A 70,381-nucleotide genomic window follows, 5' to 3' on the forward strand; every position below is an offset into this window, starting at 1 on the left:
TCTGAATTACCTCCTTTATAAAGAATTAAATCTTTCAGACTGACCTTTCTTTAGACTAAACTGCAGCTTTGAGAAAGGTATCTAACTAGCTCAAGGAACCCTTCTGACAGCTCCTCTTCCCTCAAATTTGGCATTGACCAAGCCAACAGCAGTTGCAGTGGGAGGCATGCTGGCACAACCTCGGGTGCTACAGCCCTAAGAAGAGCATCTCACAGTTCAAATCAGCTAATTCAGTTTGCTTTTACTGTGTGCCAGAGGATCTGTCACACAGTAAATACTCAAAATTTTAATCACCAGTGAGAATATCACATATAATATTAATACAGAACGACATTGCAGACCAGTGCAGAATTGCCATCATTCGCTACGTGCGCCAAATCAAAACATTCAGTCCTCAAAGCGTCCGTGAAATCACACACTTAAAGGTATGTTTTCTATACGTAATTATTTGTGGAAAAGAGCAGTTTTTCCTTGGAAAGACAGTTTAAGCCCCAACAGAAGTAATTCCCAAACTTTCCAACTCTAAAGTCATGCTGTACAGTTTTTTACCCAGTTCTTCAACTTTTAATAGTTAAAAACTATTAAACTGGGAAAACTCCCAGTTTAAGGACTAATATTGCCAAACCAAAGCAGATGCTGCTTCATGTTCTCACGAGGGATTAGAGCCTGACACTTCATGTCATACCAAACAGGATACTGTTATCAAAAGGAAACCAAAGAACTCAGATCTTTGCAATTGAAATTTATATGGAAATACATCTGAAGGAACAACTGGAATTTAAAAGCTCTACAGTCAGCTTCTCCTAACCCTTTCATTTAAAAGACTAGACAGCACTTAAGATCTCTATATTATTTTAACCAGTACAGAGCAATCAATTTTTACATTTCCAAAGAAGTTACTACAAAGTGATCAAGAAACTATTCTTTTAAAGTCATGAGACAAGCTTTTACAAGTAAGAAGCTCTAGTAGTTGTATCAATTTTCTGTCAACAATTTTTGTTCTATACTGACACCTGCTGACCATTTCTTCTGACTAGTCAGTTTTATTGTATCACAACTTTATGCATGTATCAGTTGGCCAAATAAACCTAGTATTTTAGTCAGATCTCTTCTCCTTCAAGAATTTACAGAGTAGGTGTATGTATTTTATCTATCCATATGTTATATATATGTGTGTGTACTTATGTGCCTGTACTTGTATACATACACACGCATTTACAAAACCCCTGTTAAGTACTGGACTGCTCATGTCTGCTGAAAGAAGTTTTCCAAACTTCTCTGGAGCAAAAAAGGTTTCTGCCTTTTCTGCCATTTTAGACACATGCAAGGGAATCAAGTCTCTAGAGAGTTGTAAACAGCATGAAAAAAGCCTCGTGTACTAGGATGATGTTCTCTGTGACTACTGCCCAAGAAAAGAGGCCATGGGGTCATCAGGTCTCTGCCGTTTCATTCTGTAGGCCTCCATTTCCTCTTCTGTTGGCTCCCTTGGTTCATACTGGCTGTTGTACGGTCTTTTCCTCTCATCTAGCTGCATGATTTCTTTGACATGGAGAAGTCGAGCCTCTTCTGCATTTAGTGCCTGAAATGAGAGCAAAGGGAATCAAAAATTCTACAATGAAAGTTAAACAAAAAAACCCCTACAATGAAGGTTTGTCTTAGACTCTTGTATGATGAACAAGGAGCAAGCACAAGGGTGGGATAAGTAATGCACATCTGTCTGCCCCCCCCCAGCACATTTCACTTAATGCTCATTTTTTAGTATTTAACATAAAATGCTATTTAGTAAACAAGACACTTTAATCTCCTTCCAAATGTCAAAATCAAGTAAGAAACTCGTAGGATTTACCTGAAATATAGATCTAGCAAGTACGAATGAGTTGTTTTTGTTATATATTTGGGGTTTTAATTTTTAAATGCTTTGTGTTATCTCATTCCTCAAACTACTATTGTTGCTACTGGAAAAGAATTTGCATTTGTACCCTGCTTTAATTAACCATGGTTTCAACAGGTTTCTTCTCTGAGCAGCCCAAGGCAGGCTGCTGTGCCCAGGGGAGCATGCTGCTGCTGAACAGTGGATGGCTTGGGGCATGGATTTACTACATCAACCATCAGACTGGGCCAAGCCTGGGATACCAAGTGATAAGTTAAGATTTAACAGTGCCTTTGATCTCTCCATCTTTCTTCAATACACAAATCATTGTGTTTTGCAATGTCTTTTATAGACCTACAGGTGTAATAGATGCCTAGACAGGAAATGTTCTAAGTCATCTAAATTAAGTCTTCCAAAACTAAATATTTATTGAATTTTTGCCTGAGGAGTAGGGGATGTACTTTAGAACATCTAACAGCATTTAAAATTTGATTTAGCTTAAATTTAGCATCAAAGTGTCCCATGGTATATCACCAAGATAAAGAATTGATACTGTAAAATATGTCATGTTCCTTTTGCCACAAAGCCACTGAAGATTTTAGTACACCTTTTTTAGTTTTTCTTGCTTCTTTTTCTCTTCACCCTCACTGTCAGAATTTGAGCTCTTCTTGTGCTTCTTCTTTTTCTTCTCCTTCTGTTTCTCTTGGTGGATCTGTAAGGTCGGAAACAAGTTACTGTTAAGATTCAACATGCCAACATTAATAATGCCCAAACCACTAAATCCAAACTTCTATTAATGCTACTTGAGAGCTTAGTTTTCAATGGAGATGTTAATGCTTTAAGAATGCAGTCTAATAATTTTCAGGCTTATTCTGACTCTACACAATTTTGTAGTTAGACAGATCTTTTAATCTCTTAAAACGCTGAGGAGAAATATCTGTCTTCCCGAGAAAGGGAAACAGCCTACCTCCATCAGTGTTTTGGGTTTTGTCATGTGTTCTTCCTCCCCAGGCTGCTCTTCCATTAAACTTGCTCCTGTATTCTATACAACAGACAAGAACAAGGATATACTGTTACTGAGCACATTTGAAAGCAGGACGACCAAAAAAAAAAATCCCAAAAATCCCTGAAAAACCAACCCCCCACAAAAAGCAAAAGTCTAAACCTTAAGTAAGGAATAAGAATGACTTTTAGCTCTTTCTACATGAATAAACAAGAGAATACTTACAGCAATTTCTTTCCCAGCTTCTCCTGTACAGTAGGAGTATTTGACAAAGGAGTGGCAGCACTTGTAACCCCACTTGCCTTCTTTCCAGTACGAACCCCAAATGCACTGCAAGAGAACACACCACACAGTCACTCCTGTAAGAGGCAGGCTGAAATTTACACCTGAGCTGATATCCTGGTAAGTAAATTACTCAAAAAGTCCAAAAGGAAGCTAAGAGAAATACTTTTGCTATTTTACATGAGCCTTACAGGTACCCTGTCAAAAAAGAGAACCACAACAGGATGTGGTCAACTCATATTCAAAGTGGAAGGCAAATACAGTAACTTCCCCTTTAGTTTAAGATTGCCATGGCAACTCTTCAAATTCACATCACAACTATGACAACTTGAAGTCTCTCCTTAGCAGAAAAGGGAGAGCGTCACATTGAGACAGAAGAAATATATTTTCTGTTTTAATTATATTGTACTGCATCTTAATATACCTCCAGTTGGATGGTATTTCATTTTTTAAAAATTTTAACATAACCTTGGACTTACTGTATGGTTGTTGATCTTCACATCCTCTTCATACTTAGAACAAGCAATAGCTTTCTCCTGTCCTTTGATGACTGTTCCATGCCTAGAATACTCCACATAATCTTCTGTTTGAGCTAACAGCAGTTCAGCTGGGGGGGCATCTAAATGTTCTTGTCCTCCATACTGAAATGCAAATAGAAATTATGTAATAGTTTTGAAAAAAAACTACCTTTTATGTAGTTAAGCAAATATTTCAAAAACAGCACCTTTGGTACCTTATGAAGAAGGCACAAAAGTGGATAGAGAGAGTTTAATCTTTAGTGATGAGTTAAGACAGAAATACATCATCTCCTATGGCCACTGTGGTGTCTTTCGGTGCTTAGTTTTTTGGGGTTTTTTGTGATTTTTTGGTGTGTTTTTTGTTTGTTTGTTTTTGTTTTGTTTTATGCCTGGAAAATGAAAACAATGATACTTCTCACTTAAAGCAGGAAAACTTTTCAGACCAAACCAAAGAGCTCTGGTACAACCAGAGCAGTATTTCCTGTCCCCCTCCAAACCTGAATGTTGACATGGTTAGAATCTAAATGGATTACTTCGTTCTTTTTCAGTTGTCCAAGAAACAAGTTGCAAAATATAAAATAAATATTTATCTAGAAGACTGCACCCAAAACTTGAGCCAGAAGGAAATTCAGATTTCTTCAGTGGAGAAATTCTGACAATTAAGGGAAGAGTTCCCAATAATATAAAGAAATACCAGCAGACCTTTGAAGGTCCCTATACTAAATAATAAAATTCAACAGTTAATGAGATAGTGTGTATAAATATAAAAATATTTTTAAGTCTAAGCTGCTGAGAACAGCTGATGCCCTCTCACATAGGATTAGTAATCTTATCTGTTACCCAAGACCCAGACTTCAAACTCAACAGAATTCCTATTAAATAAACCCAAATGCCTATTACCTTCTCTAGGATGCTTTCTTTCTGCTGCGCCTTGAAATCTTCTTTTTTCACTTTGAAGGATTTATAAAGGAGCTCTAATTTTGTAGGGTCTGCTTGAAGATGAACTTCAGAGCCTTTGTCATAAGCCTCCCAGGCAAACACTGTGTACACAAGAGGTTTCACTCAATACTTATTCTAAAACTGACGTACACATTCAAATTACATCCTTTAATTCTGAAGCAATTTGAAAGAAGTCCTCAATCTATAAAGGTTTATTTCTCTTTTGCAAGAAAGCAGCATTGTTAAATATTTTAATATGCCAATTTCCTTCAAAAAACCCCAAAATCAAACCCCACTTACACTGAGTCTGTGCCATTGAGATGGTATCGCCTGTGTAGCGAACAAAGTTGTCACCTGCATAACCAACTCTGCAGAGAAGAACACAATTCTTAGCATTTGTAATGTGATTTCCTCTTAAATACAAACATAGAATTGCAACAGGTAAGTAAAAATTCTCTTGTGTACTAAGAGTTAAGAACAGAAAGAGAAGAAAGTGCATTCAACTCAATACATGAAATGAAAACCTACACTCACTGCAAAGCCATGAAAGCATTAGGCAGCCACTCAAAAACCATGATTTCTGTGTTTACAGGGACACATGACACAGACCTGGAGTTCTGTCTGAGATGCCAAGCACTGTAACTTGGATCTAGTTACACAATAAATATGCATAAACAGTCTGTGATATTCCAGCACAGCGATTCTCACTTCTGGATTTGTGACTCTTCAATCCAGACCCACCATATTTGGCCAAGTTAAATAAAGCCTGGGACAGCTTTATTGCGCTCAGTAAAGCTGAGATACTTGTGCATGGCCCTTGAAGAGATGAACAGTCGGTACATGAAACACACGCTGAAGATCAAATAATGCTAGCAATCCAATTACCCACTCTTTCATCTTCCCAAAGCCACTCTGAAAAATTTACAGCCTGTAAAGCTGTGGCAGAAACTTAAGAGTCAACATAGGTCAAATTATGACTTGAGAGAGAAGCAAAAGCATCTGCATCTAAAAAAAGAACTGACTGGCATTACTCTAGCTGGGGGCAAGGAGAGGTGGAAAGAGCATTATTTGCAATCATTTAGGCACTGCCATTCTATTTTAGGCAGTAAGCTAATCCAATTACTGTTGTCTGAATACATGTTTTACTCACAGCCTGTCTGCTCTGTATGTTCCCAGCACAACACAGGTCGAGTGTCTGACTCGGGGTTTAAGGGAGACAGCTGAGTGTGCAGCCAAAAGCCAGCCTATGGCACCTTTGATTAAGCTATCTAGACAATGCCAAAGCTTTCACACTTTTTCTATGCAGAATCCACTAATATAGAAGGAGATCTTACTCCTAATTCAAATATTTTATTAGGTCACACCACAAACACACCATGCCAGTCTCCAGAACCAAGAAACACGGGAAAAAGTTTAAGATTTGGTTACGGAAATACGTTACATAAATATACTTATTATTTATAGGCATCACCTCCAGATGCAGCAGTGTCCTAGCCCTTGTACAGATAATTACACAAAACCATGGTCCACACATCCCTGAAGATTAAGGGTCAGTCCGTATCACAAAAATACCACTTTTATATACTAAACTAAAAGGTGCTGCTAAATAAAACAGTTTTCTTCCACGTTTACTACTATGTGTATACACTAGAGATTAATTAGCTAAAGGACATACAGGTAAAAGAAAACTATTAATCTCATTTTTAAGAGTTTTGTTGGATATACAAGCATGACCTCATTTTAACTTACTCATCTGGATTCTTGCCTGTGTTGGCATAAGGGTTCTCCCTCATTGCTCTTGTTTTGGGATCATAATAAGCAGAGTTTGGATCTAGATTTCTCAAGTACTAGGGAAAAAAAACCCAACATAAAAGATACTTAATATTTATGATTTTAAAAGAACTGAGGTTACCCCTGCATCCCCCAGTTTAAATGTTTTAAAAAGTTCTATTTGTGCAAAAGGATGACCTTGATGAAGTCATAACAAGGGTGGGAACAGAACTGAGAACAGACCTTAACCTCCAAACCCCTAGACCAATAAAACAAAGTCATTAATAACTGAATGTATAATTTGTTGAAATTAACTCTCAAGAATACAGAAGAACAGAATCTGTACAGAATTCCTTACTCACTTTTGCAATATCTTCCCGAATACGTAAATTTCGGACTGTAATGCGTCTTTTAGAGTCAAAGTTCTGCCCAGGCATATCAATGTCATCTGCGTATTTGTCTTCATCTTCATCTTCACTGTTATGATCTCTTTCCTGAGGAGAAATGGAAAATTTATAACTAAAAGAGTTCCTTCATTCCGAGACATGTACAAGAATCTGATTTTAGTGGTTTCATTAAAATTCTGCAATCCCTGTAGTTATAAGGTGGCATAGTTTACCTCAGCTTAAGTGTGCTCTCAGGCTAATCTAACATTCAACACTTCAGAAATAGTCTTGTTAAAGAATTTTCACTTCCTTCTATGGAAATAGTTATCAAAACATAACTGTGATGATACTAAGAAAACAGTTATTTTGGTCAAAATATACCACATGTTAAAATCTAGTTATGTGCTTGCATCTCTAAGGTTTGACAACACATAGGAATTAAAACAAAAAGCCTCTTTATGAAATCCAGCAACCCCTGCCCAAAAGAAGAGGCAGACACTGGCATGGACACAACATTCAAACCCCTGTGCCACCTCTGTTTTGCTGTTCCACTAACTACAGGTTCCTTCTTTGCCCATGGTGTGATGCAGTGGGTAATCATCTTACTGTCTGTGAATTTGATTCCTCTTCTCCCCACTGGTGTCTTGGGGAGTTCTGCAGCAAACAAAGAGCACATCAGCAGAGAAGACAAGACAGTGGAAAAAGGCAAGATGGCAGGGATACAAAGGGCAATCAAAGCAGAGCTTCATGCTGGGTACAAAATACAATTTACCAATGGCTCCAAAGGCAGAAACACTGCTACATAACATTATAGGAAAAAGCTCTTAGCTCTCTCTGTGACAGACACATGTTGGAGAACTTTTCACTGTATTCCTAACTAAATTTCCAATTCTTTGCAAGAACAGCAAATTCTAAAACTGTTGGTGTTATTTAGAGCTTGTTAAGCCTTTGAACACTGAGGATTTAGACTATAACATTTCATATCATGTAAATAGAACCAAGTTTCAACTCTGAAAGCTTAAAAAAGAATTAAGGAGATATATATTCAAGAATTTAGTCAGGATTTACAGGAATACTAAGCATGAATCAGAAGGCAGAATTGAAGTTCGACAAACACAGCCAGATTTCATGTTTTTAACCTGCTTAGTCTTTAACTGAAAAACACTTGCAGCAGTAAAGATGGGAACAACTGTGAGCCCTGGAACATGGACCAGCAACTGGCCAGCACTGACTATGCAAATCAGTCTAAGTCCTCTCCCTCAGAGACATTTCTTAAGTTTCAAACACACTTTTCTTCTTACAGTTCCATTCTACAGTAAGTATAGAGAAGCCAACAGTGTTTGCTTCACAAAACAGACATGAAAAGAGGAGGAATCTCTTCTATTGGGAAGGTTAAAGCACTGTAGTTCGGGCTGGGTGGCAGATCGAGCTCACTGTGCCATCTAGTGACAACCTGCGAGGGGACAGCACAGCCTCTGGAAAACAGCCTCTGCAAGGAGGCTTTAAAAACACCCTCCTTCTGATCAGTAGCAGTCTCTATTTTTTCTCCATTTTGTAAACTTAGAATATAATCAGAAATGCCTTTTAAAACTAGAATTTCATATCAAAGATTATCAATATAATCTATAATCTAAGAGGAGCTTGCAGAACTTAGTGGAAGATGCAAACTCTACAGATATACACCAAAGGGAAATTCGTATCTCAGCCTTCAAATATCCAGAGATACTGCAAACAGTCAGAGCAGTGACTTAAGAACAAATTGGTTTATGATAAAGAAAACACCTCCCTATTCTAATTTATATTAATTAAGCATTACTAAATCAATGCACAGCCATGACCTCAGTGCTAGTCAGACCGTAACAATCTTTAAATACAAGAAACGCATTTCAGTATATGAAAAAAAATTACTACACGGAAAACAAGCTCTTCTGACCCAAAATTCCATGTCACTAATTTTAGCAATAATAATAACCACACAGAATTTCTGCTCATAAGTGGAACACAAAGCAATTCACATTTGACAGTAGATGCTTCAAGTGTGACACAGAACATGCTAGTGCTAGGAAAACCTTTAAATTACTGAAGGGCATAAAACCCAATAGCAGACCCTGTATAGAGAGTAAAAGAGTCAGAAAGCAGAAATTATGTTTTATATTTATTCAGCCTAAGCAAAAACAGAATAAGTAACTTTACATACCACTTGCTCCAGCTTCCCTGATGCCAACTCCTCCTGAAGCTTCTGGGCTTTCAGTGTACGTTTGGCCTGTGCAGCATGAAAATGCATTCGTTTAAATATTTCTTTTTAGCACCAGGTCTAATATCAACAGAGTACATTACAAGTGTCCCTCCTCCCAGCCCAGCCACACCAAACACTAACCCTCTCCCCAGTAAATCACAGCACCTACGTACCAAATCAACCTTGGAATATTCCTCAACAATTTTCATGTGCTCCTCTGGGTTATAACCATTCCACCGGTCTCGCTTCCCATCATAATCAAACATCAGCTGAGGCTGCACATGTTCATCTGGGGCAATATTCATGCCTGTGTATTTTGCTCCAACTTTCCTGGGTCTCTGAAAGAAAAAAAAAAAGACGGTTAGATCAGACCATTAGATTCCTCACTCACATATCCCTTTAAAAACACTATCAATCAAGCTCCTCTAAAGCAAATTAAATTCAGCACTGTAAGCCTGTGGATTGTAAATAAAGGCAAGTAGCTCTGCACTTTTACGTGCAGCACAACAGACCCCAAACTCCATACATTCTTATTCATATTTTCTACAATTAAGAAAGAAATTAAAACAGCTTCTGGTGGTGGCTTCTAGCTGAGATGAAGCAGAAACTTGAGCACAGCAGCACTTGAGATAATGCAATTAACAAGAAAATAACATTTTCACCTATTATTTCAGATCTTATTACAAACATAATTTATGTATGACACACTGAATTGTATCACTTTTCCCCTTAATTTTTCCTACATAACAATTTCTTTAGAAATTTCTGGGCCATCTCTCACTGCTTGAAACATTTTTCGAAACAGCTTTTCCAAACCCAGTATTTCATCTATAGCCAGCTATTTTTCAGTAAGATTAAAATTCCTATGCCTTTCAAAGCCATTAAGACACAGACAAAAGTGAAGTTTACCTCCATGCAGTCTTTCTTCTTGTGTGTCAGTGCCCCGCAGTTCTCACAGGCTCCTTTGCGGTACCTCGTGGCCACAGCATGCTGAGAGGAAACACAATGGGCAGCACTGGGGACACTTTGGCAGATTTACAGAAGTGTTCCAAATAACAAGTTCATATTTTCAACACCACTCAAGTGTGTGTGCCCTCCCCAAAGCCCAAACACGTGTTTTGATTATAACCAGATACCGTGATTTGCCTGCTGAATAAAAATTCCTGCCCTCCTCAAAACCATATAACCATAAATCTCCTCACGTAATCAACCCAAATCTTTATTTCATGAGAAAAACATTTTGCATACCTCCTGAACTCCTCTTTTGTACCAATCTCCAGAGGAGTTATACTGTTTCTGCTTCTCTGGCTGAGGTCTCTGATGCTTTAGTGTGGGTCTTTTAGAAGGATCTATGTACCATGGTACTGAGGAAATGTACTGAGGAATATGAGGGTTGATATCTCTGTAAAAGATGTTGTGCAATGAATACATGGCATGGGGAAAAACACACAACAACCTAGTCTAACAAACAACCTTCACATTAAAGTTCAAGTGCTTTATGAGTGATAATAAATAAGGAAGTTGGTACAATGCACTGCAAAATAAATTCTCAATTTGATAAACACAGACTTTGAGATTTTGTTGCCATCTAATTCACCTAAACTCCTGACTCCAAATCAAATGGCTTATTCTGTGTAATGTTACTGAGCAAAAAACATAGCAACATTTCTCAGAAGCAACAAGCCCTGTAAAAGCAAGAGAGAGAGGCAACAGATGAGGTACAGAGTAAAAGACCCCCGTACTATGTTTTGCTCAGTTTTAAAATACCACTTGTAATTAGCTTAACAGATTGGACTTTTTAGCAGATCTCTCAATAGTTGACAGAAGGTAAACATTGAACCTACATTTTTCTAGAAAATATCTGATGACTGGAACGTTAAAAGACAAAGTTCAACTACTTACTTCTACAGCAATTCACACTGAAATCGTGCATTACCCTGACAGTTTTTCTGTAACCACAACAAGAAAAGACATTTTTACTCAGCAGCTTTAGAATAACCACAGATTTAGTAAAACTTACTTTCCTTCTTCATCCACTTCAGCAGGTGCATTTCCAAGTTTTCTCTGTTCTTCTAACTCTTTCTTTTTCCTCCAGTCTTCCCTCGTCATCTTCTTTGGTTCCTCCAGGCTCACATCATTTGCCCCTCCTGCAGGAGGGGTGTTCGCTACCGCACCTGAGGCCATTTTGGCTTTTTCCCTTAGCAGAAAAAAATTAGAACACAAAAAAAAAGAAGCTTTACAGATCAATACCCTCTAACATCACAGCTCTTCAACGTGATTTTGTGTCACTCAGTGAAATGAGTTAACTCCGTATTATGCATTCCTGACATACCTCTGTCCTGAAAAATAAGGCCCACTACCGAAAAAAACAAAATTACCTTATTGTTAACGTAGGACCTGGGCCTGCGCGTACCCCGGAAGAGACGAGAGAAAGACCGCAGGGAAGCAGCGCCAGGCTCGGGCCCAAGCCCAGACCCGAGCGGGGGACGCCAGCACTTGCTTGAAGCCTGCAGTAGCCACCCTCTCGGATCCTGAGTCGCGGTCCCGATCCCGTTCCCGAATCCTGCCCCGTTCCCTCACCCCTGTTTACCTGCCGGCCCGCAGCACCGCTCCACAATGCCCCGCGGCTCCGCTCACTTCCGGGGCGGAGCCGCTTCCCCCTGCCCGCCCCGCCCCGCCCCGCCCCGCCCCGCCCCGCCCCGCCCCGCCCCGCCCCGCCCCGGAGCTCGCGTGCCGAGGTGCGCGAGCGGCGCGGTCAGCTAATCGGCTGCCGCGCGTGAGTCGAAGCGGCCAATGGGCGGCTCGAGGGCCGTTTAAAAGCGGGAGCCGTTGGTATTTGGTGTGTTCCGAGGTGTTTGAGAGTGGTTTGGATTCAGTGGGTCTTGCTCTTTCCTTTCCTGTCGCTTTCTGAGGTGAGCTGAGGGTTCGGGGAGAGGGCTGGTCTGGGACTGTAAATCTTGCTTTGGCTTTGTGTTTCAGGTTGTACAAAGAAAGGGATTTTCGCCTAGAGGAGGGTAACAAACCTGGGGAAGGGTTTGGAGCACAAGTCTGGTGAGGAGTGGCTAGGGTGAGGGGGCTTAGCCTGAAGAAGAGGAGGCTCAGGAGAGGCCTTATAGCTCTCTATAGCCACCTGAAAGAAGGTTGCAGCCAGGTGGAGATTGCTAGTTGCCTGGGAGAAAACACCAACAGGACAAGAAAAAATGGCTTCAAGCTGTGCCGGGGAAAACTTAGGTTTGGCATTAGGAAGAATTCCTGATAGAAGGGTTGATTAGACACTAAAATGGGCTGCCCAGGGAGGTGGTGGAGTCACTGTCCCTGGAGGTGTTTAAGGGAAGACTGGGTATGGTACTCAGTGCCATGGTGTGGTTGGCATGGTGGTGTTTAGGTTGGACTCAGTTACTTAGAGATCTTTTCCAGCCTCACTGACTGTGATTCTGAGTTTTCCTGTAGACCTCTTTAATGAGGAATTGCTTGCCCACCTGTGTAATGGCAGCAATGAGTATAAGGCAGGAGCACTAGTAGTGCCTTCAAACCTGAGGGTCTTTAGCTGAACTACCGTGTAATGGTGGGAAGTAGGGGTTTGTTCCCCTTGTGTAGAGACCAATATGTGATAGCTGTTTTTAATGGGGCTTGCTTAAAAAGTGTGTTGTGGTGAGACAAGTGACAGAAATTGTTTTTCCTTTTTTCTGTATGGACTCTACAGGGTAGTCTCATCAACCTGAAGATGGCAACTCTGATCTTCGTTGATCAGGAGAATGGTGAACTTGGTGCTCCCAAAAGTCAGCTGAAGCTTCCTTCAGGATCTTGTGTGTATTTGCTGCCCTAAGCCAGTAAGGGATCAAGTGAAGGGCATAAATCACATTTTGTTATTCACTGCTTTTAATGATAATGAATTTCTGTTCATAAAACCACTTACCCAACCAATTCTTCCAAGCTCACCAATTAGTATAAAATTGAAGATAACTCTGTGCTTTTGTCATAAGTGGGGCTTATGGGTTATAAAGAAGTGATTTTATTTAGGCAAGCTTTAGGGTTGCTGAGGTTTGCTTTTTTTTCCTTCCCCCCCGCCCTATTCTAGCAAAAGCCTTAATTGAAAGAACACAAGTTAATACTCCACTTCCTAAAAAAGCGATCAGTACTTCTCCAGTCGCATCTCGCTCTGTCAGAAAGGCTCTTGGAAATGTGAATAAAACTGAAGGAGTCACAAGCAAGATGGACAAGATAAAACAGAAAAATCAGCCTTGCACTGTGAACAAAGTGAGTACAGCACACTTATGCTGGGGAGGAGGGGAAATCCATAATTTACATGCTGTTGTGGCTTAACTCTCACATAATTAAGCACCACACAACTGCTCCCTCTCTCCCTCCTTGATGGGATTGGGGGAGAAAATTGGAAGGGTGAATGTGAGAAAAATCGTAGGCTGAGAGTAAGGCAATTTAATTATTAAAAATCTCAAAGAAAAACAAAACCAATTCCTTGCAACCAGTTGATTAATGCCTTGCCAGTCCCAGAGCAGTGTTAGCCCTGCTTTCCCACCAGTTTTCCTTGCTGAGCATGTCATGCAGTCTGGGATATCCCTCTGGGTAGCCAGGGTCAGCTGTGCTAGCTGTGCATCCCCAGCCTCCTCACTGGTGGGGTTGAGAGGCAGAGAAGGCCTGGACTGTATAAACACTGCTTGGCAGTAGCTGAAAGAGCTGCGTGTATCAATGCTGTTTTCATCACGAATCTGAAGAATTGCTAGGAGGAAAAATAAATTCTCCCATAGCTAAAAGCAGGGCACCTACATAGATGGTTCTAGAGAAAATAGTCTGGGTTAATGTCTTATTAACATGTTAAGAGTCATCTGTTCTAGTGCAGCCATCTCTTGCTGCCATATATAATACTGCACTACATAAACTCAGCTGAAACATTTTCCAATCTCCATCTTATTTGTGTTGAAGGTATTAGAATTTAGGCCTGACTGAGAAGTATGACAGGTATGCTTGTCTGTAGACCTGAATAGCACAGGAAAGCCACTACAAACATTCTACAGTAGCTCAAATAATGTGACTTCTTCTTTTTATGACTAAGAGTGAATTAGAAAGCTGCCATGCAGTGGCTGAAGAAGATTGGCCAGAAATAGAAAATATGTTTCCTTTGGATCCTCAAGGTAAGTGCTATTGATGTAATTATTAAAATTAACAATAAGTCTTTTGTGAGTGTTGGCATTGTTGTAAGAATTTGTTTGAGCTACTGTAGCACACAAGCCAGCATTGCATTTCTCCTGAGTCCTTCCTGAAACATAAGGGTGCTTGCTGCTTCTGGAATACTTAAACAAGAATGAGATGGTATTTCTAACAGTAATGGCTGTGCCTTAGATGTGTTATTCTGAGTCTCTTATTGTGGTGACGGGAAACAAGTTCCAAATAACTGTGTATTAGCTTCTTAGTTCATTAAAGTGACTAGTAGACAAGTATTCAAAGGAATATAGAAGAGTGTGTGCCAAGATAATTTGTACCTGAAGAGACTCCTACTGCTGTAGGATATCATAGTTGAAGGTTAAACTTCCAAAGCTGTTTTTAGGCCAGCCCATTGTAGATATTCTCTCAGTCCTTCAAAGTGTGTCCTTAAAGCTTTCTTCTTCTGTGTGAAAACTACTGTGCCAAACACTTCAGTGTTGATGAAAGACATGCTTTGCTTGCTGAAGTTACTAACTGCTTTACATTATCAGTTCTATTAGGCAGTCTAGTGTTTTCATCAGGGTTCGTGTATGGGATTTCATGGGCAACTAAAAGGTGTAACTGCAAATAAATACCCCATGAGAGGAGACTGTTCTGTTGTTTTAGATTGGTTCCCATTTCATTTAGTCTAGAAGAGTTTGCAGCTTCCCAGGCTACTGCACACTTACAGTCTTTCTCAAACAGACTTTGAGAGTTTTGATCTTCCTGAAGAACACAAACTAAGCAATATCAACCTGTGTGGTGTTCCCCTCATGGTATTTGAAAGGACATATGGCAGATGTGTGAACGTGGTTCCTTCACCTGTGAAGATTGAAAAGATTTCATGGGAATCCAGTAAGTGGAAACTTTGCATGATTTTCAGTACATACAGTGCTCATCATTGGTTTGGGCAAAAAGCCACTTGGCTATAGCAGTGAATTGCTGTTGCTGTCTAAACTACCAGAGCAGTGCACCAGTATCAAAGAGCTTCTGCTGTGTAATCAAGCTCAGTGTACCTGGCCAACCCTGCTAGTTCAGGCAGTGGTCTCAGAGTGGTGTTGCTGACTTACGGCTTAATCTAGCTGCAACCAAGCATCACACAACTGCTTACTTTCTCCCCAGATATGGGATGGGGAAGCAGTCAGAGGAGAAAAAGTGAAAGAACTCATGCTTTGAAGTAAAAGCAGTTTTGATAACTAAAGTAAAAGCCATGCATTTTAAAAAAAACAAAACAAAAAATTCATTCAGTTCCCATCAGCAGGCATCCGCACAACAGCAGGGCTTGATTGCATGCATGCTTGGGAAGACAAGTGCCATAACTCCAAATGTCCCTCATTCCTTCTTCCCCCAGCTTTATCTGCTGAGTGTGGCACCATATGGTCTGGGATATCCCCTGGGCCCCTTGGGGTCAGCTGTTCTGGCTGTGCCCCCTTCCAGATCCTTGATCACTCCTAGCCTTCTCACTGGTGGGATGAGGAGCAGAAAAGGCCTTGACCATTGCTGAGCAGTGCTCACACAACTAAACCATCCCAGAATTATCAACACTGCTTCCAGCACAAATCCAAAACACAGCCCATACCAGTGACTGTGAAGAAAATTAACTCTACCCAATGAAAAGCAGTACACTGAGTAATCTTTTGTGGTGCTTTGCAAACTGATCAGTTAAGTTGCATTGGCTTATACTATGAAGCAATATTTACCTTGCTTATTCAAGAGGCTTATGCTGGGCAACTGTTAGCTAGCTTAGGTTAGTGTGTATTCTGAGTTTGAGAAACTGATTTGGTTTTTTTCTAACTTCCAGACTTGCTACAATCAACTGCTGACTTCCTTGCTACCCTGGATGAGATCATTGACATGCCACCTCCAAATTATGATGTTTAATGTGTGTTCTGAAGTTTCTTTTGAGTTCAAATTTCATGTAGTTCTGTCTTTCAATAAAGGCTAGTTTAATCTGTATACTGTTGTACTTGTCCTTTTTCAGTGAGCCCAAGATGTAGGTAGTAAAATAGAGCTTTGAGAAGGAGGTTATCTGACAAGCAGGTAAAGCAGAGCCTGGATAAGCTTCTAAGCAAGGCTATAATACAGTTGTTACCCATATCCAGGACTTAGTACCTGCTGATTGGAGTGTGTGTGGTTGTGATAGGTTGAGATCCTTCTGACCTCGCTGCCTAGCTTGACCCATTGAACATGCAAGGGTTTGAACCAATTTGTATATCTAGTGTAAAGTAAGCACTAGAGCTGGTATTCTTCTGGTGTTTTTCCTTTGAACTTGTTTGCTCTTCACAGTGGCTAAGGTGGTGTGTGTTGGGTTCTTATACAGCTGTAGACTAATTTTACAGAAAAATGCATGTAACTAAGGCACTGAAACTGGTTACACAGTGTCATCACGTGGCCTCTTGGTAAGCAGACACAGGTAAAAACACATTGGTATGTGAGGCCCCAGAGAACAGCAGTATGAGACACAATATGGGTATGACATTAAATTAACATAAATTTAGATAGTAACTTTTCGTATGTACAAACAGACATCTCACTGGGAGAGATACTAGTATTTTGCATGTGTTATGGAAGTTTATCAGAATGAAAATAGATCTTTTTTGTTACTTTGAAATATTCACAATGATCAAGAACCTAGATCTCTTCATACAATCAAGTAAGCCTTTTGTGCCTTGTGCACTTGTGTGTATACATGCACATTAAAACATTTAAAACATGCTTGTAGAATTTTACAGCAAGCTGAACAAGTATTTGCATGTTTACAAAGGTGATTATTTCAGATTCACAGGCCTCTTGATACTGATAGACTTTAATCTTAGAGCTCAAATACTTGTGGGGCTGGTGGAATGGGTGTGAGGAAAGATAGGGGTGAGTCAAGCTCGGGAATATTGGTGGTCTGTCTGCATGGGGATGAGGGCTGCTGTGGTGTAGAAAATAAAATGGTAGTGGTAGGATTAACTAAATTATTTTTGTTTGCTACAATAAACCTCATCGCAGGCTTTTTAGTTCTCACTAGGCTTTCTAGCTAATGCAGGTCAAAGCTTTTGCTTTTACAAAGCTTAATTTTGTAAACATTCATTTAAAAGTTCTACTTGTTTCAGCTGGCTTTTATTTTCTACATTTCATTTACTTTTCAATTCTTCTGACTGAGGTTGAAGGGAAATGCACACTCCTGAGACTTTCTGGGACAAAGCTGTGGTGAGACTCCATCTGTGGATGGAGTTTCCTACTCTTGGTGACTCCCAAGAGATCAGAGACACAAGGCACTGTTTTCTCTTTGGAAAATGTTAATTCATGGCCTCAGAGCTGCAAGTCTGCTCGGCATCATGAAGTGCTGACGCAGGAGAATTTTGTATTGCTTCAGGTAGGTGTTAACACTGATTTCTACTGGTGACTAAAAAATCAACTTCCTTAACTGCTTTAATGTTGATATAACACACACAGCTCTTTATACTTACCAAGTTCTATTTTCTCTTGGGGTATTGTCAGGACTTGAGTTCAAAATGCTGTTTGAGCACTTTTCTCCACAACAGTAGTCTTACTAAAAACTGCTAGTGTTTTGGTTTACTTGCTTGATCAGTTTATGCTTCCTGTAAACATCTGAGATGTCTGGGATTTTAAATGCATGGCTGTGATGAAAATGAATGCTTATGTGGTGGCTTGGCCTTAGTTTGAAAGAGCCTTAATAGCCCTCATGGGTACGTGAGTGGGAGCTCCCGATTGTAACAAAATGCACAGATCAGGGACCTTTTCAATTGGTTATCACTCTGCAAAGGAACTGTTCTGTCTGTGAGAATCACTTTAAACCCTTACCTGAACTTCTATAAGGGGAACTTGGAGATAGATGCACGTGAAATAATCGTTTAGCAGGCTTAGTAAAGTTACTTTAGTGCACGTCAGATAATCCAGCCTGTGTGCAGTGTTCTGGCAGTGGATGGCACCACGGTAATAGCCTTGTTAGAGCCTCTCCTCCTGCAGCCTGAAATCGGTGCCATGGTGGTGCTTGCCTTTGGTACCTCGCACACAGTTCTGGCTGCGATGGCTTCATCGCCTCATTAACAGGAACTGGAGGGTAAGAATGGGCACTATGACCCCATGACTACAGGGAATAGTCGGTCAGCCAAGTACTTTCTATCTTCTATTTTTTTAAAAAGAACAGAAATGAGAAGCCTGGATGCAGTTGGTCTCTCTAGAGTTACCAAAGCCCTGAACCTTTGAGTTTCACTGCAGTTTTACTGATGCTAGCAAAATACTGTAATAGAAATACAATAATGCCCTCCTAAGTATCCCTAGAGTGATACTTACTGTGCTCTGAGAGACTCAGGCACTGACCCCCTCAACATGTCTGTAATGAGGTTTATATACAAATTATATACACAGTATATATTTAATAACTGGTCATCTGGGATCTAAATGTGTGTCAGTTCCCAGTTATTTTTGCATATAACTTTGCAAAGCATGTGAGAAAAGTGATTTTGATAAATTTACTTCTAACTGCAGTCTGGGAAAAGGTTAAAGCGTGGTGGGCCTGCCTGTTGTGCTCAAATGATCTACAAAGTTAAAGGAGAAAAAGTTATAAAATGGCCATAACGTGTCTTTGTTGTCAGATTATGAAGAATGTCAGGATGTCAAAGGAATGTGCACACAACTTATGGGGGGGTGGGGGGGGTGGATGTTTTGTTAACTCTAAGAGGGGAGGTAATCCCTCCCAGTTAATGGAGTTGGAGGGAGGTTCCTGGAGCTCTTGGTAATTGGATTTGGTTTTTTGTACTAGCCTGATTATTTTTGTGAAAAAAAAGTTCAGGTTCACTCTCCTGTTAGGATTTAAAAGTTTAATAAAGGACATTAGGGAACAAAGACAATAAAGCAAAATTCACAGTGCCGGGTGCTTTGGCACTTAGCTAAGAGCACACCTGTTATTGCAGAGGCACCCTTTACATACCTGTCCTATTGCATCAGCCTAATGTATATTCATAATCAATTATGCATATTCAGACTTTCCCTTAAACTAGTTTACATGTTCCAGGAGCTGTTTAGCATGGCTCCTCCTTGGATCTGCCTTTTTAGAGCATGCGCATTTCTTGGCTGTGGTTTTAGTCAGTTTCTATTATCACCCCCAGAGTGGGCTTTGGTCCATGGTTTCTGCAGACGGCAGTTGCTGATAGTTGGCATGTCAGTAGCAGGGGTCCTCAACACATGTTCATTGGATGCTATCCAACCAAGCAGACAGTTCAATTACCACAAGTGTAACTATATTAGCTATTTTACTATTATGTCTAAGTTTAGTTAATGACAGAAATAAAGGCATTAGTTATTGTTACAAAACTACATCTTTATAACAAACCTACTTTAACATTATACATATAGCATTAATTTTAACATTTGCTGAAAGCCAATATTATAATATGTATCTATCACCTTTTCATTAACTATATGGAAGGTGGAGCCTTTGGAGGACTTCAGATGCACTGTTCTTCAGTGGCTCAGACTGGGCTTTCTTTCAGCATTTCAGCCTAAAATATGTAACCAATGGGTAAAAGCATCTTGTAAGACTCACTATCAGAAAGGCACTTTAAGTGCACTGCTATAGGCTCCAGTAGAAGTGGTTCCCCTTTCTATTAGTCCAGGGACAAAATTGAGATTGTTGTGTGTAGCGGGCATGTGTAAAGACTGGGAGAGGGAAAGAGCTTTGAGTGTTTACACATGCACACACACATCCTCATACTGAAAACTGTTCTGAATCAGTACTTTTCCTACAGATCTGAATTGTTTGTTTAAGGGCATATATAAGGTATGTCCTTTATGTGTGATATCATTGTCTGAAGTGTTCTGAACCCATCTCAAATTTTGGAAAAATCTAAGCCATGAAGAAGATCAGACTTTGTTAGATCTCATGTTGACTAGTAATGATGATTTACATAGCACTGATGAAGATCTAAGATTCAATCTGCAAGTTTATCACAAACTGAGATACTAAACTTTTCTCAAGACTTGCTAAGGATCTTTAAGATACAGTATAATGGAAGTACTGCTTTGGTGATGGAGATTCTTTTTCTGGTATCATTTTTGAGTTACTTAGGGCAGTTAGAGTTATAATGATTGATGTAGCTATACACAAAGGGATTTGAAGGAGGGCAAGGAAAGCTTTTTTTGCATGGGACACTGAAGATTCAAAGAACAGCCAGAATGATGCAGGATGGTAAGGTAAGATGTGTGTAAAGACATATCCTCCTTCGTGACATTTCCTTCTTTGTATCTCAAATTCAACTTCTGGCTCCAGCACAGCCTTACCCACAGCCACAGTCATTTCAGAAGTAAATCTCTTCCAGCATGGCCTTCCCTTTGGCTGCAGTCTCTCCAGGGTGTGCCTGCTCTGTCAGGGTGTCATGGTTTAGCATAGTTTGGATTTTTATCAGCCACGGAAGTGATTCTCTTGCAAAGAGATGCTTACAGCCTCCTCTATGATCCGACAGAACCAATCAACTGGCTAGTTTGAATATTGGCAACTTTTTAAAGCCTCTTAAGAAGCTTGACACGCCTCTGTGATCCACATTTAAGAACGAACAAAGGCTGGGAAAGTTCTCTTGCTTCTGGCTTTTGGACAGGTACCGGGGGGCCACAGTGTGGCCCAGCGGGGGCGGGCTGGGCCCTGCTTGCTGCGGCCCGGCCGGGTCGGCCGCAGCGCGGCTGAGATCTCAGCTGCTTCTGCTCACTGGACACCCGGTGCAGCCCCCTCAGTGCCAGCCGGGCTGGCCGGGAGACAGCCACCCTGGAGCCGAGTGGCCTTGTTCCATCCGCGGCCCTGCTCCGTGCGGGCCAGCCCCCTGGCCCCATGGCGCGGCCAGGCCAGCCCTCACCCAGTGCAGCCGAAATTCATCTGAGGCCGCTGCCCGGCAGAGACCATGTGAGCAACAGCGAGAGGCGAATTCCAGTTGCGGGGCCCGGGTGAGATTAACTCTTTTAGTGCTGTAAGTTTCCTCCAGAACAGATGAAGCCTGCAGACATCAATCCTCTCCCAAGTCAGAGGAAAAGGAAAGGTGAAGGCACGTGAAGAAAACACCATAAAGACACCAAAGTCAGTGAAGAAGGAAGAGCTGAAACCCTGAGAGAGGACAAAGAGGAGATGCCTCAAGCCTAGAAGCTGAAATTCTGTTGTATAGCTATGGTGATGGACTATGATACATCAGAGTACCTGTTGTAATTCCATGAAAGCATGGGGGGTGGAGCATTCAAACTGCAATTGTGAGCAAAAGTACCTGTGCTGAAATAAGCAAATGTTGAAGTTGGTGTGATTTGATGAGAAGCTTGAATAGAGAGAGATGAAAGTGATGAAGACCCTTGCTCCCAGAGGAGGAGGACAGCCTCTGTTCCTGGAGCTGAAGATGCTCCCAGAGATAGGTGAAGAGAACCTGTTTCTGAACGGATCAACCTTAAAATGGTACCCCATTAGCTAAAGATTGAACCCTCGAAAGCTGTTGTGGGGAAAGCTGTAAGTCGAGGGAAGGGACTTTCACATGTGAGCAGAGAACCAACCCGGACAGCTGTCTTGCTGTGACATTGAAGCCACAAGAGAACTGTTTCTTGTGGAGATGTCTCTATAGCATGAATAAGAGAGACTCCTTTCCCTAAGTGAACTGAAAAAGAGATTATTATAGAGGTGGTAAACTGACTGAAAATCTCAAGGGTTATTTTTTTAAAGTTGTCAGTGGGAGAAGGGAGAAAGGTGGGGGGAGGAGAAGTGTTCTGAAGGTTTAGTCTGACTTTTTTTTCCTTCCTTTTAGGTCTGTTAATAAACTTCTTTATATTCTTTTAAGTTTTGTGCTTGCTTTGCTTTCTCCTAATTCTTATCTCACAGAAGGAAAATAAGTAAGTAATGGATACTTTGAACCAAACCACAACACTTAATTGGTGTTTCAGCCTTGAATCAGGGGGATGGGAAGCAGGAGAATTAGTTTGTCAGGAACAATGCATCCAGCTTGGTCAGCATACCAGGGCAGGAAGAAAAGATAAGAGACCTCTGATAAAACCAGGGGGAGTCTCAGACAGATATCCTGCGAACTAGCTCAAACCAGTCTCAAAGGCCAGGGGTACAAAAGAGCATGCGCAGGAGAGAAAGGTGAAAAGTTCAGGACGAGGAAGACCTCCTGACTTCATCAAAAAGACCTTCGGAGACCCCTACCAAAAAACACCAAACAACACTGCGCAAGCGCAATGCGGATGCAAATGACTTTTGGGTTCATTATAATACGAAGCGAGGCTGGGCGGGGCTAGGTGATGAATATGTATAGTTGTGTTGCGAAACTTAATGAATATGGAACTTGTAACCCGATAAATACTGAGCTGAATGCAGCTGTTGGCACGGATGATTTTGGAGGAGTGATCCCCCGTGCGTCCCAGCGCTGGAATAAAACATACCTACTTTACTACTTCTTTAGTAGTGGAGTTCTTTCCGCTCTTCATTTGGCGAGCCAGGCAGGAGAACCTCTGTCCAGCTGCAGGATCGGTTGAGGAGTAGACATCCTAGGCGCGCCCCAGGGCTTTCCTGGAGGATCTCCGCCCCTCGGCTCGCCCACTGCGGCGGACAGACAACGGCCTGCTGGAACTGTGGATAAACGGTATGTTTTGCATTTAGGTTGCCTGTAAGTCATACACATGGCCAGGGCTGCTGGTAAGCTGCGAGGAGACGTCCCGCGCACAAGAGTACAGTCCTTGTGAGGGTAAAGGTGGGGCTTGCAAGCCACCAGCTACCGGAGCCAGCAAGGGGGAATCGCCAACCGATAGGGCGGCCGCTAGCGATCCTGGGAGCGGATTGGGTGATTCCAAGGGGGGGGTCCCACCGAAACTTGTTACCGTGTTGGGAAAATATAAGCGGGACCCTGAAACTATTACAAGCAAGTGTTGTGAACATTTTTGCTACTAGTAGCTGGTTTGAATGTTGTTGTGTTGCTTACATGTCTGTGTGGACATTGGTTGTTGTCGGACTGCTTTTATGTGTGTAGATGTGTATTAGGTCGCCTATTCGTTTGTAAAACGGGAGCATGCATGTTGCCGTGTGTTGTTTGAGAGTGTGATATTGAGACATTTGTTTGGGGGAGAGTGCTTGCTTGTTGAATTTGGAATCGTGGCTGGGAGAACCTCTGCAAAAAGATTAGTGGCTCTTGATTGGGAACTACCAGCAGCAGAGAATTTAGAGTTTGAAAGAGTACATGGAATAACTTGTTTTTGTGGATGTATCAGAACCTTTTATTTTGAGCCTGAGATTTTAAAGATTGTGTGTGGGAAGTCGCATTTGGTACCTGAGATTTGGGAGGTTCGGGAAGAAATTGAAAAAGAACTGTGAGAGAGTGAAAAAAAAAAAAAAATTGGGGTGGAATCGAGATAAAACTAGGGGGCAGAGATAGAAACAACAGCAGCTAAGCGGGGAGAGAGGTCATTACCCCCCCCAGTAGCTATATGATAAAAGCATAGCCCTGACTCTCTCCTATCTGCTTGAGTGACAGAAAGGACTCCCTGCTTTGTGTGTGGGTGTAAGAAAACTCCAGCTCCACACCGGCTGTGGATTTTAGCTCAGTGCGAATTTTGTGGAAGTCGGAGATGTTATAATTCTATTTATTCGGCAGAGATCTGTGTCCAGAGTGTGGGGAAAGCAAAGAACATTTTGTGTTTAAACTTTTGTGTGGGAAGGAGCATCACATCCCCAAAATAGTATAACAGATTGGGAGGAGACAGTAAAGACTTTTGAAAAAAAAAAAAAAAAAGAAAAAAGGGATTTCAAGCAGTAGCAAAGCAGGCTTGGCAGAAGGCACAAGAGAATTTATAAAGAGTGACTTATACACTATACAGGTGACCCGAAGGGGGTGGCACAGTATTTGAGTAAACTCAAACTCTGAATAGGATGGGAACCAGACGAAGTAAGGAAATCCCCAGAGCAAGCCCGCTCGGTTGTATTTTGGCACATTGGAAGGAGGCAGTAGGAGCTGGAGGCACAGAAAATAAAAGAACCCTTATAAAACATTGTACCCACTGGTGGCCACTGTATAAATTAGAAAATGAAGCCAAATGGCCATCTAATGGAACTTTAGATTATAATACCTTGCTTCAGTTAATGCTGTTTCTGAGGCGGGAAGGTAAATGGGAAGAAGTTTCCTACGCTGACGCATTTTTTTCTCTCCGAAAACACCCTGAATGGTAGAGAGATTGTGGAATCAAAGCCCCCAGGGATCCTGTGGTGTTAGCTCTGGAAAAAGAAAATAAAAAGGGCCGAAGAAGAATTAAACGATGCTGTTCGTCATGCAGTATAGCTCAGAGATGTACAAGGTCAGACAAAGTCTATCAAGCAGCAGCTCAGGGACAAGATGATGATGAATTAACCGATTTGCTTAAGCCTCCCCTTAGGAGACAGGAAGAGGATGTGGACTCGGAAGGAACACCAACGCCAACCCCCTCTCCCCCGGGCAGTCCTGTCTCGTCCCGAACCAGGAAACAGGTACTGATGGCACCTCTGAGAGAGGCAGTGGCACCTGATGGGGATACAATGTTGATTAGAGTACCTTTCTCTACTGCTGACCTAGATGCATGGTATAACGTTGCCAAAAATTGCCAAAGTGATCCAGCAGGTACTGCTGAGCGCTTGCGACTTATAATTAAACAGCATAATCCAGATTGGGCTGATATACAATTACTATTGGGTGGACTAACAGAGACAGAAAGACAGCTAGTTTTGAAAACAGCTCGAGACTTGGCAGAGGACTATTACAAAACACAACAATTAGATGTAAAAGATTACTTCCCACTCCAGGAACCACACTGGAATCCGAATAGAACAGCTGAATTAAAGAAATTAAAAAGTTATCAAGAATGGATAGCAAAAGGGGTGGAAAGGGCTATTCCCAAGATCCTAAACTGGTCAGCTTTGTACGCAATAAGACAGGGTCCTTCCGAGTCACCATCCGAATTCCTGGATCGTCTGAGGGATGCAATGCGCCGTAACACATCGCTGGATCCTGAGACCGAGGTAGGGGTACAACAGCTAGTATCTTTGTTTCTAGGACAATCCACAGGAGATATCAGACGTAAACTGCAGAAACTTCAGGGGCCAGAAGGGAAGAACCTGGAAACTCTATTAGATGCAGCTTGGAGGGTATTCAGTAATCGAGAAGAAGGTTACAAGCAAGGGATGAGGAAATTAGTAGCAGTAGTAAAAGAAGGGAATAGAGAAAAACTTAGACAAGGACCCCCCAGACGAGGACCTCCCAGACAAGGCCCACCCCGGCTAGGTAGAGACCAATGCGCGATTTGTGGGAGGTTTGGTCATTGGAAAAACGAGTGCCCAGAAAGAAGACAAGAAGACCACCAGAACAAGGGAAACCAAGGAAGGGGGAGGGTGGTTGCACATGTGAAGAAGATTGAAGAGGACTGGGGGATTTTACCCTAGCAGATCCACTGGTTATAATGAAGCTAGGGGACAAGGAAAAAGAAATAGAATTTTTGGTAGATACAGGGGCAACATATTCAGTTTTAAATAAAGCTTTAATGTCTGTGGGGGATGACTATATTGTGGTACATGGAGCAACTGGCCAATCTGAAAAAGCTTACTTTTGTAAGCCATTGAAATATAAAATCGGGAAACAATGGGGTATTCACAAGTTTTTATATTTACCCAATTCTCCAAAAGCACTCTTGGGAAGAGATTTATTAGAACAATTACAAGCAACCATTATTTTTAGGAATGGGGAAGTTATTCTGGAGGTAAATGACCAACAGTATGTAGAAATACTGAGCCTAATATTAACAACCAAAGACCCTGTAGAGGAAATTAGGGAAGAGATAATGGGCCAAGTGTTCCCAGGAGTCTGGGCCACAGATGTACCTGGGAGAGCCAAAAATGCAACCCCAATACAGATCAAACTCAAAGAAGGGAGACAACCAGTTAGAATTAAACAGTATCCCCTTAAAAGGGAAGACAGGGAAGGAATTGGCCCAATAATTGAAAAATTCTTACAGATGGGATTACTAAAAGAGTGCCAGTCTGATTTCAATACTCCTATCCTGCCTGTCCATAAACCTGATGGGTCTTACGGGGTGGTACAGGATTTACGGGCTGTTAACAAGATAACTGAGGACCTCTATCCTGTGGTGGCAAACCCTTACACTCTGTTAACATGTTTAACACCAGAGCTAACTTGGTTTACCGTTTTAGATCTAAAAGACGCCTTCTTTTGCCTCCCTCTCCATGAAGCCAGCCAGAAAATTTTTGCATTCGAATGGGAAAGCTCTAAGAGTGGGTGCAAAACCCAGCTCACGTGGACGGTGTTGCCTCAGGGATTTAAGAACAGTCCCACCCTGTTTGGAGAACAGCTCGCAAAAGACATAGAGTCCTGGGAAGCCCCACCAGGAGAAGGGAAGCTATTGCAGTACGTGGATGATCTCTTAATAGCTACCCGAACAGAGGAAGCTTGCACAGCCTGGACGGTAAGCCTTTTAAACTTCCTGGGACTCCAAGGGTACAGGGTATCCAAGAAAAAGGCTCAGGTGGTGAAACAAAAAGTGATTATCTGGGCTATGAAGTCAGTGCTGGGCAACGAACTTTGGGGCAAGATTGCAAAGAAGCGATATGCCAAACCCCAAAACCCCAGACAGTGAAAGAGTTACGGACTTTTCTGGGGATGACAGGATGGTGCAGACTGGATTTACAATTATGGGCTGCTCGTGAAACCACTATATGAGCTCATTACAAAGGAAAGCAGAGATCTCCAGTGGACAAAGGAGGCCACGCGGGTCTTCAGCCAGCTGAAGAATGCCCTCATGTCAGCTCCAGCTCTAGGACTTCCAGACGTGAGTAAGCCATTCTTTCTATTTTCCCATGAGAAGCAAGGGATCGCCCTGGGAATACTAGCACAGGACCTGGGCCCATACCGACAGACAGTTGCCTATTTCTCTAAGCAGCTAGATGCAGCAGCCAAAGGATGGACTGGGTGCTTCAGAGCTGTTGCAGCAGTCGTGCTAAACATCCAGGAAGCACGCAAATTCACCTTGGGCCAGAGAATGACTGTGCTGGTGTCCCACACGGTGTCCGCGGTGCTGGAAGTGAAAGGTGGGCACTGGCTCTCCCCACAAAGGTTCCTGAAATATCAAATCATCATGGTAGAACAAGATGATGTAGAAATAGTGGTAACTAACATTGTCAACCCAGCTTCCTTTCTCAGTGGAAATCAAGGGGAACTGGTACGCCATGATTGCCTGGAGACTATCGAAGCTACCTACTCCAGCCGCCCGGACCTAAAGGATACCCCTTTAAGCAACAGAGAGACCTGGTTTACTGATGGGAGCAGCTACATCATCAGTGGAAAGAGGCATGCTGGGTATGCGGTTACCACCTGCCGCGAGGTGATAGAATCTGGACCACTGCCAACAAACACCTCCCCACAGAAGGCTGAAATAATCACCCTAACCCATGCCTTAGAGATGGCAAAAGGAAAGAAAATAAACATCTATACAGACTCAAGGTATGCCTTTGGAGTTGTGCACGCACACGGGGCCATTTGGAAAGAAAGAGGACTGTTAAATTCGCATGGAAAGAACATCAAACATGCACAAGAAATAATGCAGCTATTAGAAGCAGTCCAGCTACCTGAGAAGGTAGCAATCATGTACATAAGGGTGCATCAAAAGGTGAGCTCAGAATTGGAAGAAGGAAATGAACTGGCAGACAGAGAGGCAAAAGAAGCAACAAAAGGTGAGGTAACAATAACTGGAGCCTTGATCCCAGATGGACAACTTTCCCTAGAGGGTAAGCCAACATATAATAAAAGAGACAAGAAATTGATTAAAGGGGAACATTTAACCAAGAGGGATGGGCTATCAATGCAGAAGGAAAAGTAGTTATTCCCTCTCATTTGCTATGGGCCGTAGTTAGAGAGGAACACCAGAAAACACACTGGGGAACAAATGCCTTATATAACTACTTAATTGGGAAAATTATCGCCAGAAACTTATATGAAACTGTTGTGTAAGTAACTCGACAGTGTAACCTTTGCCTCCAGACTAATCCCAAAAACACCCCCAAACCAAAAATGGGCCAGATTGGGAGAGGTCATGGGCCTGGACAGCAGTGGCAAATTGATTTCACAGAAATCAAAGAAAAGGCGGGTACCGATATTTATTATTAGTGCTAACAGATACTTTTTCAGGATGGCCCGAAGCTTTTCCTATTAGGACCGCTAAGGCTCGAGAAGTAACCAAGGTGTTACTACAAGAAATAATACCGCACTTCGGAGTTCCAGCCACGATATCCTCAGATAGGGGACCACATTTTATTTCAAGGGTGGTACAACAAACTAGCCGACATTTAGGCATAGACTGGGAACTCCACACTCCATACCATCCCCAGTCGAGTGGCCAAGTAGAGAAAATGAACTATTTGATTAAACAGCAAATTGTGAGGGCAAGAAGCTAACCTACCCTGGCCCCAATCTCTTCCACTTGCATTGTTACGAATGCGGACCAAGCCCAGAATTAAGGAAAAGTTAAGTCCCTTTGAAATACTCCATGGGAGACCATATGGGGTACAGAAAGGCATATCTACCCAAATAGGGGAAGAGATGCTAACCACCTACATGATTGCCTTAGATAAACAGCTTAGAGAAATTGGAAAACATGTGGCTGGAACTCGAAGTCGAGGCTTGGACGGTCCTGTACATGACATTCAGCCTGGAGATTATGTATATGTTAAGTCTCTTACAGAAAAGACTCTGGAACCACAGTGGGAAGGACCATTCCAGGTGCTTCTCACCACTTACACCGCAATTAAGATCAGAGAACAGAGTGCCTGGATTCACCACACCCGAGTAAAGAAGGCTCCAGAGACCCCTTGGAAAGTGACCCCTGGGGATGATGAACTGAAATTGAAGTTTACCCGAACAAAATGAAAATGTCAGGGTGGCACGCAAGTATAACCCAGAAAATTGTTTTTCTCACAGTTATAATTGTAACCTTCAGCTGGGTAGTTATTCATAGGAGAGAAGACATATGGTCCCAAGCCTTTATGCGGGTTACTGGACTCATGGGGAAATATTCTGATATAAAAAATTTAAACCTGTTGACTGTAGTCATGCACGGAAACCAAGTGTATACAAAGCAAGAATGAGAAAAACAAAGAACTTGGCAGCTCCAGGGGACTGTAGGAGAAAAAATCAAGATAGGATGCCGAATGATTAACAGGACTACTCATAGAAAAGCAACCCAAATCAGTGTCTCAACTACTCCTACAGACAGACACTGTGAAATCTGTAGTTATTCAAGTGAAGCAGATTGTTGGTATAATTTTACATTAGTACAGACTGTTGAAGTGGTTTGTCTTTGGGGCCAAGACAGCAATGGACTCTCATTCAAATTCCAGATAAATGCCATGGCTAGGCCTACTACCTACTCTGACAATCAGATCCAAACCCAGGTCACATTACTTAAATCTGAGCCAAAGGTTTATGAGATTGGCCCTTATGTAGTGAGGAACATAGGCCAGCAATTACTGCTGTTTAATCCAGAATGGTCTCTTAAGCGTGTAGAACTACTAATGCAAATTAACATCTCTGAAATCCAACCAGCCTGTTCCCTTTAATTCAAACATCCCTTGAAGGGTGGACAGCCTGGCTGCAGAAGCAAACACCCCTCAAAGGCAGAATGCGGAGAGACCTGACTGGCATGCTGGGAACAGGACTGGGAGTTATAAATGGGATTGATTCAGAGATACTGATGAACAAATTGGCCACAGCGACCAGTGACCTGACCAAATTAAAACAGCCCCTACAATCCTCCCTATTAGCATTAGGAAACAACTAGTGGCAAGTCTCAAAAATACTCCCAGACCTAGCAAAATTCAGCAACCTGGACCACGAACTAATATTAAACACACTTGGCACAGCTCAAGACAACGTCTCATTAGCCCTTAGCTGCATACAAGCTCAATTATGGATGCAGTCCACAGCTTCCTTAATCATAAGAGAAGGTAATAAAGGTGTATTTCCTATTGAAATCCGAGAGGCGGTTTGGAACAATGCTACTAAATTAGAAAGAAAGCTCCAATCCTGGTGGACCTTGGTAAATTTCACCTATGACCCAATGATTAACATAGCTACTGCCTTTGTGCTTACTATACGTAATGCCACAGTTTATGTAATTCATCCTATTGTTGCATTGGGATTAAACCATAAAGGGACAGTTTTTTACCCCTCTGAACATAGAGTATGGGCTCGGATGGTAGGAGAAAAATGGCAAACGGTGAATTTAGAATCTTGCATCACACGGGAACAACAAGGATTTATCTGTGAAAGTAATACACTTGATGCCAGAGACATATGTCTTGATGCAGAACAAGGCATGTGTCACTTTGAGGTCCACCCAGACACTTCACCAAAAACTGTACTTGTATATATTGGACAAGGCTGTGTGTGCTTAAGAACTACCTGCACTTCTATGATGATAGATAACAATGTTATTAATGTAACTGCCAGGAATCACTCTAATTTTTGTATTTGTAATTTTGCCAAGATTGTTGGGTGTGACTTTTCGTATTTAGCGCCAGTCGTATCTCATCAATTAATAAGGTCTAACTACACCATTTACCATAAATTGCTACCCACACCTATTGGGATGGACCTAACATTAGTAAAGCAATTAGTGAAACATCAGGACCTAATGGAGATTTTGAGAGAAATCCAAAGAAACGGAGAAAAAACCTTAGTCACCGTCCATTATGACACACAAAAAATCAGCAGAATCTTGCAAAGAGTAAAACAAGACGCAAGCCATAACTGGTGGGACTCGCTTTTCGGGTGGTCACCTACTGCAACTGGTATCCTAAATACGTTATGTCACCCCATTATTGTCTTATTAACCTTGGTTAGTACCTGCCTCGTGCTGTCTATCACGTTACTTATTTGGAACTATAGAGTACTAAAAAGGTTATCAGTTCTAACTACTTTGTCAAACGCACACGGAAAAACATTAAGGGATGCCTACCAAAAAAATTCATTAGAAAAAGAATTCAAGTATTAGTAAAAGAATTTACTAACTCTTTAGAAAAGGGGGGACTGAATCATGGGGATGGGAAGCAGGAGAATTAGTTTGTCAGGAACAATGCATCCAGCTTGGTCAGCATACCAGGGCAGGAAGAAAAGATAAGAGACCTCTGATAAAACCAGGGGGAGTCTCAGACAGATATCCTGCGAACTAGCTCAAACCAGTCTCAAAGGCCAGGGGTACAAAAGAGCATGCGCAGGAGAGAAAGGTGAAAAGTTCAAGACGAGGAAGACCTCCTGACTTCATCAAAAAGACCCTCGGAGACCCCTACCAAAAAACACCAAACAACACTGCGCAAGCGCAACGCGGATGCAAATGACTTTTGGGTTCATTATAATACGAAGCGAGGCTGGGCGGGGCTAGGTGATGAATATGTATAGTTGTGTTGCGAAACTTAATGAATATGGAACTTGTAACCCAATAAATACCGAGCTGAATGCAGCTGTTGGCACGGATGATTTTGGAGGAGTGATCCCCCGTGCGTCCCAGCGCTGGAATAAAACATACCTACTTTACTACTTCTTTAGTAGTGGAGTTCTTTCTGCTCTTCAGCCTGGTTTACAAACTGACCCCCCTACACATGGGCTTACCCATAGCCAATGTCTTGAGGTGCTCCAGCATGACCTCATGCACAGACACTGATGCTTTAAGGTGCACCTGCTGCAGTGTGGCTTTATCCACAGCCACCTATGCCTGATGTGTATGTTACCCTCTCCAGCATGGGCTTATTCTTGGCCTAGAATCCCTGCAGAGGTGTGCCTGCAGTGGCACAGACATAGCCCCAGATGCTTTGAGATGTACCAGTGAAGGGTTTTTGCAGCTTAGGGTAAGCTGAAGGGGGTTTTCCCTTCATGTGCTGACAAAAGGAAGCCTGGAGGTCAAAGCTGCAACTCCTCTGGAAGGTGGCAATCCCTGCTGAGACACACAAAAGGAAGGAGTAGAGCTCCTCACCCAAGGGAGCTTTCCTCCTGTTGCTGGAATGAAGGCACGAAGGCGAAGGCAAAGAAGAAAGAGAGGGGACTCTCTGTATGTGTTCCACGCAGGTTTATTCCACTGAAAAGACAGGGACGAAAAGCCAAATTTTTGACACGGTCCGGGGATTTTATACTGAGCACGGAACAGGCGGGGAAAGGGATCTCAGCCAATGGGGTAAAGGCAAGTAGGTGGGAAGTAGCAAGGGAACCAATGAGGACAACACATAGGAGGGACTTAGGGAAGGATCCAATGGAGCGTCGAGGAACAAAGAACTTTCTAGAACTGGTACATATTAAACAAGGGATATGAATATACATAACTTCATACATAAAACAGGGAGGGGAAAACATGCAAACAGCAGAACAAAGGAATTACGGATTCTCACCATGACTGCGAAGTTATATGCTAAAATTGGGTTGCTGAGCACCACAGCTGGTTGTCTAAGTTCTCCTCAGAAAACAGAGTGGCTGGAGCCACTTGCACCACCACATACCAGCTCTGGTGTGGACTTATTCATAGCCACAGATGCTTTGGGGTGTCCTGCTCCTGCATGGACTCATCCACAGCTCACGGTCCTGTGGACTTGACTTCACAGTGGAGTTCCAGCCTGCCCAGTACGGAACCACAGGAATGCAGTGATGCCCTGGCCCTCTGCCACCTCAGGCATGTGGCCATGGCTGTTATCAAAATGTTCTCAGATGTAGCAGAATAAGATGATGATAAGCAGTACAGTACTACAAGCAGTGAAACCAAAAAGCAGCTACTATTAAGCATTAGACTCTAATTAACATAAAGGCAAGTGAAAGGAATAAGATTAATTTGTCTTTACAAACAGACCATGTGAATCTGCTTGTAGATAGAGCTAGCAACTTATAGATAGGGAAGTAATAGAAGAAATTCTTAGTTCTAGAAAATGTTACTAATCAACATGGACTGTTGCTCAGCAAAGGCCATGTTAAATTCCTGAACTTAGAGAAAAAGAACAAAGACATAATAGAATAATGAATAGATTTTTTCTTTCTTTTATATAACAAAAGGGGGGTGCATATTAGAGGGGGGCATAGAGTAGGCGATTTGGGAAGTCTGTACCTTCCGAGTACCTCAGCCAATGGGGAAAAGGAAGAGGGAGATGCAGCCAGGAACTTAAGATAAAAAGGAGGCTGTGTCCCTGAACAATTTGAGAGACCCCATGGGAAATGCCCATGGTCTCTCCCTTTATTCAAATAAAGTTACAGGACTCCTCTGTCTGCTTTTTGGGCATAAACCTCTGCCATCGTGGATTAATTTTCCTGACACAAGCAAGCCCCATGGTGTCCGTTTCTTGCGCTTCACGTGTCGGAGGAAAATAACTTTAAGGGATGGGACTATGCAATTACACGAATTTATTGTTTAAAATAACAAACGCATCAGTCGAGGCATGAGATTTTACAACACCTCCGAGTAATGGCGACTATTCACAAGATTTAGGGTTACATCATAATTTATAACTTTCTAATCCAATAGATACTTAAATCGACACTTTGTTTTAGATTAATGACCTATCACCTGTGGCACTTCTCACTGCAATGCAGCTATGTCTTGACCAATAACTTCTCATGTCACGTACACACAGTTGTCTCTCTTATACCATCTACATTCTTAACTTAAACTATATAAAATCACACTATTATATTTTAAAACCCTTCACCAAAACACCCAGTGTACAATTTTACTTTTAATGATAGGAACACAAGTTTGTAATCCTTTTGCTTAAAGTCCACAAATCTCTGTCAATTAAGCCAGACCTAGTCTCTTCCAGGGTTGTAAATCAAAGCCTCCTTTAATTGCAGGAGTTTCTACTCCCCTGTCTCCCACACCATGGCAAGTACAGGAGCCTGCTGATTAATAGTTAAACAGCAATAGCTATATATTTGATCTAGAACATTCCAATCAAATATGTTACCTTGAACCCTTTGAGCCCCACATTAGGGCCAAAAAGGACTGTCATGATTTAACCCCAATTGTCACCTAAGTACCACACAGCTGCTTGCTCAGCCTCCTGGTGTGGCGTGAGAAGCAGGAAAGGCCTTGGCTCTGTGCAAGCACTGCTCAGCAAGAAAAAAACATCCCTGCGTTATCAGCACCAGTTCCAGCAGAAATCCAAAACATAGCCCCATGCTAGGTACTGTGAAGAAAAGTAACTCTCTTCCACCCAAAACTTCATAGGTCTTAAAACAGACAACATGCCCCAGAAAACACTATTTCTGGTTTATTGCTGCACAAGGTCCCTGCAAGGTGAGCATAGTTAAGAAGTACTACTGAGAGCTGCCCCTTTCCTGGTGCCTTTTTCCCCTCTTACCAATTGTGGGTTGAAAATTAGTTAAAGTTCTCAGGTTTGGAATTGTATGTGTGGTAGGAAGGGTCATTGAGTGAATGCGGTGGCCGGTGAACATACAAGGGAGAGAGAGTTTTCAGTAAGACAAGTCCCTAGTACCACAAGAACCACTTCATGTTAGCGTGTCTGGAGGGGCTTCTCCCGGGATGCTTGTTCTGTTATGTTAATCTGTCCCAGTTTGGATTCCCCGGTTGGCTGTTAGCCTCTACCCCTTGTCACTCCCTCAGAGCTTCTTCATTGGTCTCTGTTCCCTAGTCCTGCCTTTTCCCTGCCCCTGGACAAAACTGTGAACCTCATGATCATGTTCGCATTTGCCTCTGCTACCTTTGACGGTGTAGAAGCAATAAATGCTCCTGCCAGAACGCATGCAAATGCCCTTCTCGACTCTTTGCTACCAAGTATAATACTGAGCCCACCCGTGCTTCTGTGGCGGCACACGAGACCCCACGGAGCCGGGCAGGGACATTATAGGTGAACTTCATGCAATGGAGGTAGAATTAGATGTTGCCACACCAACAGTGAGAGGATGTTGTCACTGGGATCATGCGGGATGGCTGTGGAAGGATCCAGAGACCTTGGCAACAGCTTCTGGGGAGCTTTGGTGCCAGGCTGTGATAAATCAGGAGCAGAGGGGAAAGGGTACATCTGATAGCTCTCGCTGTGAATAGCACAGAGCGCTAAAGGAGCGGGGGTAAGTAGGCAACAAGTGCTCTGTACCGAGCCCTGGGATGCGTAGGTGGCGGAAGGGATGCGGGGGGATGATGAGACCCTGGCAGGTGGGGTTGTGTGCCGCAGTGTTAGACGAGTGGCTAGCTCAGAGGCCAAGCACTGGGCAGCTGATTTGCCTGCTGTAGCGGCAGAGGACGAGCGCAGGCAGGGAACGGGAGGCTAGGCGGGATCCTGAGTGAGACTCGCCTCAACCACCAATGGGTAAAGCGCCAGGAGAAGTGAAGCAACAAGGAGACTCTTCTTGGAGGAAGCAGGAACAGGTTTATTGGAGCTGAGGGGAGCAGGGCCAAGAGAGCACCTGAAAGCCCCTGACAGGGGATTTTATACCCCACTGCTCAGGGCAGAGCATACATAGAACAACCAATAACCACACAGTTTGGGGGTGTAACACAGGCGGAGACAAATACGTCATAACCAATGGGGACTGAGAGGGGCAGGGAGGGTGAACGAGGACCAATAACTAAACAGTGAGGTAACTAGGGGAGGAGAGTTCAGTGGCCATTGCAGACATACAAGGTGGCACGTCTTTCCCGCCTTGATCAACAACTTTTCCCGCCAAGCTGCCAGAGGGCAACCGTGTTGAGGCGGGCGGCCATCTTATGGTTCCTGGGCCTCAGGGGTGTTAAACCATTGGACCTTTTGTCCAACAGGGTCCAGTACACCATGCTGGGAGCCATGGCTCACCACAACAGTTGTGTGGCTGCAGCAGCCGTGACTGCGAACGGAGCTGCGAGGGGGAGCCTCGGCTGCAGGGCGGGACAGGGACACAGGAGCGCCCTGTGATCCCTGCTGGGGCCAGGGTGCAGCGGCATTGCTGGGCAGGATTGGTACCTGCAGGCGCTGCAGCATTAGGCTCTGTCTTTCTGGGATTACACCAGTCCATGTGTGACACGGATCCCAGAGAGACAGAGAGCTTTCCTTGATCCGGAATGTAGAGCCTTGTCTTCCCACAAGGCAAGGCCTGACCCTTTCTTCAAAACGCAAGCAGACGTTTCCCTGTAAGCGATGCCAGTGTGATGGCTGAACAGCCACTGAGGAGACCTTTTCATGCCTGTTACTTTTTTCTCCACTGCTGCTCAAATTTCATCTGACGTCTGAGCAAGATGCTGTATTAGTCTTCTGTAAATAGCCAGCTGGGATGCTGAATGTTAGTGGGCTTGAGCAAAAATCCCTGGAAATAGTAATTTTGCCCAAAGTGTTTTTCCCAGCTGCAGTGTGCATGTGCACCTCAGAAGGTGGAGAGGAGATGGGCCATCCCTCAGTGGAGCGCAGGGGAGACCAGGCAGAGCTGGGGGCATGAAGTGCAAGTCTTCCCTTTCTTTCCTCTCTGGTAGACTCTGGGCTGTCTACAGAGACACAGCCCAAATGCGTGCCTGACCCTGCAGCAAGGGATGTTCCTGGGACTGTTGCAGGGAAATCCCAACTGCAGGGCCCTGGGAGCCCTTAGCTCTGCAGGGCAAACACACAGTTCTCCCAACCTGTGGGGTGAATAGATATAATGGCCAGTCTCCGTTCCAAAGTGGCCTGGGAGATGCGAGCTGTCCATGTGTGAAAAAGGTGCCTGCGGGGGCCTGAGAAGCAGCACTGAAAACTTCTTCTCAGCAAGGACACAGAGGTGACTCCATGTGCTGCTGAACCATCAGGTTTGAGAGGGACCGGCTGTGGCACAGGTCAGATCGCAGCAGGCACAGACACCACCTCTGCTGGGATGTTCCCATCTGGGAACATCTGCTTTCAGCAGATCTATTTCCTAAGTGGGATGTTTTTCTTTGGCTGTTGTTCCAGTGCAGGTTCTTCAAAGTCTTTATGACTCAGTTTTGGAATGAGAACAAAACCCAGAAAAAAACAAGCTTAAATCAGCTATTATTTTACTTCAGTTCTCTGTAAGCCATGTGACAAAAACCTTTCCAGCTTCAAGAATCAATAAATTAACATGTTTAACTAACTTGTCATCTTCTTCTTTAATTAAATGTAAGGTGCTGCTGGATTTATTAGTTCTGAGGATTTTGCACTTCATTCAGCATGATACAACCTCCTTTTAAAAATACAATTGACCCCGACTGGGTTTCTGTACCTGCTACTTGTGGAAACTCCAGGCAGGAGAAACAAGTTGTGATTCTCCCTGATGGATTCTTCTTATTTTCAGGGAATATTCTGGGAATATTCTTATTTTCAGGGAAGTTCTCTTCACCTAAATACATCCAGTAGCAAACAGCTCTTTTCTCTGAACTTCTTCTGAGCTTGAAAGTTTTGTCCATAATGTTTTCTTCCTAAGGCTGTTTAGGTGTTGTCTAGTCCGTGCCTATCACATTCCTTCTTAAATAATACACAACCTTTGAGAACTGTTTTTAGCAGCTGTGTGATCCTTTGCTTGGAGTAGAGCTTGTTATGTTTCCTTCCCTGGATTTTGTGAAGGAGGTTATAAATTTTTTTAAGGCATTTTAAATTGTCAGTTTAAGAGTCCCATTATTATGAAACCAAGACTTCTAGTTCCAAAGCTGACTTACAAAACTTTGCTGTGTAAACTAGTTTACAAAACTTCATTTTGGAAATGCAATGCCCCCTGCTTCCAGGAGCCTGCTGACCTCTCGAAGCATGAGTGAGAGAAAAAAGCCAAAATGAAAATGAGAATGGGAGCATTCCTGTGGAAGCCTTGATTCCAGCAGCACAGCACTTTTCTAAGAATGATTATTCCACTAGAAGATAATTAAAACTTGCAAGTTGCAACTAGGTTCTGGATTTTGCTTTTTACCTTCTACCCACTCTTGCTCCAGCCTTTTTTTTTTGTTCAGATAAGAAGTTCTCAACAGTTTCTTTCAAGGATTAAAAAGTTTCTTCTGAAGTGCTTTCTTCTGTGCATAGCTTCCCATGCCTTAGTCTGAGATTCTTTTGAAACCAGGAAGGATCTGGAAATGCTTTGCATTGAAATCTAGTTGCTTTGAGGAAGCTTATGTTCTTCTTCAGTTGTGCCTTGGTTCCCCCACATGGTGTGTGTGACCATGCTCTGATTCTTAAGTCTTTTGCTACAGTGATTTGATGCTTTGCAGAAGATTATTATCAGGAAAAGAAGACAGGCGAGGGTCTTTTGAACCCAGCCAATTATGTCTGTCCTCCAAATTTTTTTTCGGTTGGGATTAGCATCCTAGTTTTCTGATTAACACAGAGAGCAAAACGTCATTTGTCTTCCTAATATCTTCAACAGCATGTTTGAAACAGAGGACAGCATATTAGGAACTGGATGCTTCACCTGTGGAACAGCTAATCTTTTAGGTATTCTACCCTGTTTAGGAACCTGAAAAATTTGTGGGGGATTTGTTATCCATGTAGGGTCTCAGTGCTTGTATGACTGTCCAGGCTTAAGGGCCAAATGTTCCTGGCACTTCAACCAGGAGCGCAACATTTTTGTGTGGTGGGGAATACTGTCCAGTATCTAGAGTTTCATTTTCAACTCTGCCTGTGTGACTTCAGTACCTAGGTTCTATTTATAGGTGTAATTTTTGTGCCTGGAGGTACACCTAAAAAAGGACTGGGGCTTCTTTTGGATGTATCCCCAAAATGCAAATCCTCGGAATTCCTGCCATAATGCTGCTGAGCTGAGGTGGCACTGGTGGCTTATGGCTCTTCTGTTTGCTGCAGATGAATTCTCTGATAAACATCTGTTTCTAGGCAAGCAGCTAAAATCTCTATGCCTAAGCTAAGATGCTCCTTGGCCTCCTTGTTCTGTGGAGGCTGATGTGACTGTTTCCAGAGCAGTTTCATCTCATGTAGGATGCGGGCAGAGTGGGATGGCAGCTGAGGAGGAAGTGTTGATGTTTCTATTTCCAACAGCAAATACTTAAATGAGTGAGCAAGAAGCCAAGGTTCAAATTCCCTGATGCTTGAGGGGACTTGCAATCCTACTCACAGCTGAGCTGTTCTGCAGGACTCTTTTCAGCTTCTCCTGAGTGGAACTGCACAGGAGGCCTTGGTGTGTGTGCCTGGGCAGGGACGGGAGGGGAAGGGCTGGTGGCTTGGTGGTTGGGGTTGCAAGGAGAAGAAAGACTGGTTAGCAGATAGCCTCTGGATGGATAAAATCTTCCCTCCTTTGGGTTGGAGAAGAGGGGTCTCGTTTTCTCCCTGTTCCTGTCCTGCTGATGCTTTCTGCTCTCAGGCTCACTCACTCTTGGTTCTGGGTGCCTGGCTCCATGTCTGTGGCTGGGTGTCTGCAGTGGAAGGGGTTGATGTTTGCTGTCCCTCTTGCTCAGGGCTGACTCACTTCCTGCCTTAGTAACTCATTTGAAACCTTCCTGTTTTCTAACTTCTGACTGCAAAGTGAAGCCATTTATGAAGCTTGTGGCAGAAATTGTACCATGCTGCCTGCTGCTATTTTGCAGCACTTTCTTTTCACTTGAGCTGGCTGACAGGCAGCAGTGGAATATTTTTACCTGTTGAAATTCTGCATTCATCTCAGGGAGAACTGTTTGTCTCAAGGGCAGGGTGCAGGCAAGCCAAAGACTTGTCCCGGGGAGGGAGGCATGAGAGGAGATGGGGGCCACGATGCAGGTGGTAGGGGCAGATCTCTGCGTGCACTGTGGTTTGTGTGGGGTCTGACTCTGTTGCACTAGCTCTCAGACTTGTTTTCACAGATGTTAAAGCCAGTCACAGGAAAGTAATTAAGAGAATGACAAACCTGAGTAGAACAACTCTGGCAAGGTTTCAAGGCACTGGGACAAGCAATCTGACTGTCACGAAGGACACAGAGAAAAGCTGCAGGGGCTGTGGGCTGTTCTGGCAATAATCCAGCCCTCTGTGCAACTGCGGAGCAAAAATCCCCCTTTAGGATAAGAAATATGTGCATGTACATGCACTTATGTACACAAACAGGCTCTGGGGGGAAGGTTAATGCCTCTGTATGAATCTCTGCAGGCATTTCCTACTGGGAACATTTCCCAGTTTAGAAAAACATGTAATGGAGGGTAGCTGCAGCTCTCCTGTCTTGGCATGTTACTCCCTTTTTGTGAGCCCTGTCCACGAGCAGACCTCTGGTTTCTGGAGGCTGCACAGGTCATCAGGAGTACACAGAAGAGCTATTTCTACCATCCCCTCTCCTCTCTGCTACCTGGGCATGCCTGACAGCTCTTCAATGCTTGCATAAGAGGTAGGAGCACAGTGTCATAATTTATATGCCTGTCACAATGGGCTGTGAAATGGCTAATCAAATACTACCTGGCTTGTGATATGACCATAGCCTTTGTAAATGTGCAAAATGATCTATGAAAGGTGCATGCTTTATAAAGTATTTCCTCAGTTTCTCTGTCAGCCCAAGCTCTTATCAATGTATTGGCTATTAAAGCAATAAGACAGAAATCAGAATTGTAAGACAATTCAGCTTAAAGAAAACAGAAAATTAGATGTACAAAAATAAAGAATAATATATGTATGTGTATAGGCTCTGTATCATATAAAAAGATCCACAGAACTAACTTCTCGTGAAACCAAGTGAAAGTTTGCTTTTAAGAGTATTGAAGGAGAAATTCCAGTTTCTTCAAAATAATGGGGATTTTGCTGTAGTGTTCAATGGAACTAAGCTCCACCTCATGTTGGAATTCATAACTCATACCTCACTGCCTGTCACAAAGAAATACTCTAAGCAGGGATGAAAGATTTATGAAATCATGCATGAAATGGCTGTATGTCTACTCTGCTTTCTGAAGGCTGTATTTTTGTGAAAGATGTTTTATATACAAGACATGATTTATCTCTGATGCCGGCATGTTTTATACTCCTGTAAAGATTTTAACTACTTTGGGAGAGGTCTTCCCTTCTGGGAGGACCTTCTGCCTCAGTGAAAGAAGGAAGTCAGCCTTTTTGGTAAGGAATACAGGGAACAGCAGTAAATAGAGCAGAGTAGCTGGAACTATCAGGTGGTCTGGCACTTGGGCTGTGATTTAGTGGCCTTAAAATGCACTGCATGACCACTTCTGATAGTGCTGCACTCAGGGCTGTAGTGTTATTTTGCTTGGCCTAACATATTATTGCCTCAAGAGAATCCAGCCACTCAATTAGGCAGAGATCCAGACTTTATGTCAAAAAAGAAATTCAGTTGGTCAAAACTTTCCAGATGATATGCAAAGATGTTAATAAGTGTCCTGACTGATGTCAGCTGTCAGGAGCAGTGCACAACATTTCCTTGACTCCTTTGGTCCCTGCATTTGTTTCACAAGCAAAGTGAAGAACCTGTCCTGTCATCCTTGCTCTCTAAAGGCCACTGTAAGTGTTTTGGCTTTACTGTACACTTTCCTGCTTTTGCTTCGAAGATGTGCCGAGGACTGAGGAATCTGCTGCTCTCACCAAGAGCTCTACAGCTTCTCTCTGCTTGAGGTTATCCAGCTGTGATACATGCACATAATAATACCCATCTTTTGGGACACAAGAAACTTGAATTACCTTTACTTAACGAACCAGCAAGGATGTACTGCTCAGCAGAGAATAGATTAATTTAGTTCAGTGTCTTTTACAAAGAAGTTTTTAAATCCGAGACTAGAGTGAGGATGCATTTTGGAAGTTGTACAAGTGAGCGCTGCAAACACAGCTGAATCTCAGCCTGAGATATCACTGTTCCTCTCTTCCTGTGCAACGACTCATTCAAATTAAGTTAAGCGTCCACACTGATAAATCCTGCTAGAGCCTTGGCTTCTCTGTGCCCAAACATGATGCAGGGCAGCATCTGAGAGCTCAGGCAATGGTATTTTTTTAGCCTATCAGATCTCTCATGCTGCTGAAAAGCAAAATCCCAGTTTTACATGCTTTTAAAATGTTGGGATTATTTTCCATCTGGGTCTACTCAGTGTCAGTGGATTTGTTGTTATATATTTTGATGTGGATGTTAAAATGGTGAGTGGTTTGTGTCTGAAACCTCTGCTCTAGTGAGTTGTAACTTGTGTATTAGCCTAGTTGAAGGTCTGTAAACCAGATCTTGGGATGAAACAGTAGATGGTACATATTTCTGCCCTGAATATGGACAGCCTGAATTTCTGTACTGACTCAGAGGAATGCGGTTATTAACAATAAATATCTTGCAAGTTTTCCTCTTCTCCAAGGTAGCTGATCCATACATGTGCATTGCTTTTGTGGTAACCCTTAGGGCAAGTACAGCAGAAAACATCAGGGCAGTCATGAAAGGTGTTTGATAGGTTTTTGTGCTGGGAGTGGAAAGTAGATTAAGCTCTGTCGGCTTGCAGACATGCAATACATGGGAAAATGTTCCTCGATGCTTCCAGACTCATAGATGGAGCACATTTCTTCATCTTCAGAAGCTGTGTGAAGGAGAACCTCCTGGAATGTATCCTAGAAGAGTCCCCTGGCCTGACTGGGATGAAGACAACCAGTGGAGAGGGTGTGATTTCCGCTGGGTGAATCCTCACAAAGTACCCATCTGAACTGGAAAATGTTGGAGGTGGTGGAGGTTTACTCTTCCAAGGCTAAAGCCACAGGGTTAAATGGTGTCAACCTGTTCTGAGTCTGTGAACGGGGTTTGAAAAAATCTGTCTAATGCCTGGTATATGGGAGTCTACATGGAACAAAACAAGTCTTGTCACTTGCCAGCTTTGCCAGAAAAGCCCATGGGGAGAGTGGGCACCAGAGTTTTAAGCAACCCCTCTCTCAGAAACAATCTTCCTCGTGTCAATGATGAACAACATTGGAATGGAGTAAGCAATCCCTGCTGCTGCTTCTGCTGCGTTGTTTGTGGATAAATAAAAGCATTAATTAACCAGACATCTAATTCCACTCCTTTTTAGTAAGCTGAACACGCACTCTGATTATCTTGGTGCAGGTATGGAGAAGTAGATTCGTTTATGCTAGTATCAAATGTTAGTCACATTGTTTTGGATGCGAGAGATGTTAGGCTGCAAGTCTAATCTCTTCTCCTTTAGGGTCTCACTTTTTATTTAGACTTTGAAAATGTATTGAAATGAGGTTTTGACCGAAACTAAATCACTAAGTACTTGAAAGTTAAAGAGCTTATCAGGCATCTGATAATGTTTTCAGGATGTCCCCAGATGAGACTGCGGAGTATACAGAGAGGAAGCTGAAGTATCGAGCTCCTGGCCAGAGCGTCTTCCTGCGCAAGAGTGGGGATTTCTCTGACTTAAGTCTTTAGCTCTGCATGCGTGGTCTAAGCCTTGAAATCTGAAGGATAAACAGAACGCAAATCTCCCAGCTAGGCCCTCCGAGCAAGGCTAATGGAGTGCTTTAGCATAGCCCAACTTGCAAGGTCAGCAAAACAATTCTCACCTCTCCCTGTGCTGAGTTACTTTCCTGGCTCTTTATCAGCCAAGGAATCAGAAAGGGACTTTCCAGAGCTGTAAACATGTGAGCTGAAGAGATGGAACGACCCTATATGCAAATGAGTTTTGATTCCCTTCCTTTTATAAAGTTTAAGTGTTTTTGAGAGAGAATCAGATCCTCCAGATTGTGGGAGTCTGAGGAGGTTACCTTGGGCCGGCAGTGTCTCTGTGCCTGCTGTCTGCCTTTCCATTGTAGAGAAGAAAATGGAGTGATGTAAAATAGAAAATGAGAAATACAAACCTGTGGTGATGGAAGATGAGGAAGGAACATGAAAAAGAAAAAGCTGAAGAGTGGCAAAAAGATAAAAATAAAATTAATTTTGGGAATTCCACTGTGACTAATAGGCAAAAAAAATGTAAGCTGATTTATTACGTTTATCTTCTGCCTGAGAGCCAGTACGCTTTGTTTGTATAAGTGAAAGGTAATTTGCACATTAAAGATTGAATCAAAATGTCAAATTCTTCCTCAGTTCCTCCAGTTTTGAACCAGGGTAGTTCTGTCAGCTTCAATGGAGTTACATTCTGTAAATGCAATATAATGAATATCAAGTCTTTGAAGTAGTTTTGAGTTATATTTATGCTAACGGGATGAGAAATTTAGAATGACTTAAATATTGTTGTGTCAGGTAATCTGCACATTTTCTGGTGCTTCTCTTCACCGCACAGGAAATTTTTCTCTTGTCCTTCTAATGCTGTTGTGACTTTATTCCAAATCCAATGGAATTCAGAAATAAAGGGTGGTGGTATCATTATGTGCATTAATATTTTCTTTGAATTATGATTTATATCTATTCATTTTTTTCTTTTAAATCTGTATCTTAACCCACTTAAGTAACAACTATTTAAACAGGGAGAGGATGTGAGTTAGTTGATGTATGTAATGGCAGGATTACAAAAAGGTGATTAATTGATGTTTGCCTCTTTGTTTTATAACTGCTTATACAGAGTGTAACAATTTTTTATTAGTAATATAGTCTAGTAGTTATGTAGTGACAAATACTCTAAATACCCAGTACTTTTTAATTATTAGAATGTGTAATTTGGGAAGGAATAAGAAATGGCCATCTACTCCTTCCTTTTTATTGTTTTTTCTATTTTCTTGTTTCGGGTATTTAGATTATTTTTGAAACATACAGATTGACGAGTCATTTCAAGCTTGCTCCATTCCACTATATTTATCAGGAATTAGTTCAGCTGAACAGTTACCACACTACTGGAGAAAGCACAAGTGTCACTTCCAGCATCTGCCCTGGGCATGGTGATCAGATATCCTGACAAAGGAAGGAAGCGTCACTGGGTTTGGGACAGCTCTCTATTCGAAGAGGTAGGAATTTCCTTCGTCCTCAGTCAGCTGGTGTGAAACTGCTTCTTTGTTTACAATACAATTTTATTCCTGAAATTAGAAAGATGAGCTAGAGGTTGAATTCCACACAGTTGCACAGGCTTTTAGCATCTCAGTCCTCATTGCCCTTGTTAGCACACTGAAAACTTGCTTTCCAATTTCTTACAACATCTGGGCACCTTTAACTGTTACTGCAGTTGCGTCAATGTGCAGAATATGTGCTTTAGACTGCTACATTCTTCTACACTAAGTTTCATCCTGTCATCTGAAAATATATTCTAATAAGCCAGAACATGGAGCCCACAAAAGTTTGTACTGTTCAGTACATAAAGCTTGCTGAAATTGTCTCCAGGGCTGTGACTTACTATGGCTGAGTATAAATGAAACTATACTATATTGCAACTACATTGTAAGTAAATTGTATAGTGATTACTAAAAAGAATACTTAGTATTAGAAGCCTTTATTATTATTGCTGCTGGCCGGAGCTTTTAAAAAATATGAAATAACTTCTCATGATGCACTTTTGATACTAGTGTTTTAAGTAGCTGTAATGTATATAGATGGCTGATGGTGTAAATGTTATTTTTCTTAGTGATGTAGGCCTAGTGTGTATTTTGCCATGTATTCTTTCTCCAATTAAGTGAAAAAATGCAGAAAAAAAATCAGCAAAATTTGGTCGAAAAATGAAATGGAATTTGCAATCATTTTTATCTTTCATGAAGGAAAATGGCTTGTTGCACAAAATACAGTGTTGGAAAATGTGATTAAAATGGAGACGAGAATTGAACCTCAAGATAAGCAGAGTGGAATAATTCTACAGCAGAGGAAATTGAAAGTTTGTTATTTGTGGCATAGACATTGAAAATAGAAATGTAACTATCACTTAAAACTGAAAATGCAGCCAGAAAATAACTGGAAGTTCCATAAAGCATTTTGGGAAGAAATGCGCTTGCTTTTGGCAAGCCCAAAATATGTGCTTGGTCTACTCAGATTTATCATGAGATGGGATTTTTTTTCATATAAGAATTAACAAGACCAGATTTGGTTTTAACTTTTTTAAAAAATGTTTTCTCTGTGTTGTGGGAACAATGAAAGTGTCTGTGCATTTGAAGGGACGAAGGCGTTATAGACCTGTTGCATTTATCATTCTGAAGGGTTCAGGGAAAGGAATATCTACAGTTCCTCATCTGGCATTGCCTGTAGTCTTTACTGATATGGGGACAACCTGGGACTAGGGCATGCTTGACACCAGTGTATCTGTGTCTGATGTGAGCTGTTTTATACTGGCAGAGCTCAAGAGCACAGATTAGGTGTGTCCTTTCTTTAAGCCTGCACTGAAACTTTGGCCTTGGGTTTTTCATGGGTGAACATGATCTTTATAGAGCATGGAAAGAGCTGTGTGTGAGCAATCTGCCTGTAAACTTGCATATAAGCTCTACTGAGAGAGAGTAACAATATTTAAAGCTAAGATATGGGAAGTGTTTGCCTTGTACCTAAGCACCAGAGTAAAGAATTTCTTGTGGATCCCTATTCTGTGGCAGAGCTGCTCTGCTGAGGATGGGAGTGAGGGAAGTAGATCTCATCAATGTAGGAAGGGTGTGATTGGTTTTGGTGTAAGTTAACTGCTCATGAGGGCAAGGCAGGCTCCCCACAGCCCAGCACACCAGGCAGCTCCTACAGGAATTGAAATTACCATGGAGAGCAAATGAAGCTGCCTGTCCTGAGCTGAGTGGGAAAAGGTGGGCTAAGGTGAAATAAAAAAATGGGTAATTTTTAAATGGAGAAGACCAAAGTTTGGATTTCAGATTTTGAGCTCTGGGTTCATTACACTGGGCAGAGGTTTTCTCAGTGTGAGGCTGATCTGGAGCTGCTGCAGTGGATTCAAGAGGTCTGCCCAGCGAACAGAACTCCCCTGCAAGACACCACTGCTCTGCAGAGCACATGGCCCATGGCCTGCACTGAAATCTCAGCTCTGCCCTGCAGCTCAGCCAGAACCACTAAACTTGAGAGCTCCTGCTGTGCTCCAGTGTTTGTCTGCCTCTGGTGCCACTGTGCTCCTTTCTGGCTGTGAGTTTTCTGCTTTTTTAAAAAAAATTTCAAAATTTCTAGATTAATTTCATCTTCCATTTCGCCCTCTTGTTTCAACTACCCAGCTGTCAGTGTAGCTCTGAGACGTATTTTTCTGCTAGCTGTGGGGACAATGTGTTTAACTAAATAAGGGTGAAAAAGATATATCATGGTCGTAATGAAATGTGACCATGTTAATATTTTATTTCAAGTTTCCTATCGGTGTAAATTAATTACCACCCACAATGAGCTCATTTGTGTAGTATCTGGATTTCATGTGAAGCTACAGTAGATAACTGACTAGCTAAGAAGCATTAAAATCTAACTCTTTGGTTATATGTTCAGACAAATGTAGATGCTTTATTAAAAAGGACAGTTGTAATAACAGCATAGGGAATAAAAGTAGGGAATGGTAAGGAAAATGCAGAGAATTTACACATCACATTTGTAAGCCATCATTAATTTGATGGCTTTAGGATCTTTATGTTCTTTTCCTGTGTGTTCTGTTTCCCGTTTTCTTTAATTAAAAAGAAAACTTATGGAAATATATTCTTCAGGCAGTTAACATTATTTAATCACTCTGAAAAGGCCTTTTGGTGTAGCAGTAAAACTTTATAAGATGGTTGTCTATTAAGTATCTCTCCTGTAGGAATTCTTAAATCTAGTATAATAAGATCGCCAAGCTATCAGGTACTAAAAGAGTTTGCTGGAATAGAAAAAATAATGTTTTTTAAAGTAGATTCATGGCCCGTTGAAAAGACTCACCTCGCTGCTCCTCTTGCAAAAGCAGAACAATATAATTTTATGGGCTGTCTTGTTTGCAAATGCATGAATTTAATCCTTGAGTAAATGAGTTCACAGGGAGAGGGAATTATTCTGGGAAGGACACCGAAAGGATTGAGAATGTCACGTGTGAAGCTGATAAAGGGTCAAAGCAGAACTGAAGGCTGAAACTGGCATCAAGTTTTTTTAAGATGAGACAACTAGTGCACTGCAGTGATATTAAAATCTGCAGGAAAATTGAACGAGAGAATGTGACATTTTGCCCTACTTAGGTAAAAAACCTGTAAAGCCACCTTACCTGGAAAATGGCTGCAGAATTATGAGGATGTTCCCTTCCATACCTTTCCTTAGGCTTTTCACTAAAACATCATGTGTGCTGGTAGAGAGCTGGGCTGTGCTGTCCTCCACTGGGACACCTGTGGGACAGATCCATCCCACAGTTTTAAGAGGGAGTGGAGCAATCTTAGAGCATTTTCACCTGTCTCCCTGTCTTGGGGATGTCTGCTCACCAAGCCCATCTCCCTGGAAGAGGGAGCTTGTCAGGACCTCACCCAGACAGGGGGGCAGGGGACTTCAGTTCCCTATGAGCAGAGGGTTTGGAGCACCTAAAGTGCTCAGCTGCCCTTCTGGCCTGGGGTAGCTTAGAGCTACTGAAGCCTTTTTTCTCTGTTTCATGGAAGGGTGTTTCACATTGTCATTGTGTGCCTGATTGTGCAATGATGGTGTCTGTCCCCAGCTGGGGTGATAACCACACTGGTGCCCAGGTAGTGCCAGCTCCTCCTCTATAGAAATGACATGGACTTTTCATAGGATGGGGAGACTGTCCTAAGGGATAGGCACTTCACCCTTTCATCTTCCCCACCTTTTCTCTGCTTTTAACATATGATGTTTAATTGTTGACCATTAGGTTTTTTTCCTGCTTGGGACTGGAAGAGGGATTGCCATAGAAGGGGCACACTGCTAGTGAAGGTCTTGCTTAATTAAGTCAGCAAAGATCTTAGCAAGCAGTATTCCAGTGACAAACTAGAAACATCAGACAAGCAAAATTTATTGCTACAGTACCTTATTTCAAAGTTGCAGATGAAGTTGTGTCTTATTTGAGGGCCTTAACAAGATGTTACTTTTGTTAATTTGATTTTTCTTTCCTGTCTTACAGAGTCAAATGACAGATGGGTAAGATTGAGCTGGGCTGTGGGTACCACAAGACAGTTATTTTGCAAATATGCTTGTTCAGAGGTTTCCCTCCCAGCAAGAGAAAAAGAAGCATATTTTTGATTTCTGTTGTTTTCTTGACTGGTGCAGCAGCCTGAGAAGGCAATTAGAGCTGTAAAGACACAGGCACACTGCTGCCTCTTCTGACAACACTGCTGGGGCTGCATGTGGGGCTGAGGTACTGGAAAAGTAGAATGGGATGTTATCAACGATTGTTCTCTGCAAAAAAATACTTGTAATAAAATCAATGCTAGATCAAAATAATTCTATTTGAACCATTGTGTTAAGTAAATTTCCTAAATTTGATTTTTAAAGCTAAAAGGTTTAATCTGAAATCCCCTTGAAATCCAAATATTTTATTTCAGACCAAATATTCTTTTCATTGAAACCAAAGGGATTTTTTTCTGAGACCTCATCTCACTGGAACACAAAGAAGTATCTTTAAAACTTTAAAAAAAATCTGAATTATTTTTTATAACTTACCTGATGATCTTTATACATAGTCCTATATAACGTCTAATTTATAGATCATCCAAATTTTTATCCAATCTATTTTTCCTCAAAAATTCCCCTTTTGGGATATGTAGTTCAATGAAACTTGTGACTTCTCTTAGGTTTGGCAGAACTGACCAGGTGTTTTCTTGTCGGAGATGTCAGCTTTTATCTCCAGTATGATTGAGCAGTGCTTTTCTGTAGTCCAGAACACCTGCCTCTAGGTGAGATTGTCACCCTGGGATAAGGCTGCCACATCTGACAAGGCTGTGTCAGTGCAAAACCATGCAGCTGTAACGCTGAAGGCTTCTGCTTGCCTTTTTAACACCCAGACTCTGAGGACTCTGCAGGGCTGCTGCAAGATTTCTTTCTTTTGAGCTTCTGGCTGTATTATTTTGTTAACAAGGTTGCTGTGTGACTCTGGAGGATTTTGCCTCTGTGTCTGTATTTTGTACTTAAAAAAAAAAAAAAAATCTATAACTCACCTCTTTGAAATTCTCAAAGGCTTCCAGAAAAGTGCAAAATGTTATACTGTTATAGTCCATGGCTGTAAATTTCTTTTCTTCTTACTACGAATTCTGCAACTTGTTAGGGCACATTATGCTTGTGTGTGTGGCCACTTCTCGTGTCAAAGGAATATATCAAATACCCTATTTTTCAAAATATGTGTCTTGGAGCCATTATTCTGCTTCTGACCTACAGTCTGGATACAGCTGATTTGGCTGCAGTGAAGGTTTAACTGTTTTGTTTTACAGCCCCTGGAAGAAGGACAGGCACTGGAGAGAGCCAGCAGGAGTATGAGATACTGCCGTTCATTGTGACAAACTGAAAATTAATGTCATTTATTCTCAGCTTTGAGAACTGAATTCCATGGGTTGTAATTGAATCTGCTCTCAGACCCATGAGTCTCAGTTCTTCAGCTTAGATATTTCTGTCTTCACATACATGGGAGATCAAAGAAGCACTTGATCATCCGCTGCCTCTTCTGGATGGTGACAGTAGCAAGCAGGAGAGGAAGACTCACTGATGTGAATCATTTCAATGAGGAGGGTTCATTGCAAAGGCCTGGCTCTCTCATGTTAAATACCTGTGTAGTGATTAAATCTCTTCTGAACTCATAGGCTCTGTGTTGCTGCTCACTGTTTGATTAGCTTAGTTCTTTCCTCTCATTGTTATCAAGGCTACATATAAATCCCTGAGATATTGTTGATTGGCTGATGGTCCCCAAACAGTGCTGAGTGTTGCAGTTCTACGGATAGCTGTGGTGAGCTCCCTTAGACCATGATAAACCTGGATCTCCCTGGGCTGAACACTAAGTTTCCCAAATGATAATCTGCTCTGCCCTGCTCTCTTAGTACCGCTGCTGTGCATTTACTGCTTCTTTTGCTTTGTCTTATGCCAAATACCCATTTTCAACAAAAGTTGTTACCATAAAGAATATTCATTTGCACCAGGCACCAGCCCACTTATATAAACACAGATTTTCTTTCTTGACGTTGGTGATGTGATCCCAAATTTTCTAGATTAGAGAGTTTCCAGTGTAATCACTGATGGCAATGTGTGCGCTGTATGAAGGCTCGGTAGCACAAACATCCCTCTATAGGGCAATTCATTCAAGTCACAGGTTGATGCTTTTTCTTGGAAGACTTATGTTAAAATTTTTCATTCCAGGATCAGGAAAGTAATTGTGGTCTTTAAGCATGTAAAGAGGTATGATTATCAATGAGCTTTCCACACCACTTTCCTGCAATAAGAACACCTTCTAAATTACATTTTCCCAACTCAGTAAAGTGTATCATACACTGATCTTATCCCTATGTTACAAAGCTCTTAAAAGCATAGAAATGCTAAAATCCCACAGGTGCATGAAGATCCTGTTCAGCTAAGTAGCTTAAAACTGCCATGTGCCTTTCATTTTGAATATGCATTTACACTAAAAATAATGAGATATTAATCACTGTTGCCTGTGGATACAGATGTGCCTTCATATTGATGTACTTTAAACATAAATTTTTATCCTAGGTGTTGAAGAGTTTCAATTGTGGCTGTCTGAGATATATTGTGCTCACCAGCCTAGAAATTACATTTCTTGGAAGAGCTCACCATTTCCACCAGCTCCTGCTGTGGGAATATCCATTAAACAAAATGGAGAAACACACCGAGCAAACAACAATATCAAAATTTTGCTTTTTATTTTCCTCTATTATCCTTGTCAGAAAGAGAAAAAGAAATTTGAGATTAGATTTGGCAAAATCTACAGAAGACGAGATACTGATGGAACATTTTACAGTATGTCTAATGCAGGAAGCGTGGTGGATATTAGATGCCTTATGGTGCAAAACTTCATCCTCTTCCTTCACTGTGAAGCCCAGCCTCTTGGCAGTGATGCAGCAGAGAAGGTGGTGTGTGCATGGTGGTAACAAGGCCATGGATGAGATCAAGGAGTACAGGAGTCTATGCAGTGCCATCTATGGGACAGAACAAAAATGTGGTATAAGTAATGCTTTTTTTCTCAAAAGAGTACAGTAATTAATGAACTAATAATAGCACTAGTGATGTTGTCTCAAACTAAGCTTAAGTAGTTAAAACACAGAAGGGTGAACAAGTCACTATCATAAGGAGGCAGGGAGAAAATACGGGACTGTTGTTACTCTGATGATGGCTCATGCTTGTGATTGTACTCACAGGAGGGGCCAGGGGGTAACCAGGGTGGGTGAGAGCTGTATGCGTACCCCCAGAGTGTGGTTCGTCACCCCCTGCAAATTCACACACAAGGTTACCACAGCTTTGGTGAACTGCAAGTGGGATGTCACTACCAAAAGTTGGTGGCCATATCTGCATGGGGCTGGACCTCCGCAAGTGCATGGACTGGCTGTGTCCAGGTGAAAGTCAGGAAACCTCTGTCTAAGCTTTGGGCTTCACCTCTCCATGAATGATGGCCTTCATGTAGGAAAACAGTCTCCTAGCCTGTGTGTAATGAAAAATTAGATGGTATTTGTGTCCTGAGCAAATACATGTTCTGATCATAGCCTTCAGATGGAAAATGGTAGAGGAAAAAGATGTCCCTAGAGTTCATTATTCCGAAGTGGTTTTCCTCTAGCAGCTGCCTGGATGTTTCTGTGCTCTACAGTTGCTGCTGGGTGAGAGAACAGATTAAAATGAACAGGTACAGAGCTACTTTGAAAGAAGATGCAAGCCTGCCTTTCAGCCCTGCAGTGACCAACCATTCAATGTGTTCTTCCTTAGGCCCAGGCTACTGTAGTTGCCTTTGAAGCTAGCTTGCCCTTTCATGACAAGGCATCTTCTTTTGAGATATTCTTGACATCTTTAAACCAGATAAGTTTTCAAGTCTCAGGCTGTCTTACTGACAGTGCTGTGTCTTTCTTGCAGAATATAAAGTATTTTTAGCTTGTGGTTTCAACCAATGTACCTTCTGTCTGTCTCATTTTACTGCCTCACAATATACCTATTTATTCTGCTTCACTCTAACTGGGGCAGCTTCAGGATGGCCCAGCCTGCAGGTCACACCCCCCAGCCTGCACATAGAAGCAATGCAGGGTCACGGTGCTGAAGGTAAAATGACCCAGTGGCTCCTTTTCTAGGGCTCTATCAAATGTACAACACATCAGGGTGTATTAATGGATATAAATCTTTACTGAATCCACCAGCTCTGTGCACAACCACCAGAAGTTGAAGCATCACAACTTTGATGACGGCATCTCTTCTGGAGGATTTATCTGTTGCCCCAAATGTTTCATACCAAAGTGAAATTCTGATTTTTCATTGTACTTTTAAGTACAGAAGTGTTCAGGTGAATTCATCTAAATTCGTTAGTGCTGGCGTAGATTTGAAACTACTTTTTGGCACAAGTAAAGGTTTTCCTAAAAATAGATACCCTCTCTATATCTCTTGATCTACAGCACCTTCTGGTGCTTATTCACAGATCTCAGACTCTTTATTTTGTTCTTAATAAATCCCGGGCTGAAACCCCGGCACAGCTCTGGCACATTAGCAGGGCTACCTACATTTTGCAGATGAACAAACTGGAAGACCAAACACTTAAAATGTAGAAGCCCTGAATCCTCTTGCATACTTCTTCCTTTAACTTGTCATTTTCTTCTTACTATTCACAACAAACAAATTAGGAAAAACATCTACATAGTGCTATGAGCGTGCCCCGGTGTCACCACACTGCTTGTGTGGTTTGTTGCCCTCCCTTCGCTTGACTGACATTCTGTTCCCATTTCTTGGTTCTTGATCCCACCCTGCCTCTATCAGGGCAAATCTCTTGAAATTTTTTTGCTTTTCTCTCCAGTATATAGTGTATTATCTTTCTCCCTCTTTATGTTATTTTTTTTTCCTTTTTTTAGCCCATCCCCCAGGATTCTGTTCTCCTTGATCCAAGACACTGCTTGAATCTGGTGAAAAAAGTAAACCTCTTGTGCTGGAGGGCCTGATGAACTGCTTCAAAACCAGAATGAGAACAAACAGCAAAGCAGCACAGAGAGAGGAGCTGCAGATGGTCTCTAGGTGCTGGTGTGTTTCACTTTGCAGGTAAGGGGAAAATGTGCCTTGTGGCATTGACCACTATTCCCTTTTGCTGCCTCCCACCCATCATCCTCTCCTTAAGCTTCTGCGTTTCTTCCTTAACCTGTTTGTGCCTTGCCAGGTGAGTGCTGTGGAGAGGCTCAGTGCAGGCTGCAGGGAGGTGTTCTCAGCAGATCATTTCAGGTACCTCCAAACAGTGGCTGTGCATTGCACACTTATCTGAGGATGGCTCTGCACAGCCTGCCCTTTGGTAATCCAGGACAAGGCAGCTCTTGCCGACTGTGGCTCATCTTTTTGGCTAGCATCCCTTTTTGCTTCCAGGAAAATGATGAGTTTATGTCAGGTTCAGTAATCCTGATGTCTGCACAGTCGAGAGAAAAAGCATTTCACTGTGAGAGTGTGTGTGCCTGTACAGCTTTGACAAGCCTCTTGTCTCCCTTGGTGAAGAGACAGCAGGGCTGAAAATCTATGGAGTCATATTTGCTGACTAAGGTCACTAGCTGGCAATGACTCAAAATATGTTTTTCTGGCAGCCCAACAGTACGGAATGTTGTGCTTTTTCTGTTTCTTTCCTTGAAAAAATACTCTGCATCAGAAAAGTTAATGCCTCAAGAGATCCAGGAAGGTCTGTTCCTTTGATAGGATACATACATGCACTCTAGTACAGAATTCTCTGTTCACTGGCATCCCTTCTTCACTCTGCTGTGCTAGCCTATTTTCACATTGAGAAAGAGAAACTTTTATAACTTACATTATAAACTATATTTACTAGATTGTCTTTCTGGTAGCTATTCTTTTTTTCCACTTTCTGATCACTTACTGTCGATGTGGAGAAGGGTGTTGGGCAAAGCCACCTGGACAGGCTGTACCAAGATCTCACTGAGTGCCTGAGATGTTTCTGCCTGCCATGAAGTAGCTAATTTCTAAAATGAGGAACTTTTCCACTTTTTAGAAAATCCATGTTCCATGCTAAAGATAGTACTTAAAGTGCCTCCACACCTATGAATCATAAAATCACAGTACCATAGAATGGTTTGGTTTGGAAGTAATCTGAAAAATCATGGAGTTCTAACCACCTGCCATGTGCAGGGCAACATTCCACAAGACCAGGCTTCTCCAAGCCCCATCCTGGCCTTGAACACTTCCTTGAGTACTTGAAATTAGTCAAAAAAAGCATTTTGTTAGAAGAATCTGCCATTATAGCTTTTCTTACTTTCATTTTTCTAACTTTTTTTAAAAGCTTTTTTCTGACTTTGTTCCCCTTTGTTTTTCTTTGTCTTTTACTCCAGAAGAATTTTGGAGCAAAAAAGAATACAGTCATTGGGAGAGGAAGCTGTGACATTTCAAGATGGGAAGGGAATTTTAAATCACGTTTGAAATAAAATTACCTTGCCCAGAAGATCTGTCGATATGGAATAATATCTCTTGCTTGCCTGTAAACTCATCTGCTGTGCAGGTGATGGCAGGGTAAAATGAGCCTTCAAGCATCACCACCAAAGCAGGAGGCAGCACTTGCACTGTGCTGTGGAGGTACCCCATAGAAGCAGGTCATAGATAAATGAGGCAATGTGTATAAAAACAATAATCATTTAGATGGTTTTTCAGATTCATAATAGTGTAAAAAATAATGATCATTAATTTGTTTTTTAGAAAAACACTCAAACCCAGACAAACATTTCCATCTTCTATACAAAGCAATTCAATTACTGTTTTGGTGGAGTTGAATCTCTTGGTATTCCTGTGAGAAATTTTGCTCTTTATTTATTTATTTTTTATGGACTGGGACACAGGGACATACTTGCCTGAAGGCACAAAAGGAATCGATTTGAAGTTTTGTAGGAATTTTGCCACAGTTAATAACTACAGGTTGAAAGGAGTCTCTCCATGTTGTCCTTAGATTAGGCTTCCCACAAACAGGCGCCCGAAATGCAGCAATGTCCATTTTCTGCTCACACTGCTGCAGAGAAGGCTGCTCTGCCTATTCCATCCAGGGAGAGCTCCTACAGAAGAAGAAACAGCCTCATGATGCTCAGCAACCACTGAACACCACTGGAGGCAGGGCCACCTAAATCACAGCCCCTCCTCAGAAAGCCTCCTGCCAGCATTTTACAGCTTCACTTGTTTTTCACATTTCTTCTTTTCTCTGTTTTCCTGTACAAACTCAGGCAAGGAAGAGCTTTTCCTCGGTACAGAAATCTCTGGTTCTTGGAGCATTTTTAGGCCCACTGCTACCACTCAAGCGGTTCATTCAGAAAGCCCTTCAGAGCAATCCTAGGCCGCGGCACATCCCTCAGTGCCTGGGGACTTGTACCAGGTTGGGGCTTAACCATGGAAATTTTTATGTTTTCCAGCATGAAAACAAAGCTCTTCTCTTGACTGAGACCTCTGGCAGTGCTGACAGCATTTCCTGGGGTGCTGCCAAATTAAAAACAGTGGTATTTTCTCTGAAAAACAGAACCCATATTTAAAGTATCTAAGCTGTGTTTATGAAAATCTTGGACTCACTTGATTAGGAATTTTAAGTTGGTCAGAGTCCTTGAAGCATGCCCACTTCACCCTCATTTCTGTAGGAAACTGCAGCTGCTCTGATGAAAAACAGTTATTTAAAAAATTGCTTGTAGCTATGGCAACCTTCATGCCATGTATTTCAATGGAAAATATAAAACAGCATCAGATGTTTCTTAATAGGAAATTTAGGAAGATTTTAGTCTTTGTACATTTAAAAATTGAAATATTCAATTTTTGAAAGGGGTTATAAAAATCTCATTAATTTTTGCATTTTTGTTGTGTGAGCTGCTGCTTAACTTTTTGTTTTGGTTTGGTTTTTTGTTGTTTTTTTTAGGATTCCTTTGGTTGCTTTAACTCTTCAGAGCCTAACACCTGGAGCACTTTCCAAGTGACAGCCCCTCCTTTCCTGTCTGTGCCTGCCTCCCACTCTGTCTAGTTTTTTACTGGAGGGACAGGCCAACCAATTGTGCTGGCACAAGGCTGGAGAAGTGCCAGTGATCTCAGACTTCGCCTTCCTGCAGTAAATAAGTCAAGGGGGTTAATTTAGCTCTTTGCCCATTAATTGCCTGGTGTTTGTCTGCTCCGAGAGAAACAAATAGATGTGCTTGTAGTTGTGTTATTTTGTACCCCCATATTTCCATGTTCTTTCTCAAAGGCACAAACATTCACAGGGTACTCAATTTGCCTAAGAACAGCTCCAGTAGTATTTAACCTCCCAGACAACGCGTATTGGAAGGGTAAAATTTGCAAATCTGCTATTTTAATTTTGGTTTCTTCCCTCTTTCTTTCCTCTCAGCCTTCTTACTTTCAAAATCATGAGGATAAAATTAAGGAAGCCTTGCTGAAACATACAGCATAGGCTGCCCTAAATGCCTGGAGCCATGCTGATACCTTCTGGTGCCTCCAAAGTGTGGATTACATCTAACTAATACTATTTCTTGATCAGTGGTTTTGACACAAACGCATCAAAGGGATTTATTTAATTACAGCTGTAAGAGCAAGGGATTTTTTCTAGGCAGCTCCCAGTGTGGCAGCAGTGAAATTTCCTTCTAGTGATGGGATTTTTGTCTGCTGTAGGTGACTGAATGCCCCATCACTCTTGTGGGGTTTTTTTTGTTTTACCTTTTTTCTGGGCTGGTCTGAAGCTACTGGTTGGCACTGGAAGATGTCTAAGATGTGGGCACTTTCCTCAGGTGCCATAAGTTTGTATAACTGAGCATCAGCAGCTTTTGTCTAATTACTCCTGGCCCACGTGTTGAAATGTTCTTTTTTGAAAATGCCCCACAGTAGGTTATAATGAGGAGGTGTTTTCAAGGTATTCAAAGAGGACGTTTGTGTTTCTTTATTCCAATATGTAAAAAAAAATTGAATTGATCTCATATCTCTCAATATATCTGAGAGGAAGTAGGCAAAGGCTGTGAAACATTCAACACCTTCTTGCTCTCCCATTTCGTGTTTTGGAGGACTGACATTTGCTCCACTCTCCTCTGGGTGCAATGGACTTTCAGTGTTGGATCCATCTGCCTTGTCTATTGCTGTAACCAGATGAGACATTACTGGTACAGAGAAGAATATCTACCTTTTAGACAGAGCTCTAGAAGGGGAATTGCACTACTGCGAAGAAGATTAAATGAAATTATGAAACTTCGCAGTCCATTGACTGCACTAAACCACCTACATTTTATTTAGAGTTGTGAAGCTCTAATGGAGCTTGGAAAAAGTTGCCAAAAGGGCTGGAATTCTCTATTGGAGTGGGAAGTTTCTGATACAATAAGAAATTAGAAGGGTCAAGGAAAATAAGGCTGTGTGGGATCTTAAGGAGCCCTCTAGTCTCGCCCATGCAATATGCTTAAAGGCATTAACAGAATCATGGAGATGAAGGTCTTAGGTTCAGGGCTGGATCTACACTTGAGCAGATTTATGTTGCAAAATTTCCTATCATAGAGCAATCACACATGAAAAGATATGTTGCATTCTTCTGCCATGAGGGGGAAAGTTTAGGAATGCTGAGACCTGAGGTCACCAAGTGCCAGTGCGATCCTTTATAAGCCAGCACAGCATGAAAGAGACTGGAAGTACAGGGCTGCAGAGACATCATCCAGTTAATATCTGCCTCTCTTCAACTGGATTTTATGCATGGAACAACTTGTTCAGTCCTGAGATTTAAGTTCTTCTTCCTTTTTTGGGAAGTGTCATGTGCAGCATGCAGACACGCAAGGCTCTACTGTGTTGCCATCCATGTGCTATGAGTATGGCCGGGTCAGTGCCAAACTGTGCACTAAAATAGCATTAGCACCATCTACTTTGGGACATTGTGCAGACGCAGTCAGACAATGAGCCAAAGCCTACTATTTCAGGAGAAATATTATCTACAATTTGCATAGAGGCAGCCAAAAAGCTGTTAGAAGCTCTAGCACACCTATTTATGCTTTTCTGTTTTGCTTTGGTTTTATAGTCAAACTTTAGTCAGGCTTCTTTCAGTAGTGTGACAAATTGAACACCATTAGCAGGCCAAAGATGGGGAAAGATTTGGGTTAATTTGCTTCAGGAGGATTTGTGCCCTATACAAATTAACTTGCAGATGGCACTAGACCTTGGCTAGGGTTACATTTCACTTGGAATTTTCTCAGTCACTTTTTAAGACAAGAAGATAAAGATAGCTCTCTCTTTTCAGTAAGTCAGTGCATTTAGCTACAAAAATATAATGGAAGAAAACATGCAGTTTGGAAAGGAACCAGCAGTGTTTGGTTTGTTCTAAATTTTCCCACTGAAAAAAATTAAATGTTTGAAGCCCCACTACTCTCCATCCGTTCATAGGGTCTCTCCAGGAGAGGTAAATCTGGTGCTGTGATAACTTTGAAATCTTTGTACATTTCTTAGTGAGTGTTTAAAGTTTCACTACTCCTTCCTAGTTAGACATCTGACAAGCTCTGGCTTTTCTACTGTGTGTTTTTACTTCCCTTCAGTGATTTTTCCCTTACTCTTGAAGCTCACATCCACAGGGAAAAGGAAAAAACTGCACCAGTTCTCTGAAATTCTGCTAAATAAAATCAGCTCATAAAAACTCGGTTCGAGGTCCAAGAAATCTTGAGATAAAGCCAAGTTCTCTGATGCATACTCTTCAAATTTGGCTGAGAGTGTGAAAACAGGCATATTTACTTGAGCAAAAAAAATATTTACAGGACCCCCAGTAGCTCTGTGTTTTGCCGTCTGGCTGTGCCGCTGCAGATGTTCCGCAGCTTCCCGGCGTGCGAGGGAGCAGGCAGAGCCAGCCAGGTTTTGAGCCATCCCAGGGATTCAGGGTTTTCGGTGATTTTCTCCCATTCCCCGGAATAGCAGGAACGGTAGGAGGCTCCCTTTGCCCACGAGAGGGCAGGAACGTTGCGGCGAAGCCTGCTCGGGGACCGCGATCCCTCGGTTGCTGGGAATGGGATTCGCGGAGATGTGCTCCTTGTTTCCCAAACTATCAGCCTCCTGCTCTTAACAGAAGAAGGGAAAGCGGTCCAAGAGGGAGGATAGGCATCGAGTGGGACAGGTTGCTAAGGGTCAGCTGAGCTTTCTGGGGAGTGGGAAACAGAGAATGAATCTTTGCCAGTAATTATAGTAATTGTGAAGGAGGTGTGGCATCTTCAGGAGCTTGTATTAGCATGCTGTTTAACAACTTTGTTATGAACACGGACACGGGGATTGAGGGCACCCTCAGCAAGTCTCTGAGCTGTATGGAGCTGTTCACACAGTGGAGGGAAGGGATGCCATCCAGAGGAACCTTCACAGACTGGAGAGGTGGGCCCATGAGCATATAATGGACTTCAACAAGACCAAGTAGAAGGTCCTGCATGTAGGTCAGGGCAATCCCAAGCACAAACACAGACTGCGTGGAAGGTGGATTGGGAGCTGAGATGAAGGACTTGAGAGTGTAATCTGATGACCTTAACTTGACCCAGCAATGTTCACTTAGAGCCCAGAAAGCCGTAAGTGTCCAGGGTTGCATCACTAGCACAGTTGCCAGCAGATGAAGGGGGATTCTGTCCCTCTGCTTTACTTTTGAAACACCCTACCTGGCATGCTATATCCAGTTCTGGGGTCCCCAATATAAGAAAGACATGGACTGACTGGGTTCAGAGGAGGCTACAAAGATAATCTGAGGCCTGGACAACCTCTGCTATGGAGACAGGTTGAGAGAGCTGGGGTGTTTAACCTGGAGGAGAGAAGGTTTCAGGGAGACCTTAGGACAGTTTTCAGTACCTAAAAGGGCTCCAAGAGTGTTGGAGAAGGACTTCAGAAAACGGCATAGAGTGATAGAAAAAGGAGAATGGCTTTAATCAGAAAGAGAATAGGTTTAGATTAGGTGTTAGGAAGAAATTCCTCCCTGTGAGGGTGGTGAGGCCCTGGCACAGGTAGCCCAGAGAAGTTTTGGGTGCCTCATCCTGGAAGTGTTCAAGGCCAGGTTGGATGGGGCCTCGAGCAAACTGGTCTAGTAGAAGGTGTCCTTGCTCCGGGCAGGGGGCTAGAATTGGATAATCTTTAAGGCCCCTTCAACCCAAACCGTTCTGGTTTTTTATGATTTTACTTTTAAAATACTAGTTTTATCAAAGAATTTACAGGTGTAGTGGAACAAGGGGAAAAATTTAAAAGGGAGTGTTCTCAAAACCATTACTTTCACAGACTGGCACTGGACTTTTTTCGCATTCTAGGACAGGAAGAAAGATTCAGTGATCCCAGTCATATTTATTCAAAATAGCTCTGAGGTTGCCTTTCCTTCAGGAATTGTCTTTCTGTACAGAAGATTGCTGAGCTGAAACTGAAAAATATTTGCTACATCTCCTTCCCCGAAGACACCTGGTTTTCAGGAGTATGTCTGTCCCTTTTGTGAAGATGCCTGCAGAGCTGCTTGGGAAGCCAAACAGAACTCTTCATATTTATCATAATGCGTTGATTGCTTTTTTCAATACTGCTGATGTTGGTAAGAACAGCAGGGCAAAAACATTAATATTAGGCAATAATGTTTATCTCACACACAAAACGTTTGGATTTGGTTCAGCTACTGCTGTACAGGCAGTGGTGGTATTAGTCTAGAATGATGTTGGAATTAAGGGTAGAAGTCTATATGACCGCTGGGCTTAATACTGAGCCAGTTGTCTCCAGGGCTAGACCCTGACCAAGTACTGAGCATCTCTACAAGTGCAGATCTTTGGGGCAGCACTGCAGCTAAGGAAAGCTTTTATCTGCCTATGGGTAGGACAGAGTGAAAAACCCTGTCACCATGGAGTGCTCTGAGTGCTGGTACTGTGTGTCTGCCACTCTCCATCCACAACAACAAAATAAAAGAGAAAGAGGCAGCTCTTCAGGTGCTGTGCTGGGAAAGCATATTACAGAAATAGAAAAAATTGACTTGGCACTGCCCTCTGTGGGAGCAGCTGCCTTTCCACAATACACAGAAGCACCAAAAATGCTTCTTCTCCACACATGGGAGAGACAGTAGTCTCCTCTTCTGTCATTACTGAAGAACTGCTCAAATTAGTTAATAATTTTAATGTAAAGGCATTTGTATTTTGATCTAGAAAGCTATGGCTGCTCTCCAAATATTCAAGGTCTTTTTCATCTGAGTAGATGAGTAAATATTACAAATACATGATAAAAAGTTAGCATTTCACTGAATACTTTAGCATTCACAGTTAGCATTACACTGAATACAAAGAGGCTGAAAGATAACACTGAATTGCTGAAATAAAATGCATCAGTAGATGTAAATGCATCTCACCTGTGAAAACTTAAATTGCTTTTGTCTGAATGTCTGGTTGTTACCAACTGAGTTTTGCAACCCATCTCAGGCATGGTAGAGCCATTTGTTTAAAATGCTTAACCTTTGTGTAGGAGTTGCTCCAGTAATGACTCAGGAGGAGATTGCAGTGAATTGAATCACTACATAAATTTTCTACTGCCTGAGAAATTCAGCTGCAGAAGAAAGGTTAGTGAAAAGCCTCTAAAGTGCAATGTCATTGCAGCGTAAAGTGCTCTGATAATTTAAAGTTGATAACTGCTGAAGTCTGGGCTGAGCCTCACTGCCGATTACTTTTTCACTGCAGGGTTGTTTTCTTGCTTTTCTTTGGATTATATTGGTATTGCCCAGTGTCCAAATATAGAGAATGTTTCCATTCAGTGCTTTTTTTTGTATGCAGAATGCGTTAATCTGATCTAAGCAGCAGATCATGTTCTATAAGCTGATATTTTGACAACTTGTTTGATCCATAGCCACTTCAACTTTCCTAAAGTGTTTGAAAGGGAAACATCCTGGCACTGAAAGCAGAGCTGAAGAGGTCCCACTGCTTAAAGGCACTGAGGTACCTTCAGCTGATGAAACTTTTCTGTCAAAGGACTCCAGGCCTAAACAAATATACTGAAACTGTGGTGAAAATCTTGCAGATGATACTTCCTTTCTCAAAAGGAGGTACCTTGTTCCTCTCAGATCAGAAACTGAATCAGAAAAATTACACTTTTCCAAGAAGGTAGAAATTTTAGTCTTTAAGGAGAAGAACTTCTCTGCAGAAGATGGTTGTAAGGGTGGCAAGGGGATGTCTGTGAGCAGTCTCACCAGAGGGTATCCAAGATTGTCAGTGTCTCCAAGCAGACATGGGCAGGACTGCTTTATTTTAAGCCAGTTCTCAGCTTTCTGCTCAGCAGAACTCAGCCTTCCAGCACCTCCATTTGTACACAGAGAGGTGCAGCCTTAGAAGCTGTGAGGATGGTAATCAGCAACCAGCTCTCTCTGCTGTGGGCAGAGCTCCTGGTCCTTTGCCTGCAGCCTGTGCCAGTTGTGGCTGTGGGAAGGATCGGCACAAAAACAGAGTTGTCCTCCTGTATTCCATGGACTTCATCACTTACAGCAAACTGAGCATTAGCCATCTAAACTTGTTCAAACCAGGCAGCCTTACAGCCCCAAAGAAACTAAATGCAGAGACCAAGCATTTCATGGGAGTCTGAGAACCCTGTTGGATGGCAGAGGGGTGGGAACAACCTCATTTTCCCACAGAGAATAATGAAATAATCATATCAAAACACACAAAGCTACTGATTCTAAGGGAGTTCAGTTATCCAAGGGCGACAGTAAGACAACAAGCTTTTCCCTCTGTTTGACACTCACTTCTCTTCCTTGCCTGGTATTTTATAGCCGTTTCTGTGAACCAAGTGGCTACTTAGCAAAAGTAATGTGTCAGTATGAGAACTTTATATGGGGCCTGCAATATCATCACTGAGATTTAATGCATTTCAAAAAACATTAAGGTCAGGAGAAATAATTTATCACTGGCTTACCAGTTTGCTTCCCAGAGCACACCAAAAAACAAGGGGTTTATCAAGGGGTTCTTGCACTGCTTCCTGGAGTTATTGGCAGAAGCAGCTCCTTGGAGCTAAAGTGAATTTAATATGACTAAAGTTTAGAAAATTCTTTCTAATTCAAATTATCTGTGATGAAAAACTACTTGTCCTAGGGTTAGAATATAAGCCAAACATCTTATACCTGGCAATATTTAATAGCTGTGCATATGCAGCATTTTTGCTCTGCAACCCAGAATATTCTTAATATTTTTCTTAGAGACAATGTTTGTGTTGGCTTTCCTCTAAATTCATAGTATTTCATTCTCAGACAAACTGCAATGAAACCTACATATCTATTAAGAAGTCTTGCACCTAGATAGAGAAAATGTAGTAACAAGATTGCTAAACAGAAATTGCTATATACTTAAATGATCATGAGCTTGTCAGCTGTTCCTTTGTTCGGATTATTATAGCCCCACATAAAATATTTGACTGAATGCTCAACTTTTCCCCAGCTAGAATCCAGATGGACGTCTGGTAAAATAACAAGCACACCCCACTCCACCTGTCCTCAAAATCCCCTTCCTGCTTTGGCTGCATTTCTCCCTGTGTCGAAGCCAGTATTTTAGGAACTAAATTGGACAAAGCAAGCAAACAACCTCTTTTGTGTTGGTTTCCAAATCAAATCATTGTTAATCACATCAATAGTCCCAGCTGGTTCAACAGCCTTGGAATCCAGCTTTCTGGCTCTAAGGTCCTTTGCATGGATGCCACCTGTGTGCTCCCCAAGTTTGCTATTAATTTTTGTTAGAAGCATTCATTGTCTGATTCTTTCACCAATTCTGCACGAGACATTAGATTTCAAATCTCTCTGTGAAGGGAGGGAGTCGCTGATCAAGGGCACCAGTGACTCACCTAAAAGGAACAACAGTTCATCAGTGACTAAGAAGTGTGGCACATGTTTCAGTGCAGTAAGCTGCTAATTTCTGGGGCTAAACACTTCTCTTTTGGAGTACATCTCTGTTGGTGAATGCGACACCTTAGGCAGTGTCAGTCTGCCTCCTCAGACTGTGCTGAAAATGTGTGTAGCGGGTTTGGTTCATAACCAGGCGGAAACACCAATTTAATGTAGGGGTTTGGTCCAGAATACTCTTTACTATTTACCTTCTGTGAGATAAGAATTAGGAGAAATGCAAAGCAGGCACCAAACTTGAAAGAATATAAAGAAATTTATTAACAGACCTAAAAGAGGGAAAAAGAAAAAAAATAAAATCATACCACACCTTCAGAACTCTTCTCCTCCCCCCACCTTTCTCCCTTCTCCAAGTGACAATGTAAAAAGACAACCCTTGAGATGTTCAGCCTGTTTACCACTTCCATAATAGCCTTGTTCAGTTCATTTAGGAAGAGGAGTCTCTCATGCTATGGAGAAATTATCACAATGAGACAGCCGCCCATGTTGGTTTTCTGTTCGCATCATGTGAGAGTCCCTTCCCACGACTTGCAGCTTTTCCCACAACTACTTTAGAGGGTCCAATCTTGAGCTACTGGGGCGCAATTTTAAGATTGAGCCATTCAGAAACAAAAGTTCTCTTTACCATCTCTGGGAGAATTTCCTCTCTAAGAATAGAGGCCCTCCTCCTTCCCTGGGAGCAAAGGGTCCTCCTCATCTTCATCTCTAGGACTATCTCTGGGAGCATCTCTAGGAACTGAGGTCTTCTCCTTTTCCATTTGGAGCAAGAGTCCTCATCGCTTCCATCTCTTCCTGTTCAAACTTCTCATGAAATTACAGCTGCTTCAGCATCTGCCTATCTCAGCACAGGTGCTTTTGCTCACGAGTACAAGTTGAACGCTCCACCCCCCATGCCTTCATGAAATTACAATGGGTACTCTGATACATCATAGCTTTACAACAGAATTTCAGCTTTAAGCATCTCCTCTTTCTTCTCCCTCAGGTTTTCAGCTCTTCACAGCACTAAAAGGGTTAATCTCACCCTTGCAGCTGGAATTTCGCTTATTGCTGTTGGTCACATGATCTTTTGCCAGACATCGGTGGGCAGCTTTCTGCTGAATCTTGGCTGCACTAGAGAGGGGGAGCCAGGCTACTCCATCTGCCCACAGCAGGGCTGGGGGGGGGTTCCGCGGGTGGAACAGGTCCATCGGCTCCAGGATGGCTGTGGCCCGGCCTGGCCTGGCCTGAGTAGGGCCTGGGCCGGACCCACCAGCCCCTGCATGGGGCCCACAGCCACCCGTCCCAGCGCCGGAAACGAGACAGGGCCTCTGCCTGGGGTTTGTCTATTCTTAAGTGTGGATCACAGAGGCGGTCACAATTTTAAATGGCTTGAAGAATTGTCCATGTTCAAACTGGCCAGCTGATAGGTTCTGTCAGGTCACAGAAGAAGCTGTAAGCACCCCTTTGCAAGAACATCACTTCCGAGACTATGCTTTGCTAACCCATGACAACGTGGCAGAAGCCTGTTCTTGATGACATTTGTCCTGAGGATTAATTTCAAATCCATGTGCTTCTCTTTGTGTTTAGTGAGATGCCTCTCTTGCTTTAAACGAAGCAAGTGCCTATGTTTTGGGAGGAAGACGGTCAGAGCAGGGACAGTGGAGCTGTGGTCTGACTGGCAGGGGCAGCACTGGTCCTGGCAGTGTGGGAAGGGATGGAACTCAGAGTCAGCAGCTCTGCCTGAGGTCAGATTTCACTGCAGGTGGTGAACAACTTCTTCACTCTGTTGCAAAAGAAGGAAGAGAAGGAGGGAGACACAAGTATGTCTATTTCCAACAACAACAAAAAACCCCAGCAGCATGCACACACAGGCAAACAAGCACATAGAGAGTACACCCCAGTCCCATGCAGAAATGCCTGTCAGGCTGGATTAAAGTCTGCATAGGAGAGGATGAGCCTTGGAGTTCTCCATCCCTTCTTCCAGATTGACAGACCTCACGGGAGCTCTGTCTAGTCACACCTCGGCAAAGCTGGCTGGGAAAACATATGCTGCCCGTTTGACACAAATTTACCCTGTCAGAAAAGCAAGACTTCAGGACTATATCTGTAACAACCATTAAGAATGGCAAATTAATTAACTTATTATCTAATTAACCTTTTGGGTCTCTGCCAGTTCTTTTCCAGTCCAGTGGGGCTCGCCCTGCCTGAGCACTGCAATGTCCTAGGCAGCCCTAGTTCTGTTAAAGGCCAGTGTGCTGCTCACCTGGTCAGGAAAACGAGGTGCTCTCTGCTTAATGAGGCCACAGACAGTTTGCTTCTCCTTTCTGTGACAGTACTCCCTTGTGCCTGCGCTGACATTGCCTGGGGGTTGGCTGAAATACAGCATCAGGCTGGTGTGTGAGCTTTAGAGCAGGGTCACCAGCCTAGACTGAGACTGGAATTTGGTTTTGAAGGGTCTCTCTGCCTTAAAAATTGAAACTGGTGAGGTGACGATGGTTCTAGAAGGAGACTTAAATGTCTCTTAGATTGTTGAGATGAATTTAGGGGATATTGGTGTAACATAAAGCCCTTTGAGCTATGTTTTAGCAGAAGGTCTGTGGCTGCAAGAAAGCTTTGTTTAGCCAAGGGAAAACAGGGGCTAATTCCATCCCTGCCATGGTTAATCTGCTAGAGACCACGGTGTCCTCTGCCAGGGCCTGCAGAAACTGCTCAGCACAGCAGGAGGCTCTGCACCATCAGACCACGGCAGAGCCACAGGTGAGTTGACCCCCTGTAAGAGACGGCCCGAAGATCTCTCATCTGCCTCACGATCATTGCCAAGGACAGAGACTGAACACAGGAATCCCAGCCTGGCTGAGGTGGGATGTCTGCCAAGTGTTGCCTGCAAGTGTGCCTGCTGGGAACTGGTACGCATTCCTGAGGAAATTAGTGCAGGTCACGGTGGACTGTGCCATTCTTGCTGCCCAGGTGGGAAGGACTGTGCTGAAATGGAAAGGAATGACCTGTCCTGTACACCTGTCCTGTACCTGTTTCCCAAAGCAACAGGCCTCATAACAATGGCTGTAGATTTCCCCCACCTCTTGGCCAGTTGCCCCTTGCTTTTGAAAAGGACTATAAAGGGACTTTCTAAATTAACCAAGACAATATCTCCCCATGGAAAGAAGATGAATCTATTGGCAGAAGGCCACGAGGACTTCGTCTCATCCGTTGGTAGCTATTACCCCCCTTTTCTTCCTCTCTACCCTTTTACTTTGTTTTCTTTATCTCTCTTTCTCCTCTATTGCATTACTGTGTTGTGGGCACTTAATAAAGGTGCACTGTTTTGATTAAAACTGAAATCCCTTGTGTCCTTTTGCACTCTGAGATCTATAAATGAACCATCAACAACCCTTGCTTGTATTGGCGGATCATGACACCCCCTTAGGGCTTGTTCCTATTCTCTTGCTGTCACACTTCCATGTCTCTTCATTTGTAAATCAAATTGCCATGTTTTCTGCTCAAAATGTTTTGCGCTTCTGAAAATTATTGTTTGCACAGTGGCATTGGTATCACCCTATTTTCCCCTCTGAATAAACATTTTCTTTAGCTGAAAACAAAATAAATCCCAAACTACCATGGAAGAACAGAAAATTCTCTTGGATTAAATTTTCACAGTCTCAGTTAAATTTCCTTGCAAATGCATATTACTTCTGGAGCTTTCTATGAAGGCAGCAATGAGATTCTAATTTTTTTTACTACTGACCCTACAAAACTGTTTCTGCAGCATACTTATCGGGGTGTCATAGAGCTGATATATTCACTATTTCCTGTTTAATAGAGCTGATCTTCAAATTGACTGATGCCCCTTGTTACAAATATAATTTTACCCTTCTACTGCAGTGAGCAAGAGCAGGGCAATGGCCTCACTGTTAGAGACTGTGCTTGTTTCATTATTTTAAAATATGTTGGCACTTTGTTCATAATAGATGGCTTAAACAATATACGTGTTGAATATTAATGGTAACAATAAGGTATTTATTTTACTTGTATTTGAAGAAGTAGGAAGCACAAATACTTTGTGAAAAAACTTGGGGGTTGTGAAACTGAGTCCAGTTTTGCAGCTGTGCTGGATTACACCAGCATCCTTTTTTGAAGTGACTGGGAAAATACTGCAATTACTGCAGGTAATTGTTCACGTAAGGGTATTATGAAAGAACTTCAGAGAAAAAATTACTTTCAGAGCACACGAGTTGGTTTTATCTTTATCTGGCCAACCACAGGGTCTAAGACACATGCAGAGGGATAAAAACTTGCTTTTGCCCAAACCTTTTTAATCAATGGCAGAGGCATTTATTATGTGTGCGGTAAGTTTGATGCAGGAGGACAGGCACATGTTGGGGTTTCAATGCCATGTGGCCATTGGCAACACCTCCCATATTTCAGAGAATCATAAAATCATAGAAAGGTTTGGGTTGGTTTGGGTTGGAAGGGACTGAATAGACGATCTTTGGGTAAAGATTATCCCATTCCAATCCCCTGCGATGGGCAGGGAAATTTTCCACTAGACTAAGCTTTTCAGAGCCACATCCAACCTGGCCTTTAACACTTCCATGGATGGGGCGGCCACAGCTTCTTGGAGCAACCTGTGCCATGGGCTCACATCCCTCACAATAAAGAATTACTTCCTAATAATTAATGTGAACCTACTGTGAGTTTGAAGCCATTCTCCCTTGTCCTATCACTCCAGGCTCTTGTAAGTAGATCCTCTCTATCTCTCCTCAGGTAAGACACAATTAGGTAATCTCTAAGACATCTCATTTCCAGGCTGGAAAATCCGAATTCTCACAGCCTTTCTTCATAAGAGAAGTGCTCCATCCTTCTAATCAACTTGATTTCCTCCTGATCTATTGAGTATTGATGTGTTATCAGGTCTGATGTATCGTATTGTCCCAGAATTATCCTGCAAGGAGCAGAGCAAGAAGCTGCAGCAGGCCAGGAGGGAGGGGAACAGCTATGACTCCTCACAGCCTGGAGCAGCTCACAGAATCCAAGGCTGCCAAGCGGTTGTGCTGGCTGGGTCCTTACTGAGGCATTTGGAGCTACAGCCAATGCTAAATCAGTTATGGTATGCTTTATGCGTAAATCATCACTGCCTTGTGGGGCACCAGGCTTCCTGAGAAGTGTGGCATTTCAGGATGTGGGGGTCTCTCTGCCCCTCTGCTCATGGTGGGCTTCAGCTCTCCCTGCATGGCTGCTGCCCTTTTTTCTCCTGGCCTTGACCCACACCAGCCCCTTTCCTCAGGATAGCTACATGTTCCTGTTCACATGCCAAAAAATATCTTCCTCAGTGTTTCCCCTGCTCAGAAAATTTAGGAGGCTGGAAAAAATTTCCATATTGCTACTGAAATCAGAGGGTTCCCCTGGGAAGGACTCCCCAGTAATATAAAAAAAAGATAGGGAATCTTTTAAGGAAAGAACATTTGAGAGTATTTCTGCAAAATG

General features: G+C 42.5%; 3 protein-coding genes and 1 long non-coding RNA gene across 6 annotated transcripts; 3 read left to right on the forward strand and 1 right to left on the reverse strand.

Annotated features, from left to right (window-relative positions):
• Nucleotides 1-727: 727 nt before the first annotated feature.
• On the reverse strand, nucleotides 728-11,651 carry SLU7 (SLU7 homolog, splicing factor). 3 transcript variants are annotated; one of them, XM_048319955.1, is made up of 16 exons: nucleotides 11,595-11,651; nucleotides 11,025-11,201; nucleotides 10,253-10,406; nucleotides 9,914-9,994; nucleotides 9,178-9,342; nucleotides 8,966-9,031; nucleotides 7,375-7,422; nucleotides 6,745-6,876; nucleotides 6,362-6,459; nucleotides 4,913-4,980; nucleotides 4,574-4,713; nucleotides 3,635-3,796; nucleotides 3,099-3,203; nucleotides 2,838-2,912; nucleotides 2,478-2,582; nucleotides 728-1,579 (listed from the first exon to the last, which is right to left on the reverse strand). In XM_048319955.1, the coding sequence occupies exons 2-16, from the start codon at nucleotides 11,186-11,188 to the stop codon at nucleotides 1,400-1,402; spliced, it is 1,743 nt and encodes a 580-aa protein (XP_048175912.1). In that variant the 5' UTR covers nucleotides 11,189-11,201; nucleotides 11,595-11,651; the 3' UTR covers nucleotides 728-1,399. The 3 variants fall into 3 exon arrangements, with proteins under 3 accessions (XP_048175912.1, XP_048175911.1, XP_048175913.1); XM_048319954.1 differs by lacking the exon at nucleotides 11,595-11,651 and adding an exon at nucleotides 11,383-11,588; XM_048319956.1 differs by lacking the exons at nucleotides 7,375-7,422; nucleotides 11,595-11,651 and adding an exon at nucleotides 11,383-11,588.
• A 61-nt stretch (nucleotides 11,652-11,712) lies between these two features.
• On the forward strand, nucleotides 11,713-16,159 carry PTTG1 (PTTG1 regulator of sister chromatid separation, securin). The gene is made up of 6 exons (XM_048320206.1): nucleotides 11,713-11,916; nucleotides 12,708-12,810; nucleotides 13,083-13,261; nucleotides 14,076-14,154; nucleotides 14,909-15,058; nucleotides 16,005-16,159. The coding sequence occupies exons 2-6, from the start codon at nucleotides 12,729-12,731 to the stop codon at nucleotides 16,082-16,084; spliced, it is 570 nt and encodes a 189-aa protein (XP_048176163.1). The 5' UTR covers nucleotides 11,713-11,916; nucleotides 12,708-12,728; the 3' UTR covers nucleotides 16,085-16,159.
• Nucleotides 16,160-21,032: 4,873 nt separating this feature from the next.
• Nucleotides 21,033-29,017, forward strand: LOC125333960. The gene is made up of 5 exons (XM_048320295.1): nucleotides 21,033-21,145; nucleotides 24,596-24,686; nucleotides 26,522-26,671; nucleotides 26,873-27,989; nucleotides 28,933-29,017. The coding sequence occupies exons 1-5, from the start codon at nucleotides 21,033-21,035 to the stop codon at nucleotides 29,007-29,009; spliced, it is 1,548 nt and encodes a 515-aa protein (XP_048176252.1). The 3' UTR covers nucleotides 29,010-29,017.
• An 11,215-nt stretch (nucleotides 29,018-40,232) lies between these two features.
• LOC125333942 lies at nucleotides 40,233-55,402 on the forward strand. Its single transcript, XR_007207018.1, has 4 exons — nucleotides 40,233-40,491; nucleotides 42,575-45,005; nucleotides 53,949-54,132; nucleotides 54,248-55,402. It is a non-coding gene; the product is annotated as an uncharacterized LOC125333942 (long non-coding RNA).
• Nucleotides 55,403-70,381: the final 14,979 nt, after the last annotated feature.

The sequence above is a fragment of the Corvus hawaiiensis genome, chromosome 15, assembly GCF_020740725.1.
Source record: "Corvus hawaiiensis isolate bCorHaw1 chromosome 15, bCorHaw1.pri.cur, whole genome shotgun sequence".
NCBI lineage: Eukaryota > Metazoa > Chordata > Aves > Passeriformes > Corvidae > Corvus > Corvus hawaiiensis.

What these genes read in the sequence shown, in the direction of transcription:
- LOC125333960 (XM_048320295.1), top strand. Translation starts at nt 21,033, where the DNA reads ATGGCGCGGCCAGGCCAGCCCTCACCCAGTGCAGCCGAAATTCATCTG. An exon ending in CGTCCCGAACCAGGAAACAG is followed by an intron (nt 24,687 to 26,521) that starts GTACTGATGGCA and finishes GTGTTGCCTCAG; the next exon opens with GGATTTAAGAACAGTCCCAC. An exon ending in AAGCTTGCACAGCCTGGACG is followed by an intron (nt 26,672 to 26,872) that starts GTAAGCCTTTTA and finishes TGGGGATGACAG; the next exon opens with GATGGTGCAGACTGGATTTA.
- PTTG1 (XM_048320206.1), top strand. Translation starts at nt 12,729, where the DNA reads ATGGCAACTCTGATCTTCGTTGATCAGGAGAATGGTGAACTTGGTGCT. An exon ending in GAAGCTTCCTTCAGGATCTT is followed by an intron (nt 12,811 to 13,082) that starts GTGTGTATTTGC and finishes GCCCTATTCTAG; the next exon opens with CAAAAGCCTTAATTGAAAGA. An exon ending in AAAGATTTCATGGGAATCCA is followed by an intron (nt 15,059 to 16,004) that starts GTAAGTGGAAAC and finishes TCTAACTTCCAG; the next exon opens with ACTTGCTACAATCAACTGCT.
- SLU7 (XM_048319955.1), bottom strand. Translation starts at nt 11,188, where the DNA reads ATGGCCTCAGGTGCGGTAGCGAACACCCCTCCTGCAGGAGGGGCAAAT. An exon ending in AGAAGAAAGACTGCATGGAG is followed by an intron (nt 9,343 to 9,913) that starts GTAAACTTCACT and finishes TTTTTCTTTCAG; the next exon opens with AGACCCAGGAAAGTTGGAGC. An exon ending in AACCCAAAACACTGATGGAG is followed by an intron (nt 2,583 to 2,837) that starts GTAGGCTGTTTC and finishes CCGACCTTACAG; the next exon opens with ATCCACCAAGAGAAACAGAA.